The 60,948-nt window shown below is 36.2% G+C and overlaps 3 protein-coding genes across 3 annotated transcripts; all 3 read left to right on the plus strand.

Moving 5' to 3' along the window:
• The first annotated feature begins 16,823 nt into the window (after nucleotides 1-16,823).
• Nucleotides 16,824-18,253, plus strand: tilB (touch insensitive larva B). The gene has a single exon (XM_083111298.1). It carries the CDS (start codon nucleotides 16,934-16,936, stop codon nucleotides 18,242-18,244), a length of 1,311 nt encoding a protein of 436 aa, XP_082967424.1. The 5' UTR covers nucleotides 16,824-16,933; the 3' UTR covers nucleotides 18,245-18,253.
• Nucleotides 18,254-18,465: 212 nt separating this feature from the next.
• On the plus strand, nucleotides 18,466-29,362 carry LOC145978591 (cytoplasmic 60S subunit biogenesis factor ZNF622-like). The gene is made up of 3 exons (XM_083111299.1): nucleotides 18,466-19,384; nucleotides 19,892-20,002; nucleotides 29,075-29,362. Exons 1-3 carry the CDS (start codon nucleotides 18,474-18,476, stop codon nucleotides 29,184-29,186), a joined length of 1,134 nt encoding a protein of 377 aa, XP_082967425.1. The 5' UTR covers nucleotides 18,466-18,473; the 3' UTR covers nucleotides 29,187-29,362.
• Nucleotides 29,363-37,060: 7,698 nt separating this feature from the next.
• Nucleotides 37,061-60,524, plus strand: AANATL7 (Arylalkylamine N-acetyltransferase-like 7). The gene is made up of 2 exons (XM_083112121.1): nucleotides 37,061-37,108; nucleotides 58,094-60,524. The coding sequence occupies exon 2, from the start codon at nucleotides 58,122-58,124 to the stop codon at nucleotides 58,785-58,787; it is 666 nt and encodes a 221-aa protein (XP_082968247.1). The 5' UTR covers nucleotides 37,061-37,108; nucleotides 58,094-58,121; the 3' UTR covers nucleotides 58,788-60,524.
• Nucleotides 60,525-60,948: the final 424 nt, after the last annotated feature.

Raw genomic sequence — 60,948 nt, forward strand, 5'->3', positions numbered from 1 at the left:
GATACGTTGTTGCTTATGATTGCAAATTAATTTCAAGATTTAGTCAACGTTTAAAATATACGTTCGTGTCTACAAGCAGTTTGTTAGTGTAACTTTTATGCAAGCATTCGATAACATATTCATATTATTTGCACAAATTTTCAGTTTCGAAATATGCTTAATGAAAGAAAGCTATACGACAGGGCGAACTTGATAGATGTGTACATTTACATTCTTATTTTAGCTCGCTTTATGCTTCTTTCGGCTAATCGGAGGCTAATGGAAGATATGTTGTGCATTCAAATACGAGGATGTGATGTGTAACAAGAACTTCGATGAAATATTCGTGTGTAAAATTATCTAAGAATATATTACTTATGTTTCAAACACAAATGTTTTCACACAGAAAGCATTTTGTTACCTAGCTATGTTAGGATATGAACTACAAATGTATTAAATTTAATAAAACTGTTTCATATGAACTGCTTTTTATTTTTTGTATTTGTGAAGCTTCGATGTTCGTAACTTTGATTATTAAATCAGTGATAATGTTTATTGTTTCATAATTTTTTAACATTCTTCACGATTTTATTAACAGAGTAAAGACAGTGTGAAGAAATATTCCAAATGTTTATTTCCCAAGTGAACGCTAAGATCGAAATATTAATCTGCTTTTTCTTTTCAATGAAAATGTTGGAAACTCTAGTTATTGTCACAGATCTTACTAACTACAATGAAAAGATTCAATTTGTTTATTATCGTTCAATAAGTCAATAGGGTCGAAATTACAATGTGACAAATGATTTACGTTTAGTCTTTATACGCAGAAATGTAACATTGCCCTTGTACCAATAACTTTCGTAAGTTTTTGTATTGAGATTGTATAGCTACACAGAATGTCTGCATTATCTGGTTGATTAATTTGGTAATGTTATAGACAATTTAATTCATTAGGTAACTTGGAAAGTTTGCCGTCAACCTAACATGCGGGGTTTTGATTTAATCAATTGATTTTTACATACAACAGTTCATACAAAAGGGGTTACGAGTTTTACTGTAGCTGACAAATATTCCCAATAATATTTTTCAAATATATACAATGTTTAAATTTTTCCGCCAGGAAGTTTTTAACGGTTTCCAACCCGTTCTTTGTGCTATGCTAGGAATTTTTTGTGGTGGCCATAGTGACTTTCTGAATGAAAATTTTGGTATAAATATTCAATATTCTACTTTTCTCTTCTAACTATATTCGTCGGGAAGGTAAATGCCAAAATTTAACTTCATAAAATAAATAAATATAGCTTAATTCTCTATGATAAAAATACGACAAGGGGTTTACAGCGTTAAGACGATCGCCTCCAGATGATGACGTCTTGACTGAGCGCTGTGGCCTGAACCTCAAGATGGTCTTGGTTGTACACGTTAAGTGATTTAGCTGAGATATTAATTAGAAAGACATTTCTTAGTGGCTGCAATATGCGAGAAAATAATCTCTCGTTTATTGCAAGGTAAAGGCAAATCCATAACCAATTGAAGCAGTTTACGTCATTATGACAACCCATCATGGAAGTACAGCTCCACATTTCAACCTGGTGGCGAACAATTGAACTATTTTTATCACTATCCTCTTCCCCATGGTCTGCATAGTGGATTCACCAAATTTCAGAGTTCTACGATGCCTCAAACAGGTTACAGAGGGTTCTGAATTGGGTAACTTTAATTCTGGCCACCTGGTACAAGACAGAAAAATAACGTTTTTCGACGGCTCATAGCATCGAAAGTTTGTAACTGATGTTCGAAACGTAACTCATTTACAGTTACTCAGGCCCGTAGCCAGGAATTCTTTGTAAGGGGGGGGGGGGGGCGAAGTCAATCCTAGAGAAGGCAAATTTTTAATATATTGTGTCGCATTGGCAGATATGGTAGGTTACACAGAGGCACTTGCCCCTCCCCCAAAAGAGATAAGTAACAGGAAAGGAATGATATCTTGAAACTCCAACGAACAAAAAACTTCGAGCAACATCAAAAAGCAATATATCGATAATGACCTTTCCAGATTGTCAAAGAATATAAAGTTTAACATAAATAGGCTAATAGGGACTGTATCTACTTGATATTTACAGATCGATAATGTTAATAGACGATTAATATGTACCAACAGCTTTGGGCCTCTCTGCAGAACTGATTAAGGGAGCCCTTTATATATCATGCTTCATAATGATTCACTCTAGTTTCCAATATGCAAGATTTTTATGCACAAAGGAATCTAACGAGAATCCAACAACACCATTGTGTTGTGTTATGCAAGAAAAAATCAAATTAATTAAATAATAATGGTTACATGTTATCTACATTTTGATGAATTGTGTAAAAATTTGTAATATATTTTTTGTAGGCCTACTTGCTAAAACATTAAAACATGGGTCCCTTACTCCACCACGGATTCTATTTGCTTCAAATGAAAGACTCTTGCATCATTACAGACAATGTTTGCCTACTGATTACGTTAATCATTTTGCAAAATATTGTGTTGTTGAAATGCACGTGTTTGACACCCGAAAAACAAATAGGAATCCCTTGATTGATCAATGACTTCTTGGATTACAGTGTCATCATTAATATTTTATATCAAGTTTTATAGAAGGAAATGTTGTATCCTCTTTACATTATGAAAAAAACTTCCTTAATGACTAAGATACGAAACCGAACGATATAAGGGGCCTCCTTCACCTTACCCCATTTCCGAGGCTCAAGGTGTCTGGGCCGCTTGTCGAAATCACTTTTTGAGCAGAAGCGTCCAAACCTCAAATATCAGGGCTTTTTTTATGCTGATACTGATTTCTGCCAGTCACGGAATGGCTTAAGATATATGAATAAAATTAGGACCCACTCCATAGCAGAAGAGTTGACATAATTATTTGTCAATAAAGTAGGTTGTGCCTGAGGTACTTTAACAGACAACGTCTGCTACAGGCACAATGAATTGTCATTTTCTTGAACCTACAGGGTGGCTCAATAAGTCACTTAACACCATCAGTACAAGGCCACTGCGGCATGGAATTTGAAATTGGCGATGACCAATCGTTATCTGGCCAAGGGGGAACCACATTGACGCCACCCACATGGTCGGCGGCCATCTTGATGTCCGCCATCTTGAATTCAACTTCAGACTTTTAAATGGGAAGGGGGTCGTGCGACATATCAAAATGGGCTAGAATTTTACGAGAAATGCAATGGTGAAGGTTTTTTCGACGTGTCTTTAACCAGTAAAAAATTATGACTGAATTCTTGTACCAATTTGCTCCTTTTCGAGGTGTTAGAAAAATGCCTTAAAATTTGTTTAGCGCTTCGGTAATGCATCGAGATCAAAGTGACGTATATGGAGAGACGTTCGCATGCCATTGCACATTATTTTAATCGGATACATCCATGAAGAGCTGTGCATTATGAATGGTTGTCGCGAACAATTTACAGTGTGACGCTTCCATTGAATTAAAAGTCCTTCACAGTGACAAGGCTAATGTTTATGTTCATAAGGAAGTTCATAAACAGAATATTCGATGATTTTTATCTGATAACACATTTTCGACAGATAAAAACGGAATGGTTAGTGTTGGTAAGTTAATGGTGTGGCGTGCTGTGTGGAACACGATTGGTTAGTCAATTTTCCATCAACGGAACCTTAAATGCTTAGGGCTACTTGGATTTGTTAAATAAACAGGTTTTTTCATCCTTGCTTATTGAAGAAGGTACTTTTTACAGAGTTTTTTCAATAGGGAAGAACACCAGAACACTTATGGGAACGTTATGAACCAGTTTTTATCCAAAGTTAGTTATCAGATGACTAGGGTCACATATTCTGTTTATGAACTTCCTTATGAACATAAACATTAGCCTTGTCACTGTGAAGGACTTTTAATTCAATGGAAGCGTCACACTGTAAATTGTTCGCGACAACCATTCATAATGCACAGCTCTTCATGGATGTATCCGATTAAAATAATGTGTAATGGCATGCGAACGTCTCTCCATATACGTCACTTTGATCTCGATGCATTACCGAAGCGCTAAACAAATTTTAAGGCATTTTTCTAACACCTCGAAAAGGAGCAAATTGGTACAAGAATTCAGTCATAACTTTTTACTGGTTAAAGATACGTCGGAAAAACCTTCACCATTGCATTTCTCGTGAAATTCTAGCCCATTTTGATATGTCGCACGACCCCCTTCCCATTTAAAATTCTGAAGTTGAATTCAAGATGGCGGACATCAAGATGGCCGCCGACCGTGTGGGTGGCATCAATGAGGTTCCCCCTTGACCTGATAACGATTGGTCATCACCATTTCCATGTTGCGCGCTGCAGTGGCCTTGTACTGGGGGTGTTAAGTGACTTATTGAGCCACCCTGTATATTCATAGGGGACCGCCTGATAGCACCGACAACTTTCACAGCCTGTACAGGACATCAAGGCAAGCAAATTTTCTTGCTTCCGCAAGTGCGGGTGATGTGATCAGCATCACGCCCCTGACCGTCTTTACCCCCCCCCCCCCCCAGGGTTTCCCCCAGGTACCCATGTCATTCGACGCTGGGTGGGCGCCGGGAGAGCAATATATAAGATGCTATGGAAACGATATGGAAAAAGTCAGGGTTAAGACTTAACTTTTCGTTTATAAAATGGATATCGTAACACACGCCTATGTTGCTCATTTTATTTGCGCATGCGAGCGAAGTGAGCAAGAAAATTTTACGAAATGTACTCTTATTTGTATAAAATTTGAAATCGATGGAGCAATTGCCCCTCTGTGCAAGTTGCCCTTAGCCGTCTGGAACAAAGTGCAAGAAACACTTGAAAACTAATTCTATCTTGAGTATCCATTTGTCCTGCTATTCTTTGAGTCTGCTAGTCAGGTTTCTTTACTTCAATGTTTGCCCCCCCCCCCCTAGATTGAGGGGGACAATGCCCCTGCCCACCTGTGGTTGCAGCATTGTTTGTTAGTGCCTGATCATAAATTTCACGTCAACACTCATTGTCACGATTAACTAGATGTGGCAGAAAAGCAACGCTAAGTAACAGAAATGAAATATCCACTCCCTCTCTCTATCACATGAATCGCTATTACCAAAAGGTAGATTTGGGAACCAAAAAAATTATGTTGTTCAAACTTCATAGCAACACATCAAAGGAAAACATCCAAATACATTAGGCATCTTTACTACAAGACTACTCAAGATATCACAACTGTTCTAGAAAATTGGACTTTGAAAATTGCGAAATCATTTCAGGAAGTCTGAATCTGGAAGGGAATTTTCCCCCAATCCCATTTGCGCCGACTCCATGGGGCTTAGGGGGGCTCGAGCCCTTCCCCCCCCATGTTAATGATGTGGGGGCAGAGTCCCCCAAATAATTTTGCTTAAGAGGATCTAATGTATTATTTTTCTTCTCTTGTAAAGTTTACTCTGAATTGTGCAACATGAACTTAACTTTAAATACACATTTGAAATGTTCTAGACCATCAACTTTAGGGGGCTGAGACCGCTAAACCATCAACTTTGGGGGGGCTATGACCGGAGACAGCAAAACACACGACTTATTACTATATACTAAGTATATAATTATTATTTACTATTATACATATATTAATCAGAGACATAATGAATTTAGCCAACGACTTGTTAAAGAATAAAATAATGCAAATATTTAGGAATATTATTGATGTGAATGAGAAGGCTGGTCATACTAGAATTCGACCACTTTGCCCTCGTCGGTGGACGTTGAGAGCCTCCAGTATGCAACTGATCTTAAGGAACTATGAAAACCTTCTCAATTTTCTTGTGAAATTTTCTGAAGAAGATTCTACCGACGCAACATTAACATGTGTGGATACCTAGAGACAATGCTTCACTTCAAGGCATTTTTCTTTCTCTCCCTCTACTGCTATGTGATGGGTTCAATAGAAGAGGTAAACTGTAAGATTCAGTCTTCATGCATTGGTGCTACAGAGTCGAATCAAAACTAAAATACTTGACTGACATCTTTCAAGAAAAGCGAATGTGTTTTGAGCAGTTCTGGCTGAAATGCACAGAGGGCAAACCCAGCCTCGTTGATGAGCCAGAATTGCCCCGGCAACGTCACGTCCCTGAGAGACTTGAAAATCCTGATGCTGCTTAACATCACAAGTTCTACACTCCACAATAGTATTATAAATCAATATACACTGACGTGTGTGACACGGCAAAATCACGTGTTAAACAAGGACATGAATCTACAGGACTACAAAAGTAACAGCCGTAGAGAAAGAATGTATCTCAGCTGTGAACAGTTGCACAACAAACTTTCAGCAAACGCGAGAATTCTTTCGCCAAGATTTGGATGCCGATAGGCTCTCCTTACACATGTCCATGCTTGGTGATATCGCCAAACAGAAGAAAGTGGTTCTAACTACCATACGTGACATAAGGAAGTTTCTTTTGGAAGACAGCACCCTCCAGGAGCCAAATTAATGATGGTCCTCCGCACTGTGCCAGTGACGACAGCCACAGCCGAAAGGTCATTCAGTGCTATTAGCCGACTAAAGACATATTTGAGATCTACAATGAGGCAGAAGAGACTAAGCAGCTTAGCGGTACTCCACATACATCAATTTGTGCTTGATAATTTGGACTTGAGACCACTCATTAATGAGTTCATAAAAAAATAACCCACTGCGTAGAGCAACTTTTGCTCTATTTTTAAATCATGTTCATATGTTTTTGTTGTGTATGTCACTTTATATCTTAACGTACATGCTATTTTTTTATTATTGCAAAATTAAAAATAAAATGTAAAATATTGTAGCAAGAACAAAAAAGTAAAACTATTTTCCTGCGATTTGTGTTAGCATTTATGTAAATAATTAAATAAAACTGTTAAATATTCGTTACTTTATGGGTTATTTGCAACCCGTCACATGTCTGTTGCGGACATTAAAACACACCCATGCCCTCACCGGGACTCGAACCCGAGACCACCAGATGAAAGCGAGTTGAGTCGACCACCCAAGACGCTCGGCTACCGAGGCCGGCATAAAACTGTTAGGTTGGTCTCTAAATGTATGTAGGCCTACATACTTTTCAATAAAAATGTTAATTGTTATGTACTTGTAAAAAACAAATGAGCATACACAAAGGACATAAAGAGACTTTGAAACATTTTCTAAACGTTTTTCATGTTACATTTACTGCTATACGAAGACGTAATTTTTATTTTAAAAAAGGGAGGGAGTGAGTCATTCATTCATTTATTTCAGTGATCAGAGCCCCCCAATAATTTTGACAAGTCGGCGCCCCTGCCCAATCCTGATACGACCCTATATGGAATCCCACACACCTTCATAAATCACAAAGTCAATAAATGTCTTTGTTATGTTGCTAGAGTAATACAGGATATAATTGTAACGATTAGTGAGAATTCCAGGGAGAAATGTGTTCTGTATTTTTCACAGGGGGGGGGGCAAAGCAGGCTCTCAGGGGGACAGTTGCCCCCTGCCCCCCTCTAGCTACGGGCCTGCAGTTACTCTTTTCTCGAAACGTAATCCAGTTACTGTAACTTACAAGGGTAATTGAAAGTTACTTTTACAGTTACATTATTCTAGATCAACGGTTCTCAACCAGTGGTCAGCGGTCTCTAAACTGATCGTGGACCTAACTGGCGGATGACCTACATGGCCTTATCTGTCCACCAATCGTCCTCGGGGATATGTGGCTCGATGAGTGTCAACAACGTCAGTTGCGAAGTAAAAGCTGTAGGGATAACATCGCTCCCTCGTTACAACATCATCAAGCGTACGTCTGTCTTCTCAGTTCAGTTATTTTAATAGCTCGTTTGTACAGTGTTTTGGGTGTTTTGTGTAGGCATTTCCCGTGCTTTGTGTACTATTGTATGAGTCATTTCATGCCAAATCAACACAGATATGTGCAATTTCCAACCTCACCATCTCCGATTTTCATGAAATTTGTGGAGTTGAAACTATGCATGGAACTTAGTAACTATGAAAATTTTTAGTTTCATTTGTCTTGTAATTGTTAAATTATTCAAGGTCAAAGTTAGCAGAAATTGCCCTTTTTGAGCACGCTTAGTTATACTAAATGTGCTGTTACTCCGCCCCTATTTCACCTAGGACGCTCAAATAAAGCTTATTGTACAGGGAATTGAACATGCTTTCCAGTGATATATAACAAGCCTACCTTTGGATAAAAATATAATTTTGTCACGTGACCTTGACCTTTGACCTTGAATATCTCAAAACATGTCATCACCAAAAATCGTGAAAAAAATATATGTGGTCCCTCATGTCATACTCTAAAACATATCAAAATATCATTCTGGGACTGCAATGGGATCAGAAGATACAAAATGATATGTGTAACTATGTGACTGATAAAAGCCTCATTACATGAACTATGACGAGTCAAAAGTACTTTAACACCACCTACAAAATGTAAAGGAGTTATCCTGGTCATGAAAGAAATAGGTTAGACACAGGGAGATCTCTAACTGTGTGTGTCAAGCACAGATCCGGCATATTGTTGACAGCCATATTGATTTCAACGCAAAAATTTCAAAGGAAAGGGGGTGATGTGATATATCAAATCAGGCTAGAATTTCATGAGAAATGAAGTAGCGAAGGTTTTTCCAACTTATCTTTAGCCAGCAAAAAGTTATACGCATATTTCACTTACGATATATGCACATTATAATGTTGTCAATATTCCTGTGAGCACACTCGTTGACGTCTCTCGCACTCAAATAGAACATTTGGCAATGTAGCAGGTCCAACATCATCGCAAGCAGCAACTATGCCTTCTCTCAGATGGTCAATATCACGGACTTTAAGTGCATGCACTATTCTCTTCAAATGTTTCTGAAGGTAAAAGTCCTCCTAAGATGTTAGATCTGGGGAATGTACAGGCCTTTTAATAGATCCCAGTCTGCCCATCAATCTACCTAGGAATTTAAAATGAAAAAATTGCCAAAATGTCCACATAGTGTGGTCACACTCTGTCCTGTTTCAAAACTCTGGAAAAGAGCCATATCCCGTAAGCAAGGATGAAAAACCTGTTCACTTAACAATGCAAGAAGCCCTCACCATTTAAGGTTCCGTTGTTGAATATGGACCATCCATTCCCGTTCTCCATACACTATACAACATCATTAGCTTACCAGCAACAACCATTCGGCTGGGATCTGTCTACTGTAGATTATCAAATCACAGGTATTGCCTCGTCACTGAAGAATTTTTCATTCCAAAGGAAGTGCCACGTAATTGTTTGAGATACTTTTCCCAATATTCTTCACTATTCAACTATTTGGTGAATGTCGCTGATTAAAATCATATGCAATAGTGCGTATACTTCTTTCTCTCCCGAGATGTCAGCGTGATGTCGATGAGTTCCTAACACGTCAGGAGCATTCTAATGCTTTGTTTTTAACACCTCGAAAAGGAGAAAATGGTTACAAGCATGCAGTAATAACTTTTTGCTGGCTAAAGATAAGTTGGAAAACCCTTCGCCGCTTCATTTCTCGTGAAATTCTAGCCTGATTTGATATATCACATCACCCTCTTTCCTTTGAAATTTTTGCGTTGAATTCAATATGGCGTCAACAATATGCCAGACCTGCGCTTTACACATATAACTAGCGATCTCCCTGTGTCTAACCTATTTCTTTCATGACCAGGATAACTCCTTTACATTTTGTAGGTGCTGTCAAAGGACTTTTGACTCGTCATAGTTCATGTAATGAGGCTTTTATCAGTCACATAGTTACACATATATTTTGTATCTTCTGATCCCATTGCAGTCCCAGAATGATATTTTGATATGTTTTAGAGTATGACATGAGGGACCACATATATTTTTTTCACGATTTTTGGTGATGACATGTCTTGAGATATTCAAGGTCAAAGGTCAAGGTCACGTGACAAAAAATTATATTTTTATCCAAAGGTAGGCTTGTTATATATCACTGGAAAGCTTGTTCAATTCCCTGTACAATAAGCTTTATTTGAGCTTCCTAGGTGAAATAGGGGAGGAGTTACAGCACATTTATTATAACTAAGCGTGCTCAAAAAGGGCATTTTCTGCTAACTTTGACCTTGAATAATTTAACAATTACAAGACAAACGAGACTAAAAATTTCCATAGTTACTAAGTTCCATGCATAGTTTCAACTCCCCAAATTTCATGAAAATCGGAGATGGTCAGGGGAGGGCTGTGTTGATTTCGCATTGAATGACTCGTATACAACTTTTATCCAGTAACGGCGCTGATCAACTTCGCCTCCCCCCCCCCTTCAATTTCTACTGTGCGTTTGGCAACATGATATATATCCGACGCGCAGCAACTTTCGGTGCCTTGTGACACGAAAATGTCGGATACAGTTGAAGAGAATGCAACTGATCGCTGATTCATTGCTTCCCAGCGCCGCAGCTCATCTTTTTCATTTGTTTGTGTAGCGAATATATTGCAACTCCGAACCATATTATATTTCGGTGCAGACTTTATGAAACACACAGAGAACAATTTTTACAGGACTTGTACAAGATTGGATGTGAAGCGCCACCGACACTGCCTTATTTATTAACTTGTCCTTCATCCTCGGTGATCAATATTCTTACAAATAATTCAGAAAGCCAAAAATAATGTTATAAATAAAAATAGGTAAAGTGTTCCCCTGTGCATAGCACCACACCATGAAGGCGTATGGGGGGTGTGGGGGTAACGCCCCACACTTTCTTGATCCGGTCGTGAGTGGGGGTGATGTGATCAGCATCACGCCCCTGACCGCCTTTACTCCCCAGGGTTTCCCCCAGGTACCCATTTTTATTCGACGCTGGGTGGGCGCCGGGGCCGCTTCCACCGTTAGAAAAGTTCCCGGATTTGAACCGGCCGGGGATCGAACCCGGGACCTTGAGCATGGTAGTCAGACGCGTTACCGACTGAGCCACCGCGGCCAGTTAAATGTTATAAATGTGTAATGAAATAGTTTATCTATTTATTATGAAAGCCATATGTGTGTGTATGTATAAATATTATATGCATGCCCATGCATGTATATATTGTAAGTTGATAAATTGTTAACTGGTGGATGGATAACGTCAACAACGAATAAAGTTTTATATAAAAAAAGTTTCCCACCGCCAGCTGGAAATGCGAGCACGTATGTATAAGAGACCGTGATTTCCTGCCTGCGTCCCTTCAAGATTATTTGATAAATATCTGGCACATTGGCGAAATTACACGTTACTTTGCTCCCCAGGTCCCACTCCCAGAAAGGTTCACAAAAGTACCATTAACTTAAAAACATTAATAAAACTGTTTTCTTTGGGGGGGCAAGTGTCTCCATTGCTACCTCCAAGTTAGGCCCATGGTGCCACGCATATTCGAGAAAAGTAGACTGTAAATTATGAAATAAATCGGTTTAAAAGTTAAATATGATCCATTTTTTTATGAATATGAGATATTACATATAATACAAAATATCTTAAGCCGGTCCCCGTGGTGGAGTGGGTAGCACATCGCGCTACGACGCCAGGGGTCCCGGGTTCGAATCCCGGCCTGGGCATGGATGTGTGAGAGTGTTCATTCATCAGTTGCATCATATCATCACTCATCCTCATCTTCTCAAATTAGCCACAAGTGGCACAAAAGCGAAGTAAAATAAAGCAAATGAAATAAAAAAAACTTCTTAATATAAAATACATTATTATTAAATCCACATCTACAGACAACCAATAATCAACTATGAAGATGGCTCTGAAGATGCTGATGCGTTTCATAATTTCATACTTGCGTTTAAAATCGTTTTCTAGTCACCTTTTTTTATAGTTATTATTAGGGCTAGGATTTTGATGACCTTGAAATTGTCAAAAAATGACCTTTCAAAAATGCATGCAAGAAAATGCCCTATAAACTTAGAAAAATAACCTAAAAATTCTGAAAGATTTGTAAAACAAATTTATAAACTACCAAGAGAAATTCAAAATACAAATTAACGTTACAGTATCTATCACATGTTGAGTTTGGTTTGAGTTGGTGTTTTAAGTCCACTTTGTACACAGTAAGGCTAATTATGACTGGACCTACAGTTTATAGTGGATCCGAACCACTATGTGCCTCCACTGGGTATCGAACCCGGGATCCCTTGATTACAAGGCGACAACGCTACCACTGCGCCATCCGAGAGGCCTATCACATGTTCATTGCGTATTGTAGTACAAGTAAGAAAGTTCACTTTTTGTCATCTTTTACACTTTAAGTACTGAGTTACAGTACACAACGAAAATCATATACAAATTTTCAAAAATGAATGATTGTCGGTTGTCGGACAAGAGATCCTTCCTTGTCATGGCCGTATTTAGAGGGGGGGGTTTCTAGGGTTCAACCCCCCCCCCGAAACTTCTGACATGTTGGATTAGTGGAAGTTCAGAAACCAAAATCTGTAACAAATTTTCAATTTTTTTCGAAGCATCACAAAAATACATGGTGACAATGTTGAAACGATCGAGCTAGAATTTTCATACATTTGGAATTCTGAAACTTGAGTGAAACAGGATTTATTCTCAGAATCGTAGCCTATTTGCGACCCCACCATTATCACTTCTGTTGTCGTCTTTCCAGTGTTGCTCCTGCGTCACAAGGAATATAGACTGAAGATTCCCTTATGATTGTCCCAAAATTCCTTTCCAGCTTTTAAATTCCTTGTCCGATAAAGTCGAAAATCCCTCTTGATAGGAGTTTAAACCTAGGATCTCCAGTTTTGTAGCGCATTACGTTCGCGATTGAGGTTACAATCCATGCACCAGGCTAAGTTTTTAAAAAGAATAACTGGTTCCACACTTTTCAAAATTCCAAAAAATTAATTTTGAAGTCAAACAACAAAAACTTTATAACTAAAATTTCCATCTAACTTTTAAAGCTTTTCTCTTGAAGGTATCTAAAGTGTAATGACGAAGTATAATAATTGTGCATTTCAGTACACACTGTATGAAATGTAAAAAAAACAAAAAGAAACTTGTGCTGGATATTCACTCATCTGCTGGATTGAGTAAGCCGCCTCAAAGATATAACAATAATATAATAATTATTATTATGGAATAAAATTGTTTTATTATGAAATTTTAATTATTATTGTACAATTATTGTTATGATTTCTATTATTCAAATTTCTGGCGACGCCCATGGGAACAATTATGGATGAACCCCCCCCCCCGAAATTTTTCCCTGCTTACGGCCATGTTCCTTGTACATAGAAAAACTTCGAGTTGTCGACTTCCACCGACACAAGAGAAGCGTACTTGAAATGAAAAATATCACTTGCTGTTAAGTCACTTTCAATTCCATGGAGTGCAAATTGCTTCCCTGACAAAATGTCCGATACAGAGCACAAAACTTTGTACCCATTGTTCAGAGGCGAAGATATAGTACAAGCAATGCAAGCACTGCTTGCATAATTCGAATATCATTTAATGTACTTAATGTTCTAACCGTATTTAGTTTCCATCGCACTCGATTTCGCGAAAAAATGCGGCCGCAAACTCCCCCAGCAGCTCTGTAGCAAGCACCAGCCTCAATGCTTGCAGCCGTTCTGCGGGAAAATAAGGCCTCCGAAGGAGTCACATGGCGAAGCGTGAAATTCTGGTGGAACCCGTCCACAAAGCTTCTACAAAAAGCTGTGCTTTCCGAGCTTGGGTGATTCCCGAAAATAGCCGAGTTCAACCGAAAGCAGAAGGATTCATCTATGGGTACGTTGCCAGCAAAAACTAGTAACGAATATTTGTCTTCATGAACACGTAAACAAGATCGCAAATATAATAATAATTGTTAGTCATAAAATAACTAAAAGAAGTTATTATCACTGTTCTAAATTCCATATATATCATATTATATTACAAATTATTTTAGATTTCGCGAAATGTAAAACGCGTAAAAAAAGTTGACATTGGGAGTTGGGGCAGTGGAATTTCTGCACCCCCGTGAAGAGTTTTCTCAGGGAGGGAGAGAAGATTGGACGGACCTTGGTCCTGCACCCTGCTTCCTGGTCGGTCCAGCTCAAATTACGCCAGAAGTGTTGACCGCTACCAGTGTTTGCAACTGCCAAATTATTTACGCAGTAATTCAAGTGAGCTCTTTCACAAATTTTACAATCAATAAATTGACTGCTTTTGAATAAAACTTGGGGTGAAAATAAAGCTATCTGAGAAAGAACTATCTACTGATATTTGTACATGGCATAGAAGTAAATCGTATACATTCTGCATATTATGAGCACAAGAATATGTTTTAATGATTGATTGATTGATTTGTTGTTTTAAGTCCACTTTATGCACAGTAAGGCTAATCGGGACTGGACCTACAGTTTAAAATGGGATCTGAAACACTTGTGCCTCCACCGGGTATCGAACCCGGAACCCCTTGATTACAAGGCGACGACACTACCACTGCGCCATCGGGGAGGCCCGAATATGTTTTAAGTTCTATTATTATGACGCAAGTGGTGTTCCCAGGGTCTTTTTACGGTCCCCATTTTGTCATCTTTTCCTTCCTTTGACGTTTTTTCTTAGATATACTGGACCAAAAGGGGGTTATGTCTACCATCCACCCCCCCCCTTTCGCCCCGGGCACGCCATTGAATGACACTTTATTACTTAAATATTAATGTACATACTCGTTCTGCTGAAATGATTCTGATTCCTCCGCGTAATTTTTATCTCCAAACTGATATATCTTTCCTTTGTGACGGATAAAATTAAGGAAATAGGTTGGTATCACTTTCTGTTGTTTCAGAGATTTTCAAAGTGATCTTGTGTGGATGCTTGCATTTGCAGTTGTGGAAAGCGCGTGGGATAGTGTGAGTGTTTGTTGCTTCGTGTTTTGTGCTGTGAATTTATCGGAATGAACGCGTATTTAGGAACGGTTGATGTGAAGTGCGGGTGTATTATTGAGCAATTGAAAATTGCTTCGTTTAGCTCGAGAGAGATGTGTTAAAATGAAAATCGTGGAAGGGGGTCGACCAACACCAAGAGTTTCAAATTTATTGTGGTGAGTACATCGTCTATGCATGTGTTTCTTTGCTTTGAAATGAATTTTTTATTGTTTGTGTTTAACTTTTTATTTAGTGTTTAAGTTACTCCAATGCGGTTTTTAGGGTGCCCAAAAATACTAAATTACATCATGCAGCGTAAAATAAACAAATGATTCCCATTTTTGTATCTAAATCGGTTTGGTCACCGTTTGACCATATTAAATAATAATGAACAAATAAAGGTACTAATAAGTAAGTAAGAAATTCCGTCTCCCTTTAGTCGTATGCGGAAAGTTCGCATATGCAAAACGTTTAATATCATATGAATAACGTTACCTGGATTTTTTTTAGAAAGTAAATGTGACGTTTGCGGATCATATGGTTTATTTTTAGTACAGACACTTTATTACGATATTTTGACAAATCCAGCGACTGGGTAAATGAGGCTATAAACCTTGAATCTTTCCCCTCGGCATGTCGTTGTACTACATGTTTTGTTGTACTGAAACATTGCTTGCATCCTTCGTAAGACTACGCTTCGCTACTGCCATTGTTTATTAACAATAATCCATCTGGCGACAATGTATTTATTGATAGAGTGGGAAATCACATTGTTTGAGCTGAATTGTTACACAACAGCTTGTATCAACAATTCCGCACAGAATTTCTTTGTTTCTTCAAACATAGTCGTTCAGAACTGCGCTGAAGGCAATGAGACAAGAGTCGGGAACCTCTCTCCTTCAAAGGGTTACATTTGCATGTAAAATATCCCTTCCTTCACCAAAATGTAGAAAAATGCGTAAGATGACTTTTAAAAGGCCGAAAAATGACTTAAACGGTTTAAAAAGTTTAAAAAATCACCTTTACTCCAAAAAGGGTCAAAAAATGCAAAAAAATGCCCTAACAAAAGCATCCCAATTTATTTCCTTACGTGTAAAACACGTTCCTATCTACTTACCAAAAAAAGATGCATTTGCATCAAAATCCTAGCCCTAGTTAATAGTTATTATTATTACAATAAAATAATGGTATTGTATAATTGTAATAGAAGACACCTGACGAAACAACATTAAACAAATATTTTATGCACTTTAGGATTGAGTTAACTGGGGTCTGGAACAACAGAGATATGGTCAATAAACATGAGAACACCAGTAAAGAAAAAAATGTTTTCTTTCTGATGACTATACAATTAATATTACAGTATAGTTTTTATGTTTAAATGTGAGAATATAGAGGTAAGAAAATTCATGAAAAATGTTCTTAACTGGGGGAATAGCATTCCACACGTCCACCGCCCTCCACATCATCAAACACTACGACCGTCTGAAATACAAATTTATAAAAAAAAAGGGGGTGGTACAAAATGCACAAAATATGCATTTGCATGATTTTGTTAATTTCTGGACATATGGCAGAATGAAAAATATATTTATAAACAACCGAAGAAAAATATCCTAATGATTACAACAAAGAACTATGCATAGGCAATACCGGTGCGGTCACATTAACAACGAAGCGTAAAAATCAGGGGTCAATCAATGTGAATTGGACTTTACTTACAAGTAACTTTTAACTTAATTCTTTCAAACACTGCCTTTCATGTCTCTTTTTAATTGACCATACGCGTATCACGCCTTTTTGACAAGGGCTTTCAACAATTCTCAAATACCAGGCGGGCCCACCTATAAGTTTTCCAGCGTTCCCCAAAGGAGCTTTTATCTTAGAAAAATAGTTGTTTTTTACCTTTGGATCCAATAATCAACGCATGCGTACGAAGAGATCATGCAGGAAGGACCAAAAGCGGAAAGATCCAGAAAATCAATAACGGAGAGAGTAACAGAGTGGGACTGAAACCGTTGACGTTTAATGAACATTATTCTGAAGTGAATATGGTCAGAATAACTGAGGAACTTGTTAGGAAAAGATCCGAACACAATGAAGGAGAGATTGGTTCATTGGAAGAGCTTTCGTTGCATCAAGAAGATATTGAGAAGATAGAATATCTTGATAAGTGGTGTAAGGACTTGCAGATACTTCTTCTGCAATCCAATTTGATTTCTAAAATAGAAAATGTGTCCAAACTTAAAAAGCTGGTGTATTTGAATTTAGCACTGAATAACATAGAAATTATTCAAAATCTGCAGGGTTGTGAATGTCTTGAAAAACTAGATCTGACGTTAAACTTCATTGGAAAGATAACAAGCGTAAAGAGTTTAAAGGATAACTACAAGCTTAGAGTACTCTATTTGACAGGAAATCCTTGTACAGACTTTGCATGTTATCGGGAATATGTTGTAGCTACACTTCCGCAGTTAGAATGTCTGGATGGACATGATATCGAATGTTCATCAAGAATCCAATCTCTCCAGTTGTATGAGAAAGTAAAGAAGAAGATTTCGAAATTTGAAGAAGATTACTGTGTTGAGAGAAACTGTCAAAGGTTGAGAGAGGAAAGTAAATATAGCGAAAATACTAATAGTAAAAATGCTAGCAATTCCACAACAGAAGGTTCTGAAGATAAAAAGGATAATTTTTGGAAGGAAATGACAGAACATAGCCCAGAAGCTAGAGTTTGGTTGGCAAATCAAATACGAGAGAGTAAAGAAGAACGAAACCACACCAAGGACGAACCACAAAAGAAAGAGCGACGATTATTTGCAAAGGATGGAAGGCCTCTAAATGTAAATGAGTCTCGAATTAACTTTACTATGAATGAGTGTGACGAAACTAACAGTATTCTATTGGATGTTACTTTGTACAAGCATATGGACACATCTTTGGTTGAAGCTGACGTTCAACCGAACTATGTCCAAATAAAGATTAAAGGCAAAATACTCCAAATTGTTCTCTTCGAAGAAGTTAAACCTGACGCTGCAACAGCCATTCGATCGCAAACAACGGGCCATTTATTGATTACCATGCCCAAGGCAAATGGTATTATCAAACCCAAGACACGCTGTTCACAGAAAACAAAGAAACTGAAAGATTCGAAAAATACAGTTAGCAATACTTCTTGTATGACAAAGCGGGAATTTCTTGAAATAGGAGCTCCAGATGACTTGGATTTTAGTAATATTGTAAAACGTCAGTCGACAGCTTCAAATGTGGATAATGATAAACGCAATGATAGCATATTGATGCAAGAAAAACAACCGTCGGCTGATTTTGAAGATAATACAGAAGTGCCTGCCTTAGAATAATTAAGGAAAATGTTTGTGATTTGTTATATTTAGTTGTCTTTATAATGCTGGTTTCGTTTATTAAAAATATAAATTTCATTATAGTTGCAAACATGACTTGAGCTGTAGTTGCACGTTTGAGACCAGTTGTTGAAAAGAGGAAACAAGTGACGAACGCTTTTAGAGTCATCCCATTAAGGATAATTTTCGGCACACGTTGGAAGTTTATAAATATTCAAGTTAGAAGATAATGGCAGCTCGTTTTACTTGTATAACTTGTCGAGTGGCATTTAAAGAAGCAGAGATTCAAAGACAACATTACAAAACAGATTGGCATAGGTATAACCTAAAAAGAAAGGTCGCAGAATTACCACCAGTTAGTGCTGAAAATTTCCAAAGTCTTGTAATAGCCGAGAAGAAGAAAATTCAAGAGAAAGAAAAGGAAATTGTGTATCATTGTGATGTGTGCAAAAAAAATTTTAATTCCAAAAATGCGTGTGCAAATCATTTGATGTCAAAGAAACATAGAGATGCAATGGCTGGTACACAAGATACAACCCATACTTCAGATTCGCAAACGCCGAATGAGTTAAATAACAGCATCGATAGTGCTGTCCTAATTCGTAAGAAAGTTGAGCATAAGAAAATTATGGAAAATGTGTCTGATGACTCCGAGGCAGAAACGGTAGATAGTGATGAATGGGAAGATGTAGAAGGAGGTGGGATACCCATTAATATCTGCTTGTTTTGTTCACACAAAAGTGCTAACATTACAAAGAAAATAAAACACATGACTGTGGATCATTCATTCTTTATTCCTGATGTAGAGTATATAGTAGATATGAATGGGCTTCTTGAGTATTTGGGGGAGAAAGTTGGAAAATGGCATATGTGTTTATGGTGCAATGAAAGAGGAAGATCATTTTATTCAACGGAAGCTGCTCAGCATCACATGCGAGACAAAGGCCATTGCATGATGTTACATGAAGGGGAGGCATTGGCAGAATATTCAGCATTCTATGACTACAGTTCAAGTTATCCTGACCAGAGTGTAAACCCGGAAGAGGAAATTAGTATTCCAGTGCTCGATGATAGTGGTTACCAATTAACCTTGCCATCCGGACAAACTATAGGTCATCGATCGTTATTTAGATATTACAGGTTTGTTACAGGTTCACATATTTTGTAATTTTTCTGGCCCTGTGGCTGAGCACATTAAGTGGTTGACTTTCGATCTTGCTACTGAAGTTCCTAGGTTCCAAGTTCCATTATGAACATGGGTTTTCCTTGTGAGTGTCCCTTCACCAATTTCATCTAACCATCACTCATTCTCATTGCTGGGATTAGTGAAAAGTGATGCTAATTAACAAAAACACAAATATTTTGTCATTGTTGTAATGTTAACAGTTACATACATAATATGGTAAATGTCTGTTATATCGGAGACGAGGTGCGTGAGTTTCAGTACTGTATATTTTGGCGCATACCGTATATATTTTATCAGTAAATTTATTAGTAATTTTGGCGATATTATTAAGAGTACCGATTAATCTGTCCCACCCTTTATATCCATACATGTAGTATTTTTGTGACTCTTTGACAGTTTGCAGTTTGTTTAATGTTAATAATAGTTAGTTAATAGTTGTTAATAGTTAATTTTCATTCCAGGCAACACCTCAAGCCAGAGTCCATTGTTGAGTCTCAGAAAACATCACGGCATGTTATGAAATTCTACAAATCTCTTGGGTGGATAGGGACGGAAAAGCAGACAGTTGTAAGGTAAGTTGCAGTATCTACATTGGTGCTGAAAATTAAATGCAAAAACAAATTACATGTGGTTTTCTGTTTGCCAGGTCAAGAGATACGAAAACATATTTATTATGTTCCTCCAACGGGCGTCATGATATATGTAGTCATTTTTTTATTTTTTTTTATTTTTAGCATTGTTAAAGTCATCTGAAATAGCTTGCAAAGTTAGACTTACTGTTTAGTGGATGGCTGGTACAGAGGGATGCACAAGTATTGCTCGATATATTGTCCATGGCTTCTTTCATTAATTTTCTCATGCTTCTGTGTGTTTTTAAGGAATGGATTTTAATGTATGCTGGTGCAGAGGTTGTAAACAGCTTGTTTAATGCTTTGTTTACCAATGGTGTAGCATGAGCATTTTAGGTGGGAATGCCAAGTCCAAAGGAAGGCTAAACGCCCTTTTTCGCCTAATAGTTTACTTTATGGGATTAGTCGATATAAGTATTGTCTATTTGAAAGTACAATTTTCATTGTGTTTTGTTACATGAAGTGGGCCGGCTTCCGATAAAATATGATCCATGCATAGCAAATGAGATGCCTCACTTTGCAACAAAGGTTTGGAAGACTGGCATTTTATAGCTTTTTTAATTAGGTTGTTCAACTCAGAATACCTCACGCCATTCTGAGTCTTTTGCCCAAGACATAGTGCATGTGTAGGAGAACTATTGTTTCTCTCAGCACACCCAGCTAACCAAAGAAACCTTTCGGCATGATGCAAGTCATTAAAAAAAATTACCAGAATCATAAGCGCTTCTACAGGGTGTATCAGAAGTCCCTTACCACCGCTTGTAAAATCTGCAGTGATGTATTTTCATGGAATTTGATGTGGGCGATACAAAATATGCCTAGGGGGACACCTTTTGGAGTGTATCACTGTGATGGCCGCCATCTTGGTACCACAATCTTGAATTCAACTTTTTTATTTAAAATGATATTTGGGTCATGTGATACATGACCATAGGCTAGAATTTCGTCGGGATGTCAAAGCAGATTTCATGTAACTTCATTTGGTGAAACGTTATTGGCAACTGAAAGTGATGTTTACCTGTTACAGAATGTGCTCCAAATGTTCTCCGTGCTGGGCAATGCATGTGTGCAGACGCTTCTCCCAATGTCTGTGGACACCCAACAAGGTATCTGGTGAAATTTGCCCAAAGGCAGCCATGATACGTTGTTTCAGATGACTAAGATCACGAATTTTCACACCATATACCATAGCCTTAATGTGTCCCCAAAGGTAGAAGTCCGTAGGAGTTAGGTCTGGTGATCGGGCAGGCCATTCAACTTGCCCACGTCGACCAATCCATGCCCCAGTGTTCATCCAGGTACTGAAGCATCTGGATGCCATAATGGGAAATGTACCATCTTCCGACATCAGAGGGGGCAGTATCTGTTCCTGTAGCAGCCCCAGGTATCGTACCGCATTTAAATTTCCTTGAATTAAAAAAGGACCGATTATCCGTGTTCCCCATATGCCTGCCTGCCTGCAGTTGTCCACTACACGGTCTGTCCAAGACTATGCCAGTCTTCTCGAATTTAGTTAATAACTGTGCCACTGCAACATGTGACACAGGGTGACATTCTGGGTGATGCAGGTGAAATCTGCAGCCACTGCACGGGCACTTCTCCCACCCCAAAGTTTGACGATCTGGATGCGTTCGTCAGTTGTTAACGGCATGGTTCAGCACCTGCAACAAACAGGTAAACATCACTTTCAGTTGCCCATAACTTTTCACCAAATGAAGTTACATGGAATCTGATTTCAGATTTGACATCCTGACGAAATTCTAGCCTATACATGGCCTACCTATCATTTTAAATAAAAAAGTTGAATTCAAGATGGTGGCCGACCCCGTGACATACTCCAAAAGGTGTCCCTCTAGGCCTATTTTGTATCGCCCATATCAAATTCCATGAAAATACATCACTGTGGATTTTTACAAGGGATGGTAAGGGACTTCTGATACACCCTATAGAACAATATAATCCACCAAGCTTTCTGAAACCTCGGAAAATATGTGAACTAACCGGCCTCCCCCACCCCTTCTTTCATCCCCGATGTTTGCTCTGGCGCTGGAATCGGGTTTCGAAAGTAGCAATGTAAATTGTGACAGTGGCAGTGAAAGTTTGAATTCTGACCTCTCCAGCATAGGCACCTTATAATCTGCCTCCAGGCCAACCGGAGGCAAGAACCCAAAATTAAGTTCCTTTTTTTTAAAAAAAAATATTAATCTTATGTATTTAAATTGTTGACATCCTTCTGCAAGACAGCTGGTGTTTTTAACTTTAGTGTCCCCCTCTCTCTTATGCTATGTTATTTGAATTACCACATCTAGAAACGAAATTTAATATTCGGTCTGCACATTTGTTTACTTGCAAACCTTTCACGGCACACGCCCACTTCTAGATTTGGCAACACAGGGGGAAAACACATGTTTCTGCCATTCCTTCCCTTGCCCCAGTGTTCCCGAGCTCCCCTCCTAAACATTCGACACTAGCACCACTTGTTTCTGGCCAGAGTTTCAAATAGGTTGGTGGATCTATAGTAAGACACATTTAAGCTTTTCTGCCACTTTATGCAAATCATGAAATTTAATATTGTAAGTGATGATATTGGTGAAGTTTAAGGGAAACTCACAAAGAATACCCATGCTAACCACTCTGCCACAGAGGACGGTGGATGATCCACCTATCGTACATTCTACTGACGTAACAGTGCCGGTTAGTAATTCAGACTACTGTCCGACATACATGACGAGACATAAACAAACCTGGTAAATACGTTAAAATAATTCCGTCCAGAGATCATTCGATGTTAAGAGTTTTGCAATGAGCACTAAACATTTATATTGACAAAATATAGAGGTTTTAGATATTAACGAACAAATAAACTTTCTGCGGGTTAAGTGGTAGAGCAGCCACAGGCTGAACTTCACCCATGAATAAATAATCTGTTTCTAACCTTTCATACCGTGAGGAATGAAAACTCTGACAAAAACTGTGTTTAGTTTTTAATGCACATCGCTGTTCGTGCGATAAATAGCACAAAGAAGTTATATATTCGAGTTTGGTAAAGTTACGTGAGTTATATTGCGTATTGCAGCATCACATGGCACGAGCGTGAATAACCGGGTAGGTTTGTCATCTGCATCGGAAAGCAGGAAGGGTCACATGAGCCCTAGAACCAATCAGGTGCTCCATACACCAGCATACGAGAGAGCATTTTGCACGTACTGTAGAGATCCAAGCTTTCCCTCTAGGCAGGCAGAGTCCTCCCAGGCATCTAGCCAGCAAAAGGCATTAGAAAAATGCTATAACGAGAGCTGTTTAGCGGGCCATTGTAGGCATACTGAGATAAATAGCTAGGGAGACAAATTTATGGTAAATAAAAACTCAGGAGAGCGGTAAATAAAATGTTAGATCAGCGGTATTGATAAACTACTTCATTTTTATATACTGTACACATACACAAGTACTTAGGTGTCCAACCAAAAAGAAAACATCAACACAAAATCACTTAGTTTCTAAATTGCATATTCGGGGGACGAAAGGAATGCATCTTGACAGGGAGCGAAGTTTTTGAACAGATTATGTGCATGGGGAATCCCAATTTGCAGTGTCTTCCTGATGTGATCGAAGATAAAACGTTCTTCAGCTGCAAGTGGTAGGAAACGTTAGGCAAACATTTTGTTACAAATCGACAGTTTGCGCGCACAACCTCGATTGCCGGTTTTTGCATGTTTTCTACTTAATTTGATGATATTTCATGGTTGTTTCACGAAAAAGCGTTCATTTTGTGGAAATGCACACATTTCGCATTACTTCGCAAATAAAACTAAAGCATATTTCATCATTGGGGGTGTAGTTATGTGCAGAATGTTCAAAATTGAATCTTTTTTTTCACATTTCGCGCATCGCAAAAATTCAATGTCCCTATAAATAGCTATTATAATGTCATATATACCGTGCGTCCATTTCGATCTTCAGCCGAGAGATCGGGAGAAGCGTGGTGGGCGGCGCTGACGGAGATGCCGACATTTGCATCCTGTAATGACCGCTTATTTTTTATGGACATATGCATACATTCATATAGATATTGCAAAACGAGCGCTAACCTGTGTTATAATTCATCATCTGTAATTCATCCAAGTTCTGCCCTTATATACACAAAAAAATATGCTTTAGAAACGATGTTAAGAGCCACAGATAATGAAACATTTTAATCATAGTTTTGACCAGTAACGTCCTGCTTAAGTTTACATCCTTGAAAGAGTTTTGTGTCGATCGTTTGGAGGTTTCGAATGTGCAACACTGTATCAAGATTACGCTGCAGACAAAACCGTTAAAAGTAAATGGTTTTCATGAGCTTCCTTGCAATCCGAAATCTCCGAGCTCGAGTTTTTTGTTCCTTCGTGACTTGGTGAAGACAGAGCTGTGAATATAGTGGCGAGCAGATGTAAACCAAGAGCGTGTTAATTTCGTACTGTGCGCAAGAGTGATATTCTTGGTTACTTGCCGTTACTTGTTTGTGTTATTGCAGTGTGTATGTGTGTTGTGTCAGTGAGACGATTGGAATGCCAGCCGCAAGGTTCACCTTAGAACAAATAATTCTTATGTATGACACTTACGTGAAAACAGACTCGTGTCGAGACGTGTGAAGGCTATTTGTACAGAAATTCCTAGGTGTTTCACCTCCACATAGAGATACGGTTAGACATCTTGTCCTTAAATTACGAGAAACTGGATTGTTAAATTTTGAAACACCTAAGCAAAAACGACTGATTCTAACCGAAGGAAAACTCGATGAAATTGGTGCAGCATTAGAACGTTCTCCAAAGAAACCTCTACGCCGTGTTTCACAGGAGATGGACGTGTCAAAATCATCAGCACATACAGCTACTAAGCTACTAAAATTAAAACCGTACCCTTATAACACAGGTTAGTGCTCGTTTTGCAATATTTATATAAATGTATGCATATGTCCATAAAAATAAGCGGGCATTACAGGACGCAAATGTCGGCATCTCCGTCAGCGCCGCCCGCCACACTTCTCCCGATCTCTCGGCTGAAGATCGAAATGAACGCACGGTATATCAAACACATATAAAATTATTAATGTTTTACCCACATTTATATACCTATTTTAAATCAGGAAACTCCAGGCGTATTGGCATTCAATAACGTTACGCCACTGTTATTTACATTCTTGAAGCTCTCCGTGCATAAAACTATGAGAATATACATGGTGATGGACAATTTGTAGGTAATACTTATGGATCCCACTGTACCATGTGACAGTAATTAACTTGTTATTTATTAGAAAATACAGACAATGTTTCTGTTCAGTCTTTGTTATGCATTCATGTACACATGAAGGTAGTACATACTTGAATTACACACAATACAAGTAGTGTATGTTTGTTAAAAGCTTTATTCATTTATTTTTGCTACAGATATTTAAACTCAATTTTTGATGTAACGTTTTGTGAGTACACATGCTCCCATCATCAGACATTTATTTTTAGTTTGAATAATAATAATAGAATTGTCTGATGAAGGGAACATGTGTTCTGAAACGTTACATCAAAAATGTGTTTCAATGCTTGTTAACAGGGACAAAACATTTGTCCTAGGAACTTCAATTTGTTTTATTTTGAATGGAATAGCCATACCTTTCACAGCAAATAAAATTTTGATATTCCATCTCAATACAGATTCAATTAACAGAGGAAAATGATAATTTTTTCTCAAACGAAAATTCCAGGAAGCATGGTAATAGTAATTAACTATGTGTGGTAAATTTTGCTTGTATTGTAGAATTATTTTTCGTGCAGTTTACAGTTTTTACAAGCACATAAACACAATTTTTGCTGTTATGTTTCAGGAGCATGTTTATGTGCTTGTAAAAACCATACACTGCAAGAAAATTATGTTGTAAATGATTGTCATTGGATGATTCTTTTGTGCACCACTGGGCAATTCTCTGAAAAGTGAAATCACACTATCAAATAAAGTTTCAATGTTAATTTTTTATTCATAGTATTTAGGTAAACTACAATCTAAACCATCATGAAAAAAATATGTAAATTTTAGAAAATATTTATAAAAAATATCTGTAAAGGTGAATGTCAATTTACAAGTGAAAATCTCTGAATTGAATGTGGAATTACAGAAATTAGTGTTTTATAAACTGCAAAACTGGTATTTTTAAGTACCCTGCAGTCTTGTCCCTTGCATCACGCAAAATATTAACGTTTTTCTTGTGGAGCAAGTATTTTTTATAGGAGAACATTTCCAAACTAAAATATACTTTTAATACACAGCATAAATACTAGAAAGGTAATTATTACAATTTCATACAAGCCACTAAAACACCAGTGCAAACAGTTTGTGTGTCCCGTGCATCACACTTCAAATCGTAACATCTCAAATCTTCGTCTGTTCTCTGGAATGAACTAGGAAATATGGCCATATTATTCTTATAATAAGTTATCAGTATCCAAAGGCCAGTTCCAGTGGTTGGTATCACCAGCCGTCACCATTACGGATATCTCATTTTCATCACCCACATTTTCTTGTAACTTCGCCGGCATAGTGTTCATCATCATATCTTACTCTGACCCAGTCACCCTTGCTATATAGCCTGCGCTTGCATTCACATGAACTTCTAATTCAGGAATCAGAGCATTCTCAAGGTTATATAGACCTCTACCTGGAATAGCTTTTGTACTGCTACATACTGATTTGATGCCTGCAGTTGTCTGAGCATCATCCCAACTTCTCTCTCGTGAAATTGCATCTATATTTATCATTTTTTTGGAATGACATTTCTAATTACTTCTGAAGAATCTGAAACAGTCTGTACAATTGGTACAGATTTACTTTTACTCATTTCATGAGTACAAACAAGTGATTTTGCTTGTCCGCCAATTCCACCCTTACGTGAAGTTGCAAAATACTTTCAGATGAATATATTTCTGTATTTATAACAAAGTTCTTGCAAAAACAAGGCCATACATCTATTTTTGAATTCTGAAGATAGTCAATCTGACCATATAACTTTATCAGTATTGGGGATGTGCCTGATTTTGGATCAGTTGTTTCATATAGAGTGCCAACAAAGCAAGCAACAGTATTTGTTACCTTAAACCTTGTATCTGAGCATACAGCTTATGACTGACATTCACCTGGAATGTTGAAGCTGCTGTGAACAATGTTACACCTTCTCTGGTCCAAAGTACAGGATACAGGAATTTAGTCCTACACTGCTATCAGCAATACCATTATGCAGAATTAAATAACAGATAGTAGAATAGATTATAAGGTTACCTTTGTTATAGGTTTAAAATACAAAATCTGTTGTCCTTGAGATGCTTTTAAAGAAGTGTTGCCACCTTTTGAGAGAGTTTAAGGAGCCAGATATTACCTGCAGTGGAGTGACAATAAGGAAGAGAAATGTCCCGTGCATTACACAAGAAAGAAAAAGATTTAAAATTTGTTTTTATGAATATAATAATGTTGTTCATTGGGTATTGTAGTACAAAATCCATAGCAAGCTGTGTCTGTATATGGTACTCTGGAACTACTTCACATCACAAAAATAATAGATTAAAATGAACTATGTGCTTCTCACATTCTTTTCTGAGTCCCGTGCATCACATTGTTTTTTTATTTAATTTTGCATTGTTAATTTGAGAAAGGATTTTATTTCCTGTTGTATGATACACAATTACCACGTATTAAAACACTGAATGTGATAGTTGTTCTGTACCATGTACTTTTGGAGCCAAGATGGCCACCACGTTATTCTCTGGACACTAGTGCCTAGTAAAGTGGACAGTAAAGAGTCTGTGAAGAGAGAAGCGACGCGATGTAAGATGTATTGCAGGTTGGCTGCAAGTACTGTATATTATGCAACGAATACATCAGTTCTACGTAATTGAGTGTCCTTATTGTGTGTACTAGTCTATCTACAGCATCATTAACCTTCCTGGATATGCTACAAAACAGCATCCGAAACAAGAAGAGTGTTTCTTGTTGGATGACGGGCACGAACAATAGTTCAGTGCAATATCAATTAACCAACACACCAGACTCATTTAACCATATACGAATGTCCTGTGCATCACGCAGAGAATTGCCCCACCACACGTTTGAAAAGTGCAAGCTTCAAAAACTCACATGTAAAGAGGCTTGTATGTGTAAAGAGGTCTCATTTGCTAGATGTTTATACTGTTTATACTTATTATTATGGACTGGTGTGGAGATTTATTTAAGTACTTGGTAAACCTGGAAAAGTCAAGTAATTTCCTTTGGAAAAATAAGTGAAATCTGAAAGGAAATATGTCGTAAGATTTTGCACATGAAATTATGCTGGATTTTTCTCCGATACACTTCTCGGAATGTTATTTGATCACCCTGATATATTTCCAAGTGCAGAAAACCATTTACATGGTTACATAACTCGTGAGTGCAAGCTGAGAGGAGTGACAAACTCTTTTAGCAGATGACAAGCAAGGTGAAAGATTTACAAATGTTTGATTAATTCATGTTAAATCTTCAATAAGTATCTCCTTCAACTAGGCAGAGAATATTCATCAAATTCTGCATCGAATTAATAATTTCAATTTGAGTACATAAGTAAACAATTTTATTTTTAATCAATAAGTATGCTTCATATGCAGCAAATCTGAATGATGCATGGAACGAAGAAAGACTGAGTAAATGAGATTTGATCCAGTAAACTCCCATTCTTTGAAAGAAAAAGTCAGTTGGGCACTTTATTGTTCTGTAATATTATCAGATACAATTTTTTTAAAATGTGCAGATGTTTCAGGAAGCAACCCATGTCTGTTCAGACTTGATTGCTATTTCCTACAGATGAGCCATTGCCAGTGCAGTGTTTCAGACCTTACAAAAATTCTTGTGCTTTCAACCTCAATAAGTATAATTGTAAATATTGTCTAACATTATGCCACTAATTTAAATTTTCCATGCGACTATAATATTAGGTATGTCTAATGAATTTTCATTTCTCTACAGGAAAGCAAAAGATATGCAGTACATGCACAGAATTCAGTCTAAATATTGCATGCAATTAGGAGTGAGGGCCAATAAACTACAAAAGCATTTCAGACCACAAGTAAACTTTTGAAGAGGAGAAGATTTTCCAGTGGTTGTTTACAGTGGGATACGATTGTTCTTTATGAAACCAGGAAATATGGAGACCTATAAGAGTTTTTTTTTTTTTTGCATGAAACTCTGTTTGTTTACATGTTGCTTGTTATAATTTTAAGGTGATTGGAGTTAATAAACAATTCTACTGAGGAACCTTATCCTTTCATTTTACTTGGATAATTGTTTACAATAATCATTTGTTTAACCCTTTAAACCCTTCCCTGTGTAATTTTCTGACAAAATGCTTTCCCGCTCTGTGTATTTTTTTCTGAGTTTGCGTAGTAATATTTTTAAGTAGCTACTGCTTCAGCACAATTCATCCGAGTATCATGGTTCATACGTCTCTCTCTTCAGAATAGAACAGGCTTTCAAATGGTACCACACACATGTGTACATCAAGTATGAGGAAAAGGAAATCGAGGATAATTCTGGAAATTTTGCAATCCTGTTTAACAATACTATTAGATACCAGTGGTGGCAATTGGGTTCCAGAACGGGGAGGACAAGGTGCTAAAACTGGGGGGGGCAAAGACAGTATATTTCCCTTTGTAGAAAAAAATTAGCATAGTGTGGCGGCAAATGTGGCAAAAAGTAGGGAGGCATACTGCCCCCTCCCTTATCGCTGCTACTGTTAGATACTATTAGAAACTCGAACTTAGGAAAAACAATCTGAACATGAACACTTTTCTTGGCACTTGGCATGTTTCCTCTTTGCCATTTTACACGCCAAAACCAACAATAAAGTACCAACAGTTCAAATAATGCAACATGAAAAAATTGACATAAAGCAACTTACTAAAGGCGACACACAAACGAATCATGTTTGCACTTTGTCAGCATAACACAAAAACAGTTTACTTTCCTCTGAACTACCACTTCTTTTTCTTCTTCTGAAAATCGTGACTTAATAAGAGGTCGTTGCTTCTTCAATACCAACATGCAATCCATGGAATCCTGTTGCTATGAAGAATGTGGATCCATATACTGCGTCTGTATGTTTCACCAACAAAAAATGTATTATTCCGTTCAACACAAGTTACTTCAGTCAGAGATGTTCTTGGGTGTAATATTACGCCCAACATAGAATAAGCTATAGTGACCAAGGGCGTAATATTTTGGGTATGACAGATATGTCTGTCCTCGACATTCACTGGCTCATATCTCCTGCGTATGACTAGCTATGCACCTATTTGTTTTTATTAGTTCACTCTTCAAAAGCCCCAGAATATTTAACTTGCAATAATCACCTCGAGGTGGAGACACTGCTTCCATGTTGGCACACTGCTAGCTGTGTTTATCTTCCACTTGTATATAATAGAATGTATAATCTGTGCTCGGTGCCAAGGTGTGCCAATTCAGGAGCGGCCTGAGCATTTTTCTTGATTTAGTGATAGAATTAGGTTAATTTAGGTTGCTTATCTAATGGCAACGATGAGGATGATTGCAAAGGACACCCATGCTCAGGTTGGGATTCAAACATGGGACTCGTGGTTCTTGCAATTTTAAGTCTTGCATTTTACTACGTTGGCTTAAAGTAGCAAAAGGATTTAAGGGAATTAACCCACTTAATGGATTAATGAAGCAGCTTAAAATGACTTCTTTTGGATAAAGTATAAAAATCAGTAGAGAAGTAGTAGTTAAATGAGATATGATTAGTTTAAATTTGTGTAAAATTACTGAAGTCTTGCTATTCCAAAAGTTTATTGTCCTCCCAAAAATTAGAAGAAAAGGTTTAAACCATATAATCGGTGATATCTGATATTTATCTATTAAGTCATATCAAGCAAAAATATTTAATTTGTAAGGTATATACTGCCCTTTATGTGATTTAAAGCTAGTGTTATGTATGCCAAAACATGCATGTCTATCTGCTTCCAAATAGAAGTGCTGAAATTCCATGTAAATGCTGTAAGGTACACAAATTGCCACAATATTGATTAATTCCAAATCAAAATAAATTCTTTAATAAAACAGTTGTTTCATAGAGTGACCACAAGGAAAAGAACCTTTGGTGAAAAGTCTTTCTGCACCTTTCCGCTTCATCTGTTCAACTCTCATGGAAGCATGCTCAACTCTGTCCCTCCCTTTGACGATGCACAGGAGTCGTAAGTCTGCACAGGCTCTTTGGCCTGTGGTTCCACTATAGAAATAATTGCACATTTTCTAAAAATGAATTTTGGGTAAGGCTTGAATAGATTTTCAGTAAGGTTAAACTGTAGTTTATGTATATTACTAGCCAGAGGACGGTATTTTTATGACTGCGATAAAGGAAGATGTGGCACAGTCTACTATAATGTTGGTACATGTATTCTCATGTAGAGTTTCTTTGTTGAGCTGTAAAAATGTGTTCATGCCTACAGATTTTGGTCCCAAATTCTAAGGGGAGGTCTAACTAATATGGGCTAAAGCAGGGGTTCCCAAACTTTTTCGTTTCACGGCACCCTTAGCATTTCAAGTTTTTTTCATGCCACCCTAAGTGTTTCAAGATTTTTTTCCGCGGCAGGTCAGATTGTAGACCTATCTAACACTTGCAACGTTCAGTTAGTATGGTTAGGTTGCTTGTCTTAAGTTAAGAAATAAACACATGTTTCAAATTCAGTAACATTGTACACTTAAAAAGTACTAAATAAGCACATACATTGGAATAAGTATCATTTCCGTTACAATATTAGAACATTTTGCAGCACCCCTGTAAGTCATCCACGGTGCCGTGGTGTACACTTCGGGAACCACTGGGCTAAAAGTTATTTACTTAATGCTTTACTAAAGTATAATTTTACAGTTATACCCAAAGGTAAATCACTATGTAGGTTTCTGTTCCATCATATACAAAATTACCTTTTTGCACGAATCTTTTGTGTTAATTAAAATACAATAATTGTATTATTTGCATTTCCTAAGCCATTATTTAGTGAAATAATACCAAAAACTTACTGTTCATATTGACAGTACAAAGTATGCCATAAAAACCACTTCAAGACCCTGCAACAAGGAAACTAGAAATGTTGGAGACATGAACATGGGACATGATACTAATGAAGTGTGTACTGGTACATTATCAAAAATATAATTTAGCTTGCCTAACTACCCATTTTCTGGGTTAGGCTCAAAACTTTTCAGTCACCCCACGTATGAAGACTTATGTGCCAGAAACATAAATAAAGCACATGTAAGTCTTCATATATTTATTGTAATTAATGATCATTGATAGTGTGTAATTTTTACTTTTCAAGTACCAGTAACTAACTCGGTTACATTTAAAAAGTAACTTTCTGTACACCTGCTACAAATGCACATGAGCATGAGAATGTCTACAAGTAAGAATGTCACCAGGTTATGAGAAAAGTTTGATGCACATGTTTCTTTTGGAAGTGGTTATGTTTGCAATTATGAAGAGGAGGACCTAACCGAGATAAAAAATCATCTGGATTAGGAATGTGTTTTGCTGGTCACTTAGGAAAAGAACTTTTCAGGATTTAAGAGTGGCATTGTGGCAAGAACTCTCCTACGAAAATTAGGATGTTTGATCTCCTTAGATTGGTTTGTTATACAGGGTGCGTAAGATATTTGAGGACATATTGGAGGTAGTACGAAAAGCATCCATTCTAACAAGCAACAAAATATATTGATACAAAGCTTTGTACACAGGCATGCCCGTACCCAAGGGGGGGCCATGCCCCCCTTCTCGAACCATGACATATTTAATGCGAACCTATAAAAACCTACAAAAATAACATGGCAATTGATCCTTTCAATTTCAAATAATATGCATGTAAAAATGCATTTTGTAAAATTTTTTGGTCGCTTCGCTAGCAATGCCTGGTTTTCTTGCAGTCTCAGAGCTGTAGCTAGGGGGTGCCAGGATTCAGGGACCGAACGATCTAAATGAAGAAAGTTGTAAAAGAGAGAATGTCATGGCGACCCATGAGATTATTTGCACCCTATTTTATATTGTCTTCAATTAGCAAAAAAATGATTATAATTTTTTTTTGGATCACTTCACACGCAATATTCTCATTTTCTGTGATGCAGTGTAAATTACCAGAGAGAGAGAGAGAGAGAAGTAAGACCAAATATGTACTTCAGACTGTAGCTTCTAATTCTAAATATTTTTGTCTTAAATGCATGAACAATTATTTTGAGGCAGAGGAGCATGCACATGTGAGGGAAAATTTATATAATATTTGCTGTTGGTTTATTAATGAGGTAGATGAATTGATTATGTAATGTATTTAAATAATATATATTCTATATGCATTAAAGAAATTTTGATTACATACAGAATTTAGTGTTAACATCTTGCATATGTATTTTCTTATTTTATGTCGCTTCATGTTGCATATGTATAAAACAAATATTGTACATGAAAGTTATACATATGATATGTAAAAAAAATATTCGGAATGCATTTATCATGAGTCTTCCATCTTCCAAAAATACAGTTTGTGTGCTTGTTTTCCATTATTAGTTAATGTGAAATTAAACGTGTTGAAAAAATATTTCGAACCCTTTGTTCCAACACAAATGCTTTAGCACAGACTTTTATCCCCTTTCTGTGTGATTTACGATGATTATAATGTATTTGATACTAAAACATTGTCCATAGTATTACTATATCAGATTTTCAATTTGCAGTTGTAGATGATACCACAAACTGCTTGAATTAAGATGAGATGGGGTGCACAACCGATTGTTCATTTATTATCCACATTTCTTAAATGCTAAGTTTTCTTTTCATCGGATTCAACAGATAAGAGTAGGTTCATAATATTTCTTCAATGTCTACATATAGGCAAAGGGGGTGCAAAAATACTTCTCATCTTAGGTGCTGAAATATCTAGCTTCAGCTCTGATAAGACAATGTTCCCTTTCGAGAGACCATTAACAGATTTACACCACTATAGCAACATGACACAATAAAAGTATGAAATTTTATTGATCATTATTAATAGAAAGCAATAATTAAATAAAATGTAACACTTATTAAAATCATTTCACCTATCTTCTAAGTTCTTCACATTTGGAACGTTTACGTATACATGTGAATGAGAGAGAGAGAGAGAGATATGTGGAAGCAGAGAGAGATGTGGAAGCAGAGAATTTCGGGCTTGGCCACCACCTCAAAAAAAACCTGAGTACGGGCCTGTACACAGGTGCAGTGATGGTTAAAGTACAGGGTTATTTAATGTAACTGCCTTCAGTCGCAATGATTGCTTCTTCCATGTGGGACCGGAAGCATTAACATGCACAAATCAAATTGTCCTTATTGATGTTGGACATTACTCGCATATTGGTGACCTTTAGGGAATCAGTTGTATTGTGGGAATGTCGATTATCCTCCCATTCATCAACGCCCCACATATAATTGCCCAGGTGATTTAGGACTGTTGAGTTAGGAGGCCATATGTTTGGTGTGATGTGATTGTGCAGAATGGTTGCCATCCAATCTTGGGTCATCAAAGCATTGTGCATAGGTGCAGAGTCCTGCTGAAACACATGTGGCCTTCTTGCTGTCTATCCAGGGTTTCACAACTGTTTCCAGCTCCTCAATGTAGCCAGCAGCATTCACCTGAAGACCCAGTGGAAAGAAGTAGGGTGGCATGTCATGTCGTTCTCTACTCACCACCAACCATCGCAGTTGCCGAAAACTTCGTGTGGATAACAGGGGAGACATCGGAAGAATCCACACATAACCACATTAAATTTCTCCTGTTCACCTTTTGATTCCAGTCAACTTTTTTTTTTCATCGAAAATAAGAAAAAGAACAGATCAGGACAAGTTCTTCCAGATGTTTCACTTTGTTCAGCAATCACTTTGCTAAGAGCAGTTGTTGCTCTTGTGTGTGAGCAGACATGAACTGACCGTTTCCCATCACATAGGACTTATATTATAGTAAATGTCCTCATGCACCACAATGCAGATTGTGCCATCAGATACCTGGAAATCTCTGGCAAATGGTCCTCGTGGACGTTCCGGCATTCGAGTGCACGAACTGTGGTGTCTGCATATGCATACTGTCCGAATGCTATGAATGATTTTTGCACTTTGCTACAGCTGACACGTTCCAACTCCTTCCAAACTTTATGCACAAATGACCTGGTGACTCCAAAACCATGTAATCTCAACATTGTTGCAATACATGCAAAGTACAGCAATCACAGAATGCGGTTTCATCTCTTGGGTAGGTGATAAGTCTGTCATTGATGCTCTTCAAAGATAAAAGTACAGCAATTAGTTCGCTCAAAAATATAGTTGAGCAATCACATGTCCTCAAATACCTTACGCACCCATATTCACCTTTCAAGTATAGCACACCCATTTTTTCCTGGCCCTTTTCAAAGCAATTTGTGTCTAGTAGAAGCCTGGGGCTATAACCTCTTAATCCAAGCTGCAGTTTGTTTATTTTTGCCACTTTTTGTGAAAGTGAAGATGAAAATGAATGGTGATAAGATGAAACTGGTACAAGAGCAATCAGAAACGCACATGGACAGGATACAATACAGGCGTTACAGAGGATTTTGCTGGTTGTGACTCCAGAGCCTTGTTAGTCTGCAAAATTCAGTCCAGGGTGTATTACTTGAGGGAGAGGTTAACATTTGGATGCTTTCCGAAAAGGTCACCCCATACAATCTAGCTGTGCCGCTGGTAATAATATGTAAAATATAAATTGCTTATTTTTGATACCCGGTGGAGGCACATAGTGGTTTTGATCCCACTTTAAACTGTAGGTCCAGTCCCAATTAACCTTACTGTGCAAGAAGGGGACTTACAACACCAACTCAACTCATAAATTGGTTATTAATTAGCTGTGTAAGAACTGGTGCTTCATGTCGAAAGTTAAGTGGTTCATCACCTTACTTCATCATCATACTATCACCTATCTTCACTTCGAACTCTATATTTATTGATATCGTTTTTTTCTTTTCTTTTTGTTTTTTACGTTAATTTTTTACTAATTCTCGCATTTTAGAGACTAACTTATTTAATATCCTTGAAGAAATAACACTCGTTCTACTTCCCCTGTCCTAAACTCCTAACACATTACACCATTGTTCTATTACTAACATACTGATTATATAAATATGTATTACTTTATTGCACTACTAACACATAAATCTTAGGCCGAAACAATCTTGATACACTATATCCATGAGGCGTTAACTAGTTGTGGGTTATCGCCTCAAACATGTACAATTGAAAGTATCAATAAAGAAGGAGGGAAAGAGAAAAGGGGGAACCGAAATTCAATGGATATGACGCTCTGGTTTATTTTAAAGGCACCAGGGCACTAAGCGCATGCCTCTGAATTTATGCGGGTGGAGGTTGGGCGTCTTCAGAGGTTCTCACCTTTTTTCTTTCTTTTCTTTTCACTTTCGATCTCTCAACCAAAGGTCGCGGGTTCGAGTCCCTACCTGGGTATGGATGTTCTTTATGAGTGTTACTTCATCGAATCATCATCATCATCGTCGCGATTATCCAAGAGCGGAAGAAACCCGACAAAGTAATAAAAAATACAAATACAGATCTAGAAGTTAAGATAGTTGTTTTTTTCAGACTTCATGAAAATATTTGGTTAACGAGCTCCACATCCATCGCTTTCGTATCGGTCCTGTTTTAATCAGTATTTCCAGCGTTTGTTTATCTAAGAATTAAGAGCATGTTTTATTTCCCCATTCTCGAACACAAACTAGAGGGAATGCAACAGTTCGGCTGGGCCTGGACAAACATCGCCAAGAAATATCGCTATTGGCGATTGAAAAAAGTCAAGAAATGGATTTCTCCGCTAGAGGTCGGCCTAGTCGTTTGGAGCTAACGGGAAGCTGTGGAAACGAAAGAAGCTTGTTGCGTGAAGATAGTAAAGTGGTGACTGCGCGTGCTACCAGATCAAACGCAGAGGGGTAAGTAGACCTAAAAAACCTTGTAGCTGTCTTACTAGACAAGGGGTTGGATAATGATTTGGAGATGTGTATGGAAATTTAGTTATTTTTATTGTACGAAAATGGAACGTTACAAATAATGAAACTAACAGAATATAATAAAAACTTCAAATTTAATCTTCCGTCCGTCCTAGAAGTTATAGTACTTGGTTCGATCCCAAGGTAAAGATTTTTGCTTTCTGTTTGTTCTCTCATCAGTTAGTCATTCGTTGTCATAGTCGGGATTTACTTCGAGTTTAAAAATATAATAAAAATAACACAAATAAGGACCTCAAAATTATAGAGCTAAAATATGATAATTAGAATTGAAATTATTACCGGTACAAGGTCTACGTGAAGCAGGTTAAGACAGGATTATAAATCCACAAAATATATTTTTGAGAAAAAAATCGTGTTTTCGATTTTCGAAACATTTTTTAGGGTTTCGTTTCTGTAGGTGTCGAATAATTTGGACAGCATTATGACAAACTTTTGTCAATATAGTGTGTTTTGGAACAGGCAATCTGAAAATTGAACCGGCATCTGTTATCAATATATAAAAAAACATTAAAACGTATCAGAAATTGTGGCCTCCCGGATGGCGTAGTGGTAGGATCGTCGCCTTGTAATCAAGGGCTCCCGGGTTCGATTAGAAACGTAACCAATTGTAGACATAAAGTTTTAAGTTACATTGCGAAAGTATGTCGTATGTTGACTTCAAATTATTTACCTATATTGCAAAAGGGCAATAAAAAATAGAGCAAATGTTGATATTAAACAAAAAAATATATATATATATATTTATTTTGAATGATGTGGTTGTTGACAGAGTAAATTACACGAGCGGTTGAATCGTCTCCATCAATTCATGTTTGAAAATATAAAATATGCTTGAGAATAGAGAAAGTCGCAGAGAGAGAAAGAGGGGGAGTAGAGACAGATGAGAACAAGGAGGGGCTGTCAGAAAGAGAGAGAGAGAGAGAAGGAAATTAAAGAAGAAAGCAAGACGTATGGGAGGTAGAGAGAAAAAAAGAGGATGGCACAGGGAAAGGGGGAGGGGGATCTGAAATAGATATGCTCCTTAAAACCCAGGGGCTGTCCGTTTCATTGATTTTTGCCTCAGCCGTTGTAAGCAAATGATGGGGTGGTTTCTTCGGCAAGACAATCTACTTCTCGTTCAAGTTCCTTGAAGCTTTTTACACACTTTAAACTCGTGCTTACATCTTGCCTGTCTCTTTTGACGTTGGCAACTTTAGCAAATATATTCTTTTGATTTTCCCACTCAGAATTGTTCATATATTATTGTTGTCCGTACGCACCGTCACCGTGACTGTAAATTGAGAGACAGTATGCCCATTGGAGGGGTGGGTGTGGGAGGCTAAATCCTCAGATTTCTTCTAAATAAGAACACTGGGAACCTTGAAAACGAGTCATTTAAAGACATGACATAAAGACACGCCCATTTAAAGTTACCATTGATTTCCGGTAATTAGATAATTTTATTTTTGTTAATTGAATTCGTTCATAGCTTACTTCTTGCACGCTTACATGATAAGGACAAACTCGATGCTGCAGTTATTTTTATTTTATAACTGAGTTTATAAATTGTTCTTTTTTGTTGTTTGATTTCTCTGTGGGTCTGTGCACGGTTTTTGGTTAATATTTTGCTTTATTTCTTACGAGGGGAGGAAGTATTGTGTAAGCAAGTATAGAAATTTCTAGAATATCTCAGAACTATAGTTGTAACTTGGGGACGTTACGCACCAAGCTACGTTTCTGAACTTAATAAAACATTATACTAAGCGTGTTATAATTTTTTATTGTACGCCAAGCCACGTCGGTGGCCGGCACATTGAGTGGTCGACTTAAGATCTCGCCAGTGAAGTTCGGGTTTGAATCCCGACCTGGGCATGGACATATCTTTGTGCGTCCCTTCGTATAAATTTAATCTAATCATCATCGTTGCAATAAGCCTAAGTGACAAAAAATCATCGCAAAATGAGAAATCAATATATTCATCACTAATTCCGAGTATTGGAACTTAATTTTAAGCTGGAAAAGTGTTAGTCACGTTAAATCTTTAGAAGAATTGAAACACTGTTACCAAAATTTTTATTATACAAAATTGTACTTTTCTAAATAAATATGGTAGGTAGACAGTGTCGTGCCCAGGATTTTCGTAAGGAGGGTTATAACTTCGGTTTTTAGTAGTCAATCCTATATTTAACCAGCTTTTCGTACAACTCTTCTATCGCTTTGTTGTCAAGGAGTCCCGGGTTCTATTTCCAGTGAAGTTTGTGGTTCTGACCCTACTTTAAACTGTAGGTCCAGCGCAGTGTGAGCGGTAGCACAGGAATGGAAAAGGGTACATTGTTCTCCCCTAAAGCCTTTTATCCGAAGTGTACCCTACCCTTCCTTTGTACCCTCAAATCATTTGACACGGAAGATGCTGCCGTTCAATGAATCTCCGGGCCTCCCCGATGGCTCAGTGGTAGCGTCGTCGCCTTGTAATCTTGTGGTCCCGGGTTCAATACCCGATGGAGGCACAAGTGGTTCGGATCCCACTTTAAACTGTAGGTCCAGTCCCGATTAGCCTTAGGTGTGCATAAAGTGGACTTAAAATACCAACTCAACTCAATGAATCTCGTTTTCAGGAGCTAAACCCGAAAAAATATTATCTCTACATCATATCCCTATTAAAAAAACGAAAAAAAAACCACGGTGAACCTATTATTCCACATTGTGCTACTAATAACTTTACTTTTATTCTTTTGGATTTTTTTAAAAATAAAAATAAATTGAAATGAGTGCCGAAAGATGGAATGACGTAAACAGCTTATCTCTTCCTGGAGTGTTCTGTATCTTCTCCTCTCTCGTTCTTATTTCTGTATCTTTATATCTTTCCTCACTATATCGTGGACTAACTTTCCCCTGCTCCTAGATCAGTGGTCCTCAACCGTAAGACCGCGGCTCGGTAAATTCTTATTTTTAAGTCGATGCTCCAAACCCAAATATTTTACTTGCAAAAACCTAACTTTTAAATCTTTGTACATTAATTAATATGTACCCTGAAGTTGTTTGTTAATAAATAATTTATAGCATAATCATATTCATAACGAGTAAGTCTTCGATTATGCCTAGGCTTGTTGACAAATATAAAATTAGGTTTAAGTTAGTTGTCAATCACTGGATCTGTATTTAATGAAACTCTCGCGGCCAGGTATAATTAATACCAGGGTCCGGTGGTTGAGAAACACTGTGCAAATAAGCAATGCCTGCGTACAATCACTCGCAAGCAAGGTGGATTGATTTAAATCACTTTGAATAAATAATTTAGAATAACGTACATAAGGATTTTGTAGATATCAAAATCACTTTTAGTGAAAATACATTAATTTAATCTCGTAATCATTTAATAGTGTTCATTATAGGCTCTAAGGAAGAAAAATAAAGGAAACAAAATATATGTACTGACGGGGTGAAGCACATACAAAAGGAAATGTAATGTGTAAACACACTTAAATTTCTCATATTTAAAATTCAATAATTTTTATAGGCAAAAATAGCAAACATTTGTGTAGAAAAATGTAAAAATACTAATAATGTTAAACCGTAAATAGTGTCATTATCATTAAACTGTAAATAAATATGACAGCTGATATTTTGCAAACTATCATTAAAAAAATACCAAAATTCAGCTACAAAGACAAAAATATTCTAAGTTACAATTGTAGAGTAACATCCAGAATGTTTTTGTTTTTTACTGAAAGAAAAAATCTGAAATTATATATTATAGTTTTATTAACACACTCAAAAAATACTGAAATTATGTATTATAGTTTCATTAACACACTCAACAAACATCTCCATAATGTTCATGTGTACAGTATCAGAAACCGAGGAATGTACATTTACATATAATTTATATTTTATTTGCTTTAATCTAATTTTGAAATATTTTACAGGGCCGTTTTCTAGACATTTCTATAAAAAAATATGTATGGTGCCAAAAACCATACCAGCAATTTTAAGCATGTTTTTTTTTAAAAAAATCGATTTAAATAAAAAACTCGTGATTTTTCTCCACCCTACTCGCAAGTAACTAGGACTAATCCTCACACCTGGCCTAACTCCAAATTAATAACTAGTTATATTTTTCTTCCTAATTGTGTTCACCATACCTCGCCAACCCTTGCCTTTATTTAATCCTTATTCATGTTAATGAAATTGAGCATAGTCCTGTTTATTCACATGTAATATCATTTTGTATGGGTGTGTTGTGTGTAGGACTTCGCTTTCATATTTTCTTCTCTCTCTCTCTCCTCTATGTTTCTTTTTGTATGTACGAGCTGAACTTTGAACTTCAATAAAGATGATTTTGAATTGAATTTCCTTCTTTCTCTTATCCCCCTCCCAGCTTCCATCTATCTGTAATCTCACTCCTGTCTTTGCTAAAACTAAACACGGTGGCGCAAAATCCTCTCGACAGCCAATGCCTGCTATAAGTGGCATTTCTACGGGTGACTCGAATCTGTTTTCTGGCTTCCGAGACCAGAGTCTGCTGCTACAACCTTCAAGTAGCTTCCCATTTGTCCTCAGATGCTGGGTGAACAGCGACATTTTTGGTGCCCCACCGATCGAAACAGGGGCTGATCGCAGCGCACCAAGGGCGAGAGCACTAACCATTGGGCCACGTGGGACGAGCGACTAGGGACATCCGTAGCAACTTGGGAGGCTAACAACACCAAATCTGACGTACCTAACCTTTCCATATAGGCATATAATAGCAGAAATAAGCATGTACATAGGTTTGGCAGTTTGTTTAAGCTGCTATATGCATACGTGGATAGATTAGGTAGGTTAGATTTGGTGCTGTTAGCCTAACCAAGTTGCTAAGGCTCCCTAGTCACTCGTCTACGTGGGATCTCTCTTGCTCTCCTTCATTTCTCTATGCAGGGGCGTAACCATATTTTTTTTGTTCGGGTGGGGCCAAAACTTCGATAAATTAAAGCAGCTTAGGTGAAAATGTTTACAGAAAAATAGTAAAAACTTGTAATGTTTATACCTGTAAGCAGAGCTGTAACTAAGGAGGCTGAAGGGTATAGGGGGAGCCGAACGAGCAAAATTAATTGAAAAGAAACAAAAATAAACATCCCAAAGCCCCGGGAGAGCATTAACGTCCTATTAAATTGACACATTATTGTCGCAAATCTAAAAATTTTCTTTCTCGCTTCTCTCGAAATAGGACTACACCCTGGGTCAAAAGTCACAATCGATACAACGTATTTATAGTGGGGGGAGGGGGGCGAATTCGGTACGGAGGCTTTTACTTTCCTGATATTTTGTGTCCTGTCTCGTCAAATCAAATGCCATATACAGGGTGTCTGAAAAGTAATAGCGCAAACTGACACAGGTGAAAGTACACGATAATAGAAGCAAAAAGTCTCAGTAAACATGGGTCTGCAAACGATCCGTTTTCGAGATAATCGCGAATGTGTGATTGCAAGCCACCACTAACTTCATTGTTTGTAAACGTCGTCCTACTTGGTAAAATGCTAATAATGTGTGCGCGAATGTGTGGGTACAAATCCGTACCACCTCTCGGGAAATGTTCTGATTTGTAAACAAAGAGCAAACCTCGGACCGGGCAAGAAGTAAAGCACCCGGTAGTAGAAGAGGACCGCGCCAAGGACTGTTTGTGCCCTCGGGCGTTTAATATTCGCAATTAATTTGTATGTACTTATAACTAATTTGCACGGGTTTTAATTAATTCGCATGTATTTAGAATTCATTTGCATGTACTTAGAATACTTTACATTTATGTATTTGCATGTTTATAACTTTTTTATGAATATATAATTATTTATTTTATGAAAAATATGTATATAGAAGGTAATTAGAGGTACTAAATGTTATGCATATGGTTTTATATTCATTACTGCAAAGTATGTAATGTATCAATCGATAATATTAATGTTTATAATATTGAAAATAAGTTTTGTATGGTTTATGAACCGCTATGAACGGTGGTAATGGGTGTAGGGACAGGTTCAATTACGATTGGGGACGGACCCGGTACTCGAACCCGAGATATGTAATATTATTAATTAGTACTATGCAGTAATTTCATCATGTTATGAAACACGATGGTGCAACACGCTAGACAGAAGACGGTGAACTCCGCGCTGAGGGTAGACGAGAAAGGAATTTTGGGGAAGCGCGCTCAAGGTCAAATGACGTCACAACGTCAGAACAAAGAAGGAATCTGATTGACCAATCAGAGAACGCGTCGGTAGATTTTCAGAACCGGTTTTTTCAAGGTTAACCAGTACGCAATAACAGGGGAAAGCTATGCAATACTGTAGGGCAGGGGAGGGATTCAACCAGACAACAAAGGATGTCTGAGAATGCGCAGCAAGGGTCAAATCTCTGAAGCTATGCGGTTTCCGCCGCCAATTAATATTCCGCTCAGGTTTGCCTTCAAGGCACAGGACGCTTTAGCGCAGGGTTTTTTTATCTGTACTATGAAGAAGGGAGAGCTATTAGGGACGGGGCCTACAGTTTTTACCATTTGCTTTTATCACGGGGTAACGAACCTAGGACCGTTTGATTATTGATTTAGGTAGTAAATGTATGTTACTGTGTGCAATTTAACTTAATTTTGAGTTTATTTTTTACCAAACTTTGACTTTATGTCAAACATTTTCACAGCTTATCCTTATTTTTACAAAAATAACACTATTTGTACTATTCAGGCAACATTTTTTATTAAATTTTGGACTCGCAAAGATATTTTTACAACTTTTTAACTTATTATTTTACAACTTTATATTAATTTTTTACCAAAATAACACTATTTGTACTAATCAGGCAACATTTTTTATTAAATTTTGGACTCACAAAGACATTTTTTCAACTTTTAACTTATTATTTTACAACTTTAAGTTAATTTTTTTACCAAAATAACACTATTTGTACTATTCAAGCAACATTTTTTATTAAATTTTGGACTCACAAAGACATTTTTTTTTCTACGTTTAACTTATTATTTTACAACTTTATATTAATTTTTTACCAAAATAACACTATTTGTACTAATCAGGCAACATTTTTTATTAAAGTTTGGACTCACAAAGACATTTTTTCAACTTTTAACTTATTATTTTACAACTTTATATTAATTTTTTACCAAAATAACACTATTTGTACTAATCAGGCAACATTTTTTATTAAATTTTGGACTCACAAAGACATTTTTTCAACTTTTAACTTATTATTTTACAACTTTAAGTTAATTTTTTTACCAAAATGACACTATTTGTACTATTCAAGCAACATTTTTTATTAAATTTTGGACTCACAAAGACATTTTTTTCTACGTTTAACTTATTATTTTACAACTTTATATTAATTTTTTACCAAAATAACACTATTTGTACTAATCAGGCAACATTTTTTATTAAATTTTGGACTCACAAAGACATTTTTTCAACTTTTAACTTATTATTTTACAACTTTATATTAATTTTTTACCAAAATAACACTATTTGTACTATTCAGGCAACATTTTTTATTAAATTTTGTATTTACAAAGAGATTTTTTCAACTTTTAATTTATTATTTACAAGTTTATGCCTATTTTTTACTCAAATAACACAATTCTATCTGTTCAGGAAAGACTTTTAGTTACATTTTCGACACACAAAGTGTGTGTTCTCAACTTCTATCTGTTTATTTCACAAGTTTAGGCTTATTATTACCAAAATAACACAATTCAATCTGTTCAGGAAAGACTTTTAGTTACATTTTCGACACACAAAGTGTGTGTTCTCAACTTCTATCTGTTTATTTCACAAGTTTAGGCTTATTATTACCAAAATAACACAATTCAATCTGTTCAGGAAAGACTTTTAGTTATATTTTTGACACACAGAATGTGTGATCTCAATTTCTATCTGTTTATTTCACAAGTTTAGGCTTATTATTACCAAAATAATACAATTCAATCTGTTCAGGAAAGACTTTTAGTCGCATTTTCGACACACAGAGTGTGTGATCTCAACTTCTATCTGTTTATTTCACAAGTTTAGGCTTATTATTACCAAAATAATACAATTCAATCTGTTCAGGAAACACTTTTAGTCGCATTTTCGACACACAGAGTGTGTGATCTCAACTTCTATCTGTTTATTTCACAAGTTTAGGCTTATTATTACTCAAATAACACAATTCTATCTGTTCAGGAAAGATTTTTAGTTACATTTTCGACACACAAAGTGTGTGTTCTCAACTTTTATTTGTTTATTTTACAAGTTTAGCCTAATATTTACTCAAATGACACTATTTATATTATTCAGGCACCATTTTTATTACATTTTGGACACACACACACACACACAGAGAGAGAGAGAGAGAGAGAGAGAGAGAGAGAGAGAGAGAGAGAGAGAGTTTTTCCAAGTTTACTCAAATAACACAATTTAAATGTGTTGTGAATTAGATTTTGTACACACGACGTGTGTTTTGTCAACTTTAACCCTTTCATTTTTAAGTTTACTTTACCAAAGTAAGACGGCTTAGTCTATTCAAGAAAGTTTTCAATTATATTTTGGATGCAAAAGTATATTTTGTCAAGTTCTACCCTTTTATTTTACAAGTTTAGGCTTATTTTTACTCAAATAACACAATTTCATCTATTTAGGCAACATTTTGTTTCTTATATTTTACTCACAAAGACATTTTTTTCAATTTTTAATGTATTATTTCACAACTTTATGTAATTTTTTATTCTAATAACACAATTTTAAATATTCAGGCAACATTTTTTATTGCGATTTGGATTTACAAAGAGATTTTTTAAATTTTTGTATTAAATTTTCTATTTATTATGTTTTGTATTTCACATTCACTAATTTTTAAAGTTTTACTTTTTATTTTTATCTAAAAACTAAAGAAAAAAGTATTTTAACTAAAAGTTATTTTATAGTTTTCGGTTTTCAGATTTCCACAATGCTATTTTTGGTTCTGTATTTCTATATTAGGATATTACAGTTCTAAGGTGTGTATAATATTTCAAAGTATTTTCAGGGTGTATTTGTTAATGCATTTGGATGATAACTATTAGGTTTTTGGACGAACTAATGTTAAGAATATTTCAACCAATCAGAAAACGCGTCGGTTTTATTTCAACCAATCAGAGAAGGCGTCAGTTTGCTTATGAGGTATAAAAACTGCGTAAAAGCAAGCAGAAGCTATTTTGAGAAGTATTTCTGAAGCATTGCGTCAGAGAAGACATCAAGTTGTGATTATTGTCTGAGATTTGAAGACAAAGAACTCAAAAGAAGCTATAATTAAGGTAAGTGAATTGTTACATATATGTATGGTGCTTTTAAATAATGCGTAAATGCAAATATTGAAACGAAGAAAACGTCAATGCAAACCAAAAAGAATATGCGTAATGTGAACAAGTACTACAACTATTTTTCTATTTTCAGGTGCTTCTAATTTTGTGTGTGTGACTGAAAGGGACCATTAGTAAAAGATGGCGTCTTCAACCTCCACAAACAAGGCTAACCACACTGCGGTGAGTACCTCGCAAGAGATTTTACCACTGGAATGTATATTTCTCCACTAGTTTTTGAAATAATATATAAATCCAGAAAACAAAGAAACGAAAAAAGTAAATACAGAAATGAATATGCGTAATATAAACAAGTACTACAACTATGTTTCTATTTTTCAGGTGTTCTTATTTGTGTACCTGTGAGTGGAAGGATCTATTACTGGAAATAACGCCAACAAAGTAACCAGCAAGGACATGAGTCAAATAATTGCATCATGTCCATGTTTTTCCAATTATATCTATAAGGACTGTGTGTTGGAGACTTTGAAGAGGTATACACCTGGCAAGTATATTATATGCTGGGGATGTTATTCTAATCAAGGCAACCAATTAGCCCACGATTGTGTAGTTAACCATTTCTACGAGTGTGAGTGCGTATGCTGTAAAGATGAAGAATTACTCTCTGAACGTTATTTTATTTGCCAAGGAGAACGCTGTTTGAATAAATGCCAACGATGTTTTAAGTGGATGTGCGAGAGAATCCAGTATTATTTACAGGACTTGGATAACACAAAACATATTTTTGATTTTTATATTACTAACCATGAGGATGTTGCGGATGCTTTGACGGCACACGAGGTACAGACAGAATACAAAGCTTTTTATAGTGTATTATGTGAAATTTCAAACAATATCGAACTAGTGAAAACTCTTATAGATCCTATACGCTCAGCAGAGCTTACTTATGGTAGCACAGGATTTTTGTGAGAGTTGAATAGAGACTGACTAATAACACCGAAAATGGTGCAATACATTATTGATGTACAAGGATTTATTTATAACAGAAAATTTATATTGCGTGAGATTTGTGTGAGTTCTACAAATTTGGACACTGTGTATTATGCGCTTGTGAGTGTTCCCGATTATTTCAAAGAGAACAAAGAATCGCGCTGGGTTAAAGACAATCTCCATGCATTAATGTATGATATTCCTTGTGGATGTGAAATATACTATGTCCGGAGGGCAGTTAGGAACTTGAACTGTCAAGGTGGTACATTTTTCTGCAAAGGAAAATCCCAAATTATCAAAGATTTGTTTAATATTGATAACATTGTTGATTTACAAACTGTAAACTGTCCATCCCTTAAGAATTTGTATATGTTTCAAGGAGGATTGTGCAAGTATCATTCTGATACTTCTCCCCCAGCTGAACAAGGTTGCGCATTCAGAAATGTTCAAAGACTTGTATGTTGGTACAATAATAAAAATATTAATGTGTAATGTATTTAGTGCAAATAATAAAGATTTGTGAAAAAGAAATGTTTTCTATGTTGTTATTTAGTTTTAAAGCCTTTATTCAAGGTATTTTCAAGTATTACTGGTTTTTTGGCTGCATCAACACATGGGTTATTTCTATTTGGTTTATTATACGAGGCTACAATCACTATATGTCTATGAGGACTAAAATCCACTGATTGAACCTTAAAGCTTAGGTTTACTATGTATATTGATTAAACACAGGACAACACGAATGTTACAGAGGATTGTAGGAGGCATAGGCCCACACGCCAGAGCCTTATTAGCCTGCAAGAACAACTTGTATGTTGAATTGTGACTGTTTAGCAATAATATTTATAAAGTTTAAATCATTTTCATTAGATTACATATATATTTTGGATTCAAATAAAACACTCAAGTTAAGTTTTTTAAGTTTATTTTTATTTAATATACAAATATAGAATATATCAAATTTACATATATGAAAAGTACTCTACCAAAGAGCAAAAGTCACATAGGGATTACGATTTAGCCGATGCTGAAATTCTTCCATGAGGGATTTGTAGTAAGAGAGAAATTTTTGCCACTGTTTAAAGTTGAGGGTGACTCCACCAGAGATGCTGGTGATTTCCACTTTTATATTTTCTCCACTGCCCTCGAAGGTGAAGTAAGGTTCTCCTATAATGTCTATAGATCTGAATCTGTCTTTTTTGTGTGGGGAATCTGTTTTTGTAAGTGTCGAAGATCACATCTGATTTGTAGACGCATGATGGGTACTCTTCTTTATTTAGGACAATGTATTTTTTTTTCATGTTTCAAAATCAATTCAGTGTCTGCGAAAGTACCTCGAATAATGATATCCATGTTGGCATCGATGATGAATCTGGTTTCTGGTTTTATGTTGTTCATTTGGTGTGTGCCTCTGATAGACTGCATTTTGGTTTGGTATCAATAAAAAGTTTTAAAAATATGCAACTAGTGCTACAAAAGGAACGGAAATTATCGACAATTTCTGGATTATAACTAAAATTCAGTTTGCCTTTTACATATCCAATATTTACATACCAACACTAACTAGACTTCGATTTATATAAATGTAGCAGGAACTATATTTCTGAGAATCAAACTATATTAGGATTATATGTTAAACTTATACAAAACCAGATTATTCTATGTAAGTATATTTATATTGACTGGATTATTTAACAGATCAAACAGAAAGAAGGCAAATTCCACTAAACGTAGGTGATTGCATGAAAATAACTAGGTCAAGGAGTGACCAACAGTGAGCTGAGGTTATATATAGAGGGTCGCTCTTCATAATTCTTACCTTCGCTGGATCGGCGAAGGAACGCACTTGTGGGCGGTAGAACCTGAATGGGCTCCACCAAGACATCGGAGACTCGAAGCAGATGTCTTGGTGGATGAACCCAAGTAGGGTCATAGGCGCTAGGGTCAATTTGGTTATTTCTTCTTGTATGAGGAACCAATTTGGCCAACTCCCCACATTAACTTACATTGCTTATAACTAATTAAATTTGAAGAAAAATTATAATCTCTTAGACTGTAAACATATTTTATATTTAGGCTGCACAAGATCCAATGATAAAATTAAAAAATGGTAACCACCCAGACAGGGACTCGAACCCTGGACAGATAGGTTAAAACCCATCTGAGCACAAGGTATTCTTTTTTGAAAAGTTAGTTATGTTAAGAAATATCGTTTGAGAACTCTTTTGGTCTGGGTCGACAGAGAAGGAGACAGCATTTCCAAAATTTTACAGACTGGATGTATTTTACCACCACTATAGAGGTCTTTACTATATGTAATTCGAAACGCTAGAGTTCAGTTAGCTTTCAAAATTGAAGTTACATAGTACAATATGTTGAAGTTTTTGTGTTTGGCACGCATAACAAGTTACACTATATCTAATTACGGACATATAATACTAAAACTTTGCTAGTAGTTGATGAGATGACAGTAAATTTGAGAGTTTTAGCATTATTTGTCCTGAAATGGATATAAGTGTAACTTGTTAAGTGTGCCAAACACAAAAACTTCAACATATTGTACTATGTAACTTCAATTTTGAAAGCTAACTGAACTCTAGCGTTTCGAATTACATATAGTAAAGACCTCTATAGTGGTGGTAAAATACATCCAGTCTGTAAAATTTTGGAAATGCTGTCTCCTTCTCTGTCGACCCAGACCAAAAGAGTTCTCAAACGATATTTCTTAACATAACTAACTTTTCAAAAAAGAATACCTTGTGCTCAGATGGGTTTTAACCTATCTGTCCAGGGTTCGAGTCCCTGTCTGGGTGGTTACCATTTTTTAATTTTATCATTGGATCTTGTGCAGCCTAAATATAAAATATGTTTACAGTCTAAGAGATTATAATTTTTCTTCAAATTTAATTAGTTATAAGCAATGTAAGTTAATGTGGGGAGTTGGCCAAATTGGTTCCTCATACAAGAAGAAATAACCAAATTGACCCTAGCGCCTATGACCCTACTTGGGTTCATCCACCAAGACATCTGCTTCGAGTCTCCGATGTCTTGGTGGAGCCCATTCAGGTTCTACCGCCCACAAGTGCGTTCCTTCGCCGATCCAGCGAAGGTAAGAATTATGAAGAGCGACCCTCTATATATAACCTCAGCTCACTGTTGGTCACTCCTTGACCTAGTTATTTTCATGCAATCACCTACGTTTAGTGGAATTTGCCTTCTTTCTGTTTGATCTGTTAAATAATCCAGTCAATATAAATATACTTACATAGAATAATCTGGTTTTGTATAAGTTTAACATATAATCCTAATATAGTTTGATTCTCAGAAATATAGTTCCTGCTACATTTATATAAATCGAAGTCTAGTTAGTGTTGGTATGTAAATATTGGATATGTAAAAGGCAAACTGAATTTTAGTTATAATCCAGAAATTGTCGATAATTTCCGTTCCTTTTGTAGCACTAGTTGCATATTTTTAAAACTTTTTATTGATACCAAACCAAAATGCAGTCTATCAGAGGCACACACCAAATGAACAACATAAAACCAGAAACCAGATTCATCATCGATGCCAACATGGATATCATTATTCGAGGTACTTTCGCAGACACTGAATTGATTTTGAAACATGAAAAAAAAATACATTGTCCTAAATAAAGAAGAGTACCCATCATGCGTCTACAAATCAGATGTGATCTTCGACACTTACAAAAACAGATTCCCCACACAAAAAAGACAGATTCAGATCTATAGACATTATAGGAGAACCTTACTTCACCTTCGAGGGCAGTGGAGAAAATATAAAAGTGGAAATCACCAGCATCTCTGGTGGAGTCACCCTCAACTTTAAACAGTGGCAAAAATTTCTCTCTTACTACAAATCCCTCATGGAAGAATTTCAGCATCGGCTAAATCGTAATCCCTATGTGACTTTTGCTCTTTGGTAGAGTACTTTTCATATATGTAAATTTGATATATTCTATATTTGTATATTAAATAAAAATAAACTTAAAAAACTTAACTTGAGTGTTTTATTTGAATCCAAAATATATATGTAATCTAATGAAAATGATTTAAACTTTATAAATATTATTGCTAAACAGTCACAATTCAACATACAAGTTGTTCTTGCAGGCTAATAAGGCTCTGGCGTGTGGGCCTATGCCTCCTACAATCCTCTGTAACATTCGTGTTGTCCTGTGTTTAATCAATATACATAGTAAACCTAAGCTTTAAGGTTCAATCAGTGGATTTTAGTCCTCATAGACATATAGTGATTGTAGCCTCGTATAATAAACCAAATAGAAATAACCCATGTGTTGATGCAGCCAAAAAACCAGTAATACTTGAAAATACCTTGAATAAAGGCTTTAAAACTAAATAACAACATAGAAAACATTTCTTTTTCACAAATCTTTATTATTTGCACTAAATACATTACACATTAATATTTTTATTATTGTACCAACATACAAGTCTTTGAACATTTCTGAATGCGCAACCTTGTTCAGCTGGGGGAGAAGTATCAGAATGATACTTGCACAATCCTCCTTGAAACATATACAAATTCTTAAGGGATGGACAGTTTACAGTTTGTAAATCAACAATGTTATCAATATTAAACAAATCTTTGATAATTTGGGATTTTCCTTTGCAGAAAAATGTACCACCTTGACAGTTCAAGTTCCTAACTGCCCTCCGGACATAGTATATTTCACATCCACAAGGAATATCATACATTAATGCATGGAGATTGTCTTTAACCCAGCGCGATTCTTTGTTCTCTTTGAAATAATCGGGAACACTCACAAGCGCATAATACACAGTGTCCAAATTTGTAGAACTCACACAAATCTCACGCAATATAAATTTTCTGTTATAAATAAATCCTTGTACATCAATAATGTATTGCACCATTTTCGGTGTTATTAGTCAGTCTCTATTCAACTCTCACAAAAATCCTGTGCTACCATAAGTAAGCTCTGCTGAGCGTATAGGATCTATAAGAGTTTTCACTAGTTCGATATTGTTTGAAATTTCACATAATACACTATAAAAAGCTTTGTATTCTGTCTGTACCTCGTGTGCCGTCAAAGCATCCGCAACATCCTCATGGTTAGTAATATAAAAATCAAAAATATGTTTTGTGTTATCCAAGTCCTGTAAATAATACTGGATTCTCTCGCACATCCACTTAAAACATCGTTGGCATTTATTCAAACAGCGTTCTCCTTGGCAAATAAAATAACGTTCAGAGAGTAATTCTTCATCTTTACAGCATACGCACTCACACTCGTAGAAATGGTTAACTACACAATCGTGGGCTAATTGGTTGCCTTGATTAGAATAACATCCCCAGCATATAATATACTTGCCAGGTGTATACCTCTTCAAAGTCTCCAACACACAGTCCTTATAGATATAATTGGAAAAACATGGACATGATGCAATTATTTGACTCATGTCCTTGCTGGTTACTTTGTTGGCGTTATTTCCAGTAATAGATCCTTCCACTCACAGGTACACAAATAAGAACACCTGAAAAATAGAAACATAGTTGTAGTACTTGTTTATATTACGCATATTCATTTCTGTATTTACTTTTTTCGTTTCTTTGTTTTCTGGATTTATATATTATTTCAAAAACTAGTGGAGAAATATACATTCCAGTGGTAAAATCTCTTGCGAGGTACTCACCGCAGTGTGGTTAGCCTTGTTTGTGGAGGTTGAAGACGCCATCTTTTACTAATGGTCCCTTTCAGTCACACACACAAAATTAGAAGCACCTGAAAATAGAAAAATAGTTGTAGTACTTGTTCACATTACGCATATTCTTTTTGGTTTGCATTGACGTTTTCTTCGTTTCAATATTTGCATTTACGCATTATTTAAAAGCACCATACATATATGTAACAATTCACTTACCTTAATTATAGCTTCTTTTGAGTTCTTTGTCTTCAAATCTCAGACAATAATCACAACTTGATGTCTTCTCTGACGCAATGCTTCAGAAATACTTCTCAAAATAGCTTCTGCTTGCTTTTACGCAGTTTTTATACCTCATAAGCAAACTGACGCCTTCTCTGATTGGTTGAAATAAAACCGACGCGTTTTCTGATTGGTTGAAATATTCTTAACATTAGTTCGTCCAAAAACCTAATAGTTATCATCCAAATGCATTAACAAATACACCCTGAAAATACTTTGAAATATTATACACACCTTAGAACTGTAATATCCTAATATAGAAATACAGAACCAAAAATAGCATTGTGGAAATCTGAAAACCGAAAACTATAAAATAACTTTTAGTTAAAATACTTTTTTCTTTAGTTTTTAGATAAAAATAAAAAGTAAAACTTTAAAAATTAGTGAATGTGAAATACAAAACATAATAAATAGAAAATTTAATACAAAAATTTAAAAAATCTCTTTGTAAATCCAAATCGCAATAAAAAATGTTGCCTGAATATTTAAAATTGTGTTATTAGAATAAAAAATTACATAAAGTTGTGAAATAATACATTAAAAATTGAAAAAAATGTCTTTGTGAGTAAAATATAAGAAACAAAATGTTGCCTAAATAGATGAAATTGTGTTATTTGAGTAAAAATAAGCCTAAACTTGTAAAATAAAAGGGTAGAACTTGACAAAATATACTTTTGCATCCAAAATATAATTGAAAACTTTCTTGAATAGACTAAGCCGTCTTACTTTGGTAAAGTAAACTTAAAAATGAAAGGGTTAAAGTTGACAAAACACACGTCGTGTGTACAAAATCTAATTCACAACACATTTAAATTGTGTTATTTGAGTAAACTTGGAAAAATCTCTCTCTCTCTCTCTCTCTCTCTCTCTCTCTCTCTCTCTCTGTGTGTGTGTGTGTGTGTCCAAAATGTAATAAAAATGGTGCCTGAATAATATAAATAGTGTCATTTGAGTAAATATTAGGCTAAACTTGTAAAATAAACAAATAAAAGTTGAGAACACACACTTTGTGTGTCGAAAATGTAACTAAAAATCTTTCCTGAACAGATAGAATTGTGTTATTTGAGTAATAATAAGCCTAAACTTGTGAAATAAACAGATAGAAGTTGAGATCACACACTCTGTGTGTCGAAAATGCGACTAAAAGTGTTTCCTGAACAGATTGAATTGTATTATTTTGGTAATAATAAGCCTAAACTTGTGAAATAAACAGATAGAAGTTGAGATCACACACTCTGTGTGTCGAAAATGCGACTAAAAGTCTTTCCTGAACAGATTGAATTGTATTATTTTGGTAATAATAAGCCTAAACTTGTGAAATAAACAGATAGAAGTTGAGAACACACACTTTGTGTGTCGAAAATGTAACTAAAAGTCTTTCCTGAACAGATTGAATTGTGTTATTTTGGTAATAATAAGCCTAAACTTGTGAAATAAACAGATAGAAGTTGAGAACACACACTTTGTGTGTCGAAAATGTAACTAAAAGTCTTTCCTGAACAGATAGAATTGTGTTATTTGAGTAAAAAATAGGCATAAACTTGTAAATAATAAATTAAAAGTTGAAAAAATCTCTTTGTAAATACAAAATTTAATAAAAAATGTTGCCTGAATAGTACAAATAGTGTTATTTTGGTAAAAAATTAATATAAAGTTGTAAAATAATAAGTTAAAAGTTGAAAAAATGTCTTTGTGAGTCCAAAATTTAATAAAAAATGTTGCCTGATTAGTACAAATAGTGTTATTTTGGTAAAAAATTAATATAAAGTTGTAAAATAATAAGTTAAACGTAGAAAAAAATGTCTTTGTGAGTCCAAAATTTAATAAAAAATGTTGCTTGAATAGTACAAATAGTAATATAATTAAGCCTTGTTTCCATATTGAAACCAATAAGTCGCTGACCAAGGCAGTTTATTAAGGTAAAAACACTTAACACGTAACGTTTCGACCCTGTATCAGGGTCTTCCTCAGACGAAGAACTAAACTAAAATTTTAGTTTAGTTCTTCGTCTGAGGAAGACCCTGATACAGGGTCGAAACGTTACGTGTTAAGTGTTTTTACCTTAATAAACTGCCTTGGTCAGCGACTTATTGGTACAAATAGTGTTATTTTGGTAAAAAAATTAACTTAAAGTTGTAAAATAATAAGTTAAAAGTTGAAAAAATGTCTTTGTGAGTCCAAAATTTAATAAAAAATGTTGCCTGATTAGTACAAATAGTGTTATTTTGGTAAAAAATTAATATAAAGTTGTAAAATAATAAGTTAAACGTAGAAAAAAATGTCTTTGTGAGTCCAAAATTTAATAAAAAATGTTGCTTGAATAGTACAAATAGTAATATAATTAAGCCTTGTTTCCATATTGAAACCAATAAGTCGCTGACCAAGGCAGTTTATTAAGGTAAAAACACTTAACACGTAACGTTTCGACCCTGTATCAGGGTCTTCCTCAGACGAAGAACTAAACTAAAATTTTAGTTTAGTTCTTCGTCTGAGGAAGACCCTGATACAGGGTCGAAACGTTACGTGTTAAGTGTTTTTACCTTAATAAACTGCCTTGGTCAGCGACTTATTGGTACAAATAGTGTTATTTTGGTAAAAAAATTAACTTAAAGTTGTAAAATAATAAGTTAAAAGTTGAAAAAATGTCTTTGTGAGTCCAAAATTTAATAAAAAATGTTGCCTGATTAGTACAAATAGTGTTATTTTGGTAAAAAATTAATATAAAGTTGTAAAATAATAAGTTAAAAGTTGAAAAAATGTCTTTGTGAGTCCAAACTTTAATAAAAAATGTTGCCTGATGAGTACAAATAGTGTTATTTTGGTAAAAAATTAATATAAAGTTGTAAAATAATAAGTTAAACGTAGAAAAAAAATGTCTTTGTGAGTCCAAAATTTAATAAAAAATGTTGCTTGAATAGTACAAATAGTGTTATTTTGGTAAAAAAATTAACTTAAAGTTGTAAAATAATAAGTTAAAAGTTGAAAAAATGTCTTTGTGAGTCCAAAATTTAATAAAAAATGTTGCCTGATTAGTACAAATAGTGTTATTTTGGTAAAAAATTAATATAAAGTTGTAAAATAATAAGTTAAAAAGTTGTAAAAATATCTTTGCGAGTCCAAAATTTAATAAAAAATGTTGCCTGAATAGTACAAATAGTGTTATTTTTGTAAAAATAAGGATAAGCTGTGAAAATGTTTGACATAAAGTCAAAGTTTGGTAAAAAATAAACTCAAAATTAAGTTAAATAGCACACAGTAACATACATTTACTACCTAAATCAATAATCAAACGGTCCTAGGTTCGTTACCCCGTGATAAAAGCAAATGGTAAAAACTGTAGGCCCCGTCCCTAATAGCTCTCCCTTCTTCATAGTACAGATAAAAAAACCCTGCGCTAAAGCGTCCTGTGCCTTGGAGGCAAACCTGAGCGGAATATTAATTGGCGGCGGAAACCGCATAGCTTCAGAGATTTGACCCTTGCTGCGCATTCTCAGACATCCTTTGTTGTCTGGTTGAATCCCTCCCCTGCCCTACAGTATTGCATAGCTTTCCCCTGTTATTGCGTACTGGTTAACCTTGAAAAAACCGGTTCTGAAAATCTACCGACGCGTTCTCTGATTGGTCAATCAGATTCCTTCTTTGTTCTGACGTTGTGACGTCATTTGACCTTGAGCGCGCTTCCCCAAAATTCCTTTCTCGTCTACCCTCAGCGCGGAGTTCACCGTCTTCTGTCTAGCGTGTTGCACCATCGTGTTTCATAACATGATGAAATTACTGCATAGTACTAATTAATAATATTACATATCTCGGGTTCGAGTACCGGGTCCGTCCCCAATCGTAATTGAACCTGTCCCTACACCCATTACCACCGTTCATAGCGGTTCATAAACCATACAAAACTTATTTTCAATATTATAAACATTAATATTATCGATTGATACATTACATACTTTGCAGTAATGAATATAAAACCATATGCATAACATTTAGTACCTCTAATTACCTTCTATATACATATTTTTCATAAAATAAATAATTATATATTCATAAAAAAGTTATAAACATGCAAATACATAAATGTAAAGTATTCTAAGTACATGCAAATGAATTCTAAATACATGCGAATTAATTAAAACCCGTGCAAATTAGTTATAAGTACATACAAATTAATTGCGAATATTAAACGCCCGAGGGCACAAACAGTCCTTGGCGCGGTCCTCTTCTACTCCCGGTGTTTACAAAATGCAATCAATGACTGCTTGTAACCACACATTCGCATACATTATTAGCATTTTACCAAATAGGACGACGTTTAAAAAAGAATGAAGTCAGTGACGGCTTGCAATCTCACATTCGCGATTATCTCGAAAACGGCTCGTTTGCAGACCCATGTTTACTGAGACTTTTTTGCTTCTATTATCGTGTACTTTCACCTGTGTCCGTTTGCGCTATTACTTATGAGACACCCTGTATTTCAATTATTTAGAATAGGCTATGTGATTCACTGCAAACACAAAATTTGTCAGTCTGCATCTGATCTTTCGAAACAGCCCTGGCTTGAGTACATTTAGCTTGAACAACAATGCATTTTGTCCTTTTTCTGAAATAAATTATTCTTAATATTACTTGCAGGTGGCTCGAGTAACCTCAATACGTGGCAATGGTCACCTGCAACGACATCCGATTTGAAGCCATTGCAGAAGAACACTATGATGACGTCATCGTACATCTTCGCAACAACTTCTTCTATGACGAACCTCTGAACAGATCTATGAATCTTTGCCAGCCAGGGGAATCGCACAAGGATTTAGAAGATCATAGCCTGATAACATTGAGAGATGGTTTATCGCAAATGGCGGTTTCAGGAAACGGGGAGATTGCAGGTGTCGCTCTTAACGGTATACAACGAAAAGACGATTTGAACAGTGCAGAAGACAAACTGAATAAATTAACGGATGAGAAATTTGGGAAGATAATTGGTCTTTTGCATGCCGTTAACAAGTCTTTAGATCTCTTTACTCGGTATGGAGTGGACGCCATATTTGAGTGCAGGATCTTGTCTGTCGATTCAAAGTACCGTGGACAAGGTCTAGCCCAAGAGTTGTTGAAGCGAAGTGTCGAAGTGGCTAGTAATTCTGGCTTCAGAGTTGTCAAGGAGGATGCCACAGGCAAGTATTCACAACGAGTTGCTGAAAAGATTGGTTTTAAGACTGTCCACACTTTGGAATACACTAGTGTGAGAGGCGATGACGGTGAAATTCTGTTCAAGATACCCCCGCCACATGATTGTCTGAAGATTTTAGTTAAGATTGCCGACGACGTTTAGACATATTAAGACAAATCACAAAGTCTTCTATCCCATGTACTGTCCTTTGCAACGATTCTGTGATTCCTCTCGACAATATTGCAATTATCTTGTAAACGAGTTACGTGCAGCAAAGTGAACAAAAAATATTAAGATCAGCGAGACTTGGTTTCACAATCCATTTAGAAACGTTTGTATTCCTAGCAATGAAGTATCATTATATTTTGGGCTAACTTGGCATATCCTCATACAGGAGACCTGGGAATACATGCTATACCTACATTGCTATTAGGTAGGGCTGCCGTTAGTATATGCGAGGGCCTGTGCGAAATATACCCGCAAGGCACTTATATTGTAAAAATACAGACAAGTTCCATTCTCGTAAAAATTCTACATCTAAACATTTTTTATTACTGTTCAGTAATCGTGAACCACAGACAAAATTTGACACTGCATAGAGAATATGGAGGCAAGTAACTTTTTATGATAACATGTTTGCTAGTTGTTGTATTGTTTTGTCGCCACGAGCGCTATGTTATAAAGTTTGTATGCACCTGTTGACACGAACATTTATTTTCCTGCTAGAAAGCATGTCGTTGATACTATACGAAAACGGAATCGACTTTTAAAACACTTCCTTTCTTGTCCTCATTTTAGCTCTTTAGAATCCTTATTCAAATTTACATTTCCTAGACATATTTCGGAAGCGCGAGGCCCGCTTAAAGCCCAATGCCACGTCCAGGAAGGAGCAAGCAAGGTATTTTTTTTTACCAGGGAAGGGCAAACCCTCTTAATAGCGTTGCTCTCTCAAACAATAAAATATCCCTTCAGTTTGAAGTTGTCATGTTCCTGTAAAACCCTTATAATAACAGAAACGTCCATGCGGTGGCACATATCGCACACCCCTAACGGCAGCCCTGCTATTAGTTATGTGAGAGAAGTAAGCTGGAATATCCATAGACTGAACATTTCTATCCATTCATCGCTGGTTAACTTGAAAGTCAGGCTGGGTGACTCCCAAAATTGTCGACGAGTGCACTTTTCCATAGTAAACTGAATTCTTGACATAAGCTCATGGTTTACAGTATTTATCATCACTTGTACAGTACAATCACCATCTTTGGGTCCATTCTCTCTATGGGCATAACAAGACGTACAGTCACCGGCAACAATAATGGGAAACCTAGATCCTGAAATACTTGCTACCCTGCAAGGCTTTATGTGTGTTGCCTAACTACGGCGATAAGTGGATTTTAATAGCGAATTTTCAATTGCAACTTCTACTACCGACGTAGAGTAAGGCAACACACATTGCAGGGAAGAGAGTATTTCGGGATCTAGGTGTACCATTCTTATTGTCGGTGACTGTACATTTACATCACCCCGTCGTTTCTGCTGGTAACTACCGTAGAAATTTGTGACAGAGCAGTTTATTCTTTCTGTGCCATTAAGATATCTACCTCCTGCTTTATTCCCTTGTTTTTGAATCTTGTTTCATAACATTTGCAATGGCTCTACATACATACGCTGCTATAATATTGTTGATGTGGTACAGTTGTAATGTTCAACATATACGTAATATCGACATTATTTTCTGTCATGATCTCTTAAGTGTAAGATTATTCTTGTACGTTCTGTTCGCAACATATCCTATCGATTGTAGATATGAAATCTATAAATTGTAAAAAGTTCAGACGCACACTGTCGTTGTCACTGCAAAAGCTAAGCTTCAATTAGACTACGAATACTTGTTCAAGTTTTTTTAGGGTTGTATTTTTCAGTATATTATTTTGGAAAATGTATTTCTTCTTATAATCAGGTGGTTTGATTTCAAGAAATCCCCCTAATCCTAGCATCATCTTAAGGAATTTCAAAGTGGTGACTTGTATAGTCGACGCGCTAACTACGTTAACGACCGACTGGCTTTGAAGTCGACGGAGAGCGCCCACCAGCTCCAACAATGTGACTGAGACTTCACGTGGAGTAGACGAGCACAATGACAGCTGCGCCCATTGGCTCAAGGACTACACATGGAGTACACGAGCACAATGACAGCTGCGCCCATTGGCTTAAGGACTCCACGTGGAGTAGACGAGTACAATGACAGCTGCGTCCATTGGTTCAAGGACTCCACGTGGAGTAGACGAGCACAATGACAGCTGCGCCCATTGGTTCAAGGACT

The sequence above is a fragment of the Lepisma saccharinum genome, chromosome 25, assembly GCF_977018435.1.
Source record: "Lepisma saccharinum chromosome 25, izLepSacc3.1, whole genome shotgun sequence".
Taxonomy (NCBI): domain Eukaryota; kingdom Metazoa; phylum Arthropoda; class Insecta; order Zygentoma; family Lepismatidae; genus Lepisma; species Lepisma saccharinum.

Bases quoted from the DNA above. Each gene is read 5' to 3' on its own strand.
- tilB (XM_083111298.1), top strand. From the start codon at position 16,934: ATGGTCAGAATAACTGAGGAACTTGTTAGGAAAAGATCCGAACACAAT.
- LOC145978591 (XM_083111299.1), top strand. From the start codon at position 18,474: ATGGCAGCTCGTTTTACTTGTATAACTTGTCGAGTGGCATTTAAAGAA. The intron at 19,385-19,891 runs GTTTGTTACAGG...TTTTCATTCCAG, and splicing joins TCGTTATTTAGATATTACAG to GCAACACCTCAAGCCAGAGT. The intron at 20,003-29,074 runs GTAAGTTGCAGT...ATTTCTCTACAG, and splicing joins GAAAAGCAGACAGTTGTAAG to GAAAGCAAAAGATATGCAGT.
- AANATL7 (XM_083112121.1), top strand. From the start codon at position 58,122: ATGGTCACCTGCAACGACATCCGATTTGAAGCCATTGCAGAAGAACAC.